The following is a 60,948-nucleotide window of genomic DNA, read 5'->3' on the forward strand; positions in this document are numbered from 1 at the left end:
ATTTTTCTCACACTGAATATTGTAACCGTCGTTCAGTCAGACGACGGCTGGTCCGTCACACCAGTCCACAGAGGTTCGCGCAGGAGATTTTACTTTTTGTTTTTTGTTTTTCTTGACTTTTCTTCCAACTTCAGGCTTTGTTGCTCAATTATGTATTCACAAAATCTGAAAGAAACAGCTTTCTTTATCTCCCTTTGCAGGGGTATAACAGCAAATGACACAGCAAGAGTGCATAATCTCAAGCGAAGCAAATAATCTTATATAAAAAACTATCGAACGCAACCAAAGATGGTGACTGAACACATGCTCCCTTGCCAATTTGCGCTTGATCTTTTGCGCGCTCAATGCTCGTCCTCATCGTACTCCTACAGGAGGTACTGTGGTTGACAGTCAACAGCTTGGACATGACCGGCAAGGCAATCAGTCAATCAGCTCACTGGCACTCCTACAAGTCACGTGATTGGCTCCCGGCGGAACGTTGGCAGGAGTGGAATACAACTCCGGGGCAGGAGTGGATAGCAATTCTTGTCCTCACTGGTCTATATCGCACTAGGAGCCAATCACGTGTCTTGTAGGAGGGCCAGTGAGCTGACTGACTGATTTCCTTGCCAGTCGTGTCCATGCGGTTGACTGTCAACTAGTCAGGAGTAAGATGAGGACGAAAAAGAGCATTAGGAAGATGTTACAAAGATTTCTGTTGTAATAAATTGAAACTTCGTGTGTAAACTATGCTTCCATGGTCTTATGTTTGGTCAGGCACCAGCTCCAGGTTGATGTCAGATTTAGTTAGAAATGTGACAAACCTACAGCTACACCTACAATTTATTTGATTTCAGTCATACTGTCCCTCTGACAGAAACTATAACTACAATGTGGCCCATAATAAAAATGAGTTTGACCTCCCGGTATGAGGTTTTTATAATTAAAGATTTGAAGTAAATGTGTACTGCAGTAATACTTGTATCAAATATGTAAAGTATAAATACTTTTCACCTTTTAAAAATTCTAGTACCCACATACACAGTTCTCTTTTGAAATTGTGCACCAACATTTCAAAATTTGAAAGATCCCAGAAGAACTGGAATGACAATACTGGTTCCACTCGATTACCTATCTCCAATGCTCAACACTATTGGACTATGAAAAGTCACAAGATTTACTAATTATGCAGGTGGTTGAAAGTGATAGGTATAATTTGTATAGGATCTTGAAATGAATTGGTAGCATTGATTAGTACCAGATATTGAAAATGGATGGATAGATGTACGTTGGATATAAAATTGGGAAACAAAAACCACACCATACAGTTGAAGAGAGTACGTTTTTTATTCAGTGACCCAGATAAAACTGAAATATACACCTGTTTTAAATGTGTTTTGACCCCACAATGACTCCGGAGCTTGTTTAGCACAGTTATTATCGAGAACACAAATCTAATTCCTTTAGTGACATCGATTTGTTTGGCAGACCTTTAGATAAAGATTAGCAGGAGAATAACTCATCTCCTTTAATGTAGCAGCTCATTTGGAGGAGCCTTCTCATCTGTTCCTTTGCAAGCTTGGGGAAAATTCAATAAAGCCAAGAAATATATCATTCTAGTTAAAGACTTTTTATGTCATTGAAGTAAACAAATTTGTCATCTGTGGCAAAACACATTCAAGCATCATTTCACAAGCCCTATATTGCACTGACCAATTCATAGCTGCAGATATGAAGTGATTCGAATCACACTGGGTGAAAGCGTAAGCGACGCTCAGGATGTTCATCTGATTCCATCCTTCTCCTCGTCATCACCAAAAATGAATAGAGGGAAACAGATGGTGCCAGCTGTTTTCCTGATTGCAACTTCCTATTACTTCTACAGTGCATTTAGTATGTGCCTGTGTATTTCACTTTCCACCTCTGCTGTCAGGTGGAATGCAAATGTAGCCTCATGTGTGGTATGAAGACCTCACGTCACCATTGTTCAGCTCTTTCTTGCATAAGTGTGCGTTTTTTGTCCTTTTGCATGTTAAATGACTTTTACCCCCAAAGCAGGTCATCCATGTGTCATGCTCTCATGCAAGGAAAAACACTCTCATTCAATTATATAGCGGTTGGGTTTGTGCTGATCACATTGTAGTTCACTAGACCAGAACGAAGTGTAATCGCAGCATTTTGACAACCTCATTTCAACCCGGATCAAAGGAACTCCGGTAGGGATGACTCATACATTGCCATTTCCCTTACAAGCAACTTAGCATTTTATTAACTTAAGACCTTTCCCTGTCCTCTAGGTACAGTGAGTTCAGACAGCATAAATTAAAAAAACTAAATTTGGAAAACTGTTCGTGGTGGGTTACATTCAATATTTCGTAAATGTAAAGAACTGCAACGAGTACAGAAAAAAAACACTTAACTAAGTTAAAAAAGCTTTTTTTCATAATAACTATAATTCTGCTGCTGCTGATGACAATATATACATGCAAGTACTGTATACCACCCATTTATCTTCTATCCATCTTATTTTATTTATTTCCGTGGGCAACTGTGCAAACTCAAATCACTAGACCCTGTGACTTTTCAGTCGGAAACATTCCACGGGAATTAACAATTACCACTATACAGTTATTATGTATATATTGTATGAACGGAACTAAACCAGGACTTTAAATCACTGAACAGAACTTAATCTGTGGATAGGTGGAGAAAAAAATGTATTTCACATAATTCTCACTAAATACCACAAGAGTTCAAGCAATAAAATAGTGTTCAAGCGTAGTAAAATATGCTCAAAAGTGCTTATTAAAATGTGGAGTCCAGGATTTTGAAGTTTAAGCTCCCATCTTTGGTCATTTTATATTTTAATATACGGTGAGCCCTCGCTAATTTGCGCCTCCCCTATCGCGGCCTCAGGACATCGTGGATTTTTTTTCCCGCTATATTGTGGCGAGACGTTCTGTGAAGGTTCCCAGCATGCCAGACAGACGAGTTAGCTGTAAATGTACTTTCCATGGGCACTCCTCAGACGTCAAACTAGTGCAGTACACATATTCAAGTGAATCTTAACCCATTAAGCCCAAATTTTTCATTGACATGAAAACATCCAAATCGTATGACATTGATAACACTTTGAAATAATCGAGAACTTTTTTTTTTTTTTTGTAAAGTGAAATAGTTGATGAAAAGGTGTGACCAGTCACAACAATGTAATTACTCATTGAGCAAACACACCAAACCAATTTGAGTAAGTGCAAATGCATACATCATCTTAAGGATCGTGTCAATATGTTTATTTGAACATATTTTGCTCACCTTTTGTTTCAGAGCTTTGAGGTTGTCATATTTATCTTGAAGTGCAACCACAAAGTAAACAGCTCTGGTCATGTAACAATAATCTCTAAACATGTGGCATTGCACACGTTTCATCTACAGTACTTCATGAAGAATGACAAAAAAACTATTTATTGAGCCTCATAAATAGAATTTTCTTTACAATCACTTTTGTGACTGATAGGATGACATAGGTTAAATTATTACACCCTATACAGTAACTGTACTGTTACCTTTCCCTTTCAAATCCCTTTGGTTGTTGTTGCACAGAAAGCTGTAGTTATATTAGCAGCGCCGGGAAGTCTAATAAGGGTGAAGTCTGTAGCTGACCAAACATGATGACAATCGGTGTTTACACTTGAAATTCCCATTTACTACAAAAGAAATCTAGGTAAGAGATTTACAACACTCCGGTGCAGTCCTGCTCTTTCCTGCTCTTTATTCGAGTCTACCTAACAGCGTCTGTGGTTTGCACTCCTACAAGACACGTAGTTGGCTCCCGGCGTGACCATCAACCAATGAGGGCAGCAGTTCTAATCAACTCCCTCCCGGGAGTTGTATCTAAATGCAAAGGAAGAGCAGGAAAGAGCTGCGTTGCAGCGGAGCGTTGTAAGTCTTTTACCTAGATTTCCTTTGTTCTATTTGTCTTAAATATGTGAACTATAAATACTTCTCACATTTAAAACATTCATGTACCTACATACACGCGCATGACAATTCCGTCAGAGGAACACATGCTGTTGCCAGTGGCAAAGGCACTCTCATATTTGGGAGCAGAAATGTAACAGTACAGAGGGACTCTCCTTTTTTTCCCCCCTTGGAATGTAAGAATGTGATTGTAGATTAGCTCGACAGACAGGTTATTGGGGCAATCATTAACTCCTATTTGCTGTTTTTTTAAACCCACCACCATCTCAAACCCCCATTAAAACATTTCTGGTCTCATTTTGACATTATTGTTATTACTGTCCTATTTTGTTTCTTATACCTAGGTGTGGGACAGGGGTCCAGTGAAACTTTGGTGCAGATCAAAAACAAATTGATATATAACATCAAAACCAGTCATCTTCTCTCACATAGGTCTGGATCTCCAACTTGACTCTGACCTTTCTGTTTTGGGGTTTAAATATTCTCCTGATGTTTGTGTGGGTTTTTGCTTCATTTCACATTCCAAAACACGTAACCTCAGTTATTTAAATGATCTCACTTGCTTTAAATGTACTAAATTCATGTTTGCCCAATATGTTGTACACAGTATATAGTACATCGGTCCATCCGTTCATTTCATAATAGTTCACAATGATCGGGGTCGTGCTGGTACTCTGAACCCTGAACTGTTTGTCAGCCAATCACAAAGTACATTGTACAGTAGATACAATTAGGTGAATGGCATGCCTTTAAACGGTTGGATATCATGTTCTCTAACATTTGGTATGACATTCTACCATCTTGGTATCATACATTTAAGGACCTTGATAATTGTTCCAACAACAAAGAAAGTAATGAGAATGAAACTGGCCTGTCTGCAGCAAAAGGTACATAACATGCAATTCTTCTTTAGATCCCAGATTAGGAAATTTTCTGGGTTTTGACAATAAAACAAACTAAAAATAGAAATGCTTCAAAAGTTCAAATCCTTCTAAAAAAAAATAACATGCTACTCACAATGCCTTATTCGCTATATTTTGAACAATGCATAATAGCGCCCTATGGCACTAATGGATCATGGTTCGACTATCCCATAATCTCAGGGGGAAAACAAAACAAAACAAAAGTGTTTGGCTCAGTGAGGCTAATGTCCAAGCAGCGGTTTGAAGACTGGTTACTGATTTCATCATCAGGGTACTTCAGGTGTGCAGGTTAAGTGAACAGTGGTATGTGACCCCATGGTCATCTCTAGCTCAGGTTGTGAAGTTTGTCTTTGATCCTGAACTACAAGGTTCAACCAATGAAAGGGTTACACTCCAATGTGCATTCCAGGGCTTTTAATAGAGCATCACCAGAATGCTAAACTTGCATAAGATGATCAACAGTGCTATTCACAGGAAGGGGTGCTTCAAAAAAAGGGTTAAAAAAAAAAAAAAAGTTAAAAATTGTTCTGAATACATATATATGAAATAGAAAACCATCAAATTAATTTAGACCCGAAAAACTTTCCTAAAGATAAGGTTAGAGTTGACAATTAATGTAGATGAGACTTAATAAAGACTTAAAGAGCCCCTATCATCATATCTTTTTGGAGCTTTTAACCATGTTTACAATTTTTATTTCTCATTTTAAACAACCCCAAAATGATGTTATCCTTCCTTGACCCATTTCAGAAAATTCCTTGCTTGTTCTGTACGCTCAGCACAGGCCCCACTCCAGTAGGTATAAAGTGCTTGCGAGAACATGATGACAGAGAGTTGAGGAAACTCCTCACACCACTTCGTTCCCATACCACCCCAGCAACATATATGCATGCCCACATTATCCGAGCAGACATATGTTTACTTTGGGTTTTAAACCGGAGTTGGGGGTAGAGATTTTGCACAGAGTTGACCAAATAAACAACAACTGCATTTCATTTATTAGTTACAAAGTCTTGCTGGAAACAATGCCGACGTGATGAAAATGCGGCTGGGGAGCACACAGTTGAACAACCTGCAAGTTTTTGTGATTGGCATTGCTTCATGGAGGACTGCATGGTGAACCTTTGCCAACATAAGAGTTTGCCGTAAAGTTACAGTTAGTAGTGGGCCTTAGATATCGATCATATCATGTGCTGACGCATAAACTGCTTAGTTCTCTGATCATTGAGTTGACATTCCCTTGAGTGCAGCTCCATCTAGTGGATACATATCAGAATGCAGCGTAGTTTTGATTCCATGCGCACCTAAAAGACTTAAATTTGTGTCGTGAAAATACCACCTCAGTGACATTACTTCTGGAAAAAATAAAACTGTTAATTCAGTTTGGGAGTGAACAGAACTGTAAGAATGCTTATATTCTTTTAATAAAATTTGAGTGACTTACCTGATTATTAAATTGACCATCTAGTGGATACATAACAGAATGCAAATGCAGCCCCAGCCACCAGTGTGTGACTTATATATGATTTTTTTTTTTTTTTTTTAATGGGCCATTCATTTACAGTGCGCCATATAGTCCGTTGCACCTTACAGTGGGGAAAACTGGCGGGGTGAGGAGGAGCTCCCAGGTACGGGCGGTAGCAGCACTAGCTCAATAGTACTGATACTAACCATCCATTTTTTAGAGCCAATTATCCTCACAAGGGTCGCAGCCTTGCAGATGCCTATACCCGCTGGCTTCGGAGAGTAGGCAGGGAACACCCTGAACTGGTGCCAGCCAATTGTAGGGCACACAGAGACAGAAAATCATTCAAGCACCCAATCACGCCTAAGGACAATTTAGTATGTTCGATAGCATACTAAATGCATGTTTTTGGGGTGTGGGAGGAAGCTGGAGTGCCCGGAGAGAACCCATGCGAGCTTGGGGAGAAAGTGCATACACTACACAGGAAGGCTGGAGCCAGGTGGATTTGAACTCGGACGTGTTATTCTCTACGCCACCAAGCCATCCAGTACTAATGCTAATATAGGTCAATGTTCCTCCCACGTTTTAGGAATTGAGGGGAGAAATGTTGCCTTTAAAAAATAATTTGAAATATAGGCTGTAACAACAGCAGTCCTATTCTAATCTTGATGTCTCTTTTAGGAGACATTAAAGCTCTCCCCGTGAAACATTTGGACAATTGAAGTAAATCCACCCACTGAGAAAGTGGCGTGAAAGAATGTCAGAAATCTTTCTGAGTGTATGTTGTCTTGAATGAGTTGCTTTGTGTGTATTTGAGTCGTGATTTTTCTGAGCGGGTTGGCTATGGTGGCTTAAGCTGCATGTGGTTGGAGCCATTACCAAAGCGTTTGTAAACGGCCAGTGAAGAGGGCAAGTCTCATCTTTCCACAGGATAGAATTCAATGTAAGCATTGTAATTAAATGGCATTGGTGCGCCTTGACACTAACCTCACACTTCACAAGTGAATGACCAAGAATTTGAATGCTGTTTACCAACAACGATCCCCCATGAGAGGGCCCCTGATCATTGTCCTTTGTTTACCCTCTCAATGAACCCTAGTAATTGTTTTATTACATAAATAAAGGTCAGTGGTATGCACACCTGCAAACAAAGGCATACAGAGTACACACCATGACAAAATGAGGGAAGAAAAATAAAAACAGAATTCAAGCAGTTAGGTGAAGAGAAGCATTGTGAAGCTAATGTCATTATCGTTCTTCTTCAACATTCTTAACATTCAAAGAGCCATTTTGACTCGGTTTCCACAGAAAACATCTGAAACAATTGTGCACATGTGCAATTGCGCACTGCTCGCACACAGAAGAAAATATATGCTGCGCAGAAAACAAAATGCAATATAAAGTTATTAAATGATATCTAATATTGGATCTTAGACCAATAATGTTGTTTTCTGTACCATTTTGCATTGTGTTGTTGTTTTCTGTACCATTTTGCATTGTGACATCGAGCAATTGACATTGACAAATGGCCAGCCAATGATATGATACGTTTCACTTACACTATTCATCCAATCAAACACATCGAAAGAAACGTCCAATGCATATACACCTCGCGCTGGTTAGCCAGCTAACAACAGTGTGGAGTGAAAAGACGAAAATGCTAACCCCAATTCCTGGCAAAACGAATGAGCAGTGACACAGCCACTCAACAAGCTAAAGTAAAAAAGAAATGCGCTTCTTGTAAGATGGAATGGCTGTCGGAGTATATGCAAATAGAAGAAAAAGGGGTGAAACTGTGAGATTGTTTTTTCTTTTTCACAACTTGTGTTGTGTTTATTACCATGGTGACAAATACAATATACTGTACAGTGTCATGTCTACAACGCTTATAGCTCAAGTTTTAAATAAATAAATAAATAACTGACAAAAATATTGTGATTTTTTTTTTTTTTTGGCAACAGGTCCATCATAGATGCATGGCTCTCCCGTATCGGTCCTGGATGACGCTCATCACCTCAGCTATCCCCTCATAAATGATGGGATAATTACCCAGAAGCACATTATCGGTCCACACATATGTTTAAATGTTGTTGGACATCATCAGGTTGTGCTGTTCACATGAATTCTTGGAGTTCCGAGCTGCCTTGTGTCATCAAGCACAGGCCACGAATGAGCTCACTGGCTTAGTCCAGGGCCACAGCTAGGCCCCTGGATCTACTCAGAGCCTCCCTCCGCCCATGCTCATTAATGACAAAATGTGAGTTATGTGATATATGTAGGTCATTTTGGGGGTGACATCAGATATGAACACAGCGACTCACTGTGTGCATGTCTGAAGTTGCTCACCTTGGTCCAAAGCCTGCTCAAGGAGTTTGTGTGAATGCTCAGACACTTTGAAAATTACAGGGAACATTGGTGATGAGTGGTGCTGTAATCCAATCAATGACCAGTTTCTTCTTCTAACTTGTACTTGCATTTTCCATTATCTTAGTTTTGTTGTGGTTGTTTTTTTTAGGCGGCCCTGTAATGCAAACTGGAAAGGGTAAGCACTGTTTGGAGAGGCCTTGACATGTGTGTGTGTGTGTGTGTGTGTGTGTGTGTGTGTGTGTGTGTGTGCGTGTGTGTGTGCGTGTGTGCGTGTGTGTGTGTGTGTTTAGCTGATATGTCATGCTTTTTGAAAGGAGGCACAGTCCCTTAGGTCCCATTTCCCTCCACTTGTGGTAGGAAAATGTTGGGCTTCGTTTTTTATGATGTATCTTTGCTTTTTTTGTTGCAATTTTTATTTTTTTTGTCATGTTTTGACTTTTGTGATGTGTTGTCTTTTTGGGTTGCATTTTTTTCTCTCTCCTTTTCTTCTTGGTGATTTCTAAATTAATGTTTTGTTATGTGTTTTTGTTTTGTTTGAGAGTTTGTTGTTAATTTTTTAATGCTGCTGTGTTTTGTCTTCTCTAATGTGTTTTTGTTTTTACCGGGGTTTTTTTTTTTTTGGTTTTTGATTTGCATTTGGTTTGTTTGAAAGTACCTTTTATTTTTTAGTTAATTGATTTTGTGATTTGTACAGGGCAATCAAGATACCCTTGAATGTGAAATAAATATGAAAACAATAACAGCAAACTCAAGTGATGCTTCAAATTCAAGAATCTGAGGCTCAAAGAGTTAAAAGTTTCAATCTGGGAAGCATCTCTCAAAAGCATCCTCTCAGCACCAGACACAAAAATGAACACAATGAGTCCTTGACATGCACAGACCTGAGTCTTTGGGTGACCCAAGAAAGCCCCATATTAGTCACAGAGAGGTTTGCGCTTTGTTTTGCTGACACACAGAGTTGCACTTGTATTTCCATTCAATCTGATGATCTTAAACACAAGACCTGTATCAAATGCTTAGTTATGATAAAAATTAAGATCTTGAGTTTTGGGCTCATAGATGGCAGTTAGTACAACTGTCTTGAATTTTCCTTAAAAGCTTTCCAGAAAAAGACCAAAATGATAGAAACACCTTGCAATGCTGTTAACAAAGTTCATACCTCGCTGACGGTATTATAACTAAAGATTAATTACACTCTTGTATTGAATTTCATTGCTTAGGCTATGCTCCCAAATGAAGTGTCTTCATCTAGAGATTGGAGTTTCCTAATGACTGTTAAAATATTTACAGGGTGTCAGGTTGGGACCACGGAGGGGTGCACACAACATGCGCGCACACACAGACACACACAGACACACATTTTTAAGCAAACACACAAACACACAGTATTGTGTGCCTAGTATAGTAATACAGTAGGTGAAAAGAGCTCAGGTCGTTAAACTTTTTTTAAGCAACGTAATACCTGCCAAGAAACAATCAAGGGACACTTAAAAAGAACTATTGTATGGAATGCAAATACCATCAGTGGTTGTATAAAGATCAAAGGTTACTAACACTGCTGCACATACCACATACGTAGATGTTTAAACCCACAGTATTGAAGTAACCGTTTCACCAGGTCTTGGCAAACCTTTTCTCTGAAAACCACATCAACTGATTGAAGTATCTTCCAAAACAAGCAGCACATTAGAGAAACTCTACCTCTATCTACTAAAACATAACGATAGAGGCAGGTTGTATGTATAACATGTCACAGAACTGAAAGTCTGTGAATGTGGCAACACTGAAGTTAAAACTAAACAGCTAATATATCACTGTGCTAATGTGAATATGTAATGCGATGAAAATGTGACATTTTACAAATGGTATTTGTAATACTAGAGGTTAGAAAGTCTTCTGTCGTAACACTTGTGCAGCATTTTGACAATTTTAAGCAATTCTCTCCCACATCACTCTCAGTAATTTGGCCAAGGGATGGCACACTCCTGGTGGTGTGATTAGTGGTCACGCCATGTTGAACTTTGGCATGTTGTCGAGTTTCAGCTCCCCGGTGTCTTCTTTCAATGTTTCCCTTAGATGTGAAATGCCTTTGATGTAAAGATCAAAGGATTGGGCAAAATGCTGCACAGGGGTTGTAAATTACTTTTTAAATACGGTATACCATTAGCTCTGTACATTTGTTGGTGTGAACAGATCAACAAAATCCTCTGGGCAATGTTGTACCAATATAAATTGTCTTATACCACCCAGCACCAGATGTGTTCCGGACGTTGGATTTTAGGCTAAATCTGGTCTGTCCATTTTAGACTTGATTTAGTCCTAAAAATGTCATTGAAAACTCGATTGTGGCGCAGCCCATACAATATGGTCCATTTTTAGTCCAAAAATAGTCATTGTCAATAGGGTTGTGTTTCGGCCATCCGATGGAGTACAAACTTGATACTTGTTAAATACAGCCGTCATTGAAAACTGACCTGTGTCTTAGCTCATCCAATGGAGTCTATTTTATGTATAAAATTGTTGAAAATGAAGATATCCCTTGCTCTTCCAATGAGGTTTACTTCAGAATTTGTTGAAGATTTATTTGATTCAGAGAAGAGGCAATAATTGTTCTTTCCATTACGAAGAATTGCAGGAATGAAATGTATTAATGTAAGAATAACTTCAAGTTCAACAAAATGGGATCATGGTTTCATATATTCTTACCTGCCAGCATCTTACACCATGTATTGTAGCTATTGTTTCCAACTGAGCAATCCAGTGGTTAGGGCCATGGACTGTGAACACAGGTGACCGGGGTTCCATTTCCAGTCACGGCAAACGGTAACATCTCATTGATTCCTTAGGCAAGACCAACAGGACACACTGGTGAGAAATTGGTTACTGGAACAAGAATGAATGAAAGGAGAATGTCTTTTCAACAACTTGAAAAAGACAGCTTTTCACTTTTCAATATAATTTACATTGTAATAGGATGTTTTCAAAAGACCTCTTTTTCACGACTTGAAAAAACGCCTTTTGAATTTCACTTTTCATTCATATTTAGGCAATTATTGGACAGACAGAGGTCAAACCTTCAACACATCTCGAGCCAATTTTTGCTGGGGACACTTATGATATAATCACAGCCTTTGTGATATATATCTCTTTGCCTATTTAAACATCTCAATAAAAAGCCTATTTTAGTGTTGTACAAATAGAACCCAAGTAATTGCAAAATGCAGTTTGCAAATTCTTATTCTATTGAGGATACAAATAACAGACCTTTCTGGCCCTATGTGGAAAATGTTAAACTATCGGTGATTTAGCTATTAACTATTCACTATGTCACTATAATCCAATGACAAACATTTTTTGCCTAGAGGGCAATTATTTACATATTTGAGTGTGCAATTAATTACATATTATATGTCAAGTCAAAGATGCCACCCCTTAGCAGGCTCAGTTAGGAATTTAAGATCACTTAATTTGATCATCTTTCATTGTCAGTGCAAGGGGAGGCCTTTCCATTGTATTTGCAGAACAACTGTGAGGTGCAGTTCATTCAAGCTTGGTTTGTCTTTACAGTCAAGCTTCTGTTCTTTAATAAACACCATGATAACTTTTGAACCCCCCCCCCCCCACACACATTAAAATATACATGAGGTTTCATATTTAAGAACATATTTGTTTGAAATATTAGTCCAATTAAATATTGGTTTCAATTTGAAAAGTCATGTTCCTGCAAAAGAAGTGACACATTTATTTTGGACTTAGCTACCAAAAATCTTAGTTCACTTATCTGTGAATCGGGAGCCCTCACATAAATAAATGATCACAGGATCAGTGGTATCTTTTTTTAACTTTTGTGATCTTCATCTCAACAACAAATGTGGCTAAGATTGTGATAAAAAACAAACAAAACAAAACAAAAAAAAACAACTACAGAACAACAGAAATAAATGTGCATTGTAGCTTTGCAGTTCCTTTCTACTGCTAATTGTTTGGTGAAATTGTATAAACCCCAATTCGAAAGAAGTTGAGACGTGTGTAAACTGTAAATAAAAATTCTCTCTGGTTGGCTTCTCTGAGCTTGAGCTCATCTGAGATAGACAAAGTGGAAAAGTATGTTGTGATCTGACCAGTCCACATTTCAAAGTGAATTTCAGTGCGCACTTCATGACATTTTAAACATTTTAAACAGTTTTGCTTATCATCAACGTTGTGTCTTTCAGGACAAAGAGGAAAAGGACCATCAATATCATGCGAAGGAGTTTTACGTTGTCAATCTACAGTGACAGTGAATTCACCTCTGACTCTTGAATGAATTAAATTGGGTCCTGCATACCATAATTGTTGGTCTTATGAAACCTTTGAAGAGGCAGACTTGAATAACGCCCCTGTGCTGTGTGCACACAGACAGTGCGTGAAATGTGGGAGCGACAATAAGAATGACATTGAAGAAGACTTTTAATGAAAGAAAGGTGCGTACTAAACGTCCGAGTACTCGTAAGTAACCAACCAAAAAATTATATGCAAATATGCAAATATCATATGGAAAGTCTATTTTGTGTTACGTTTTCTGTTGCATTATTGTTCATGTTTATACTAAATGCTTTTTAAAGCACTTTGTTAAACCTGTAGTCATAGTGAAAGTGTTACACAAAAAAAAGATTTTACTGTAATTTCATCAAACGCTTATTCAGTGTTGATAGGAGAGGCAGAGCTGCCACTGATAAAATTGCAGCCACAAGGAAAATTTTATTTTTGTGCCACCCTATGGCCATTTTTCATAACCCCCAAAATATTTTGTCCACCAAGAGACATTGCAGACAGATGTTTTTGATGTTTCCTCATGTTGATCACATTGCAATGCAAACCCCCATGCAAAAGAAGGCCCCCGCAGAGGCAGAAAGAAGCCTTGGCACACAGCATGTTCTCTGTTAAGGGAGCGGTGGCTCTGGGGAAAGATTTTGTAGCATGTTAAAAATGAACCTGTTCCAGCTTTTTTTAATATATTTTTTTAAACGTGAATGTTTGCAAAAGACAAAATATTCATCAGTTTGAACGTGACAAATCTCATCTTGGTAGAACATTTCACTGAAAATACAGAATAAAGTATTTCATGCAATTTCATTGTATTTATTACTTTTTATTTTCTACAAAGTCGAACAACTTTCAAAAGTCCAGGATTATCAATTGGCTATAAGTAAGAAGCAGCTACATTCTTTTAGCTCATTTTCAAACCTTCCTAATATGGTTTACAAACACATGCATCCCACAGACAAATAGAAAAGAATGATCATATTAAGGAGGAACCTATAGCGGCAAATGTACAGTCCTGTATAGAAAAGCCATGTCCCAGGGGAAAGGAGATTAGAGGTGAGTACCAGAGCCAAGAGTAGCTCCCACACTACATAACAGCAGATCAGATGACAAGATTCAGTTAACACACATACTACCCCATGTACAGGTACTCCACACAACCCTATTTCTATCTGCACATCCCTCAAAGATGAAACCCAAAAAGTACCACATTGGAAAATGTTCCTAAGCGACGCACTGGAGGTTTGTGCCTTTTACACGCACACCAATGCACTTCTGGCAGGCTTCAGGGGTCACATATGTTCATCTGCTTTTAAATGAAGGATGGAAAACAAAACAGAATAGCTCTAATTGGGTCAGTCAGTGACTTTGACCTTTAAAACCTGAATGTAATGTGTAACTTTTTAACGTTGACATAAACAGAGGGAGCATACAGAAGGACTTACAATATACAACCAGATAACAAATGTCTATTCATTATTCCTCTAAATAGAATATAATGCCTTTATTGTCATTGTATAGCAGTAAAGCTGTTAAATACAGATTATACTGTAGCTAGTATGTGATCCACATTGACTAAGCTAAGTCAATATTCATATCCATTAGGCATAGGAATGATTATTGTGTAATATTACACTCATCATTATAAGAATCTTGCGTGAATAATCTCAGATTATGTATAATAATAATAATAATAATAATAATAATAATAATAATACAGTATTAATACAATAATACAACAGTCGATTGTTGGATTCTTGTAGAGTTGTCAGAACACTTACAAGCCTGCAAGTCAACGTATTTAGTAAGTTTACCAAGGTAAAAAAAAAAAAGGTATTTGAATACTATTTCTAATCACGCTCAGGATATTGATCGGGGAAAATGGTAATTAGATTATTTTGCACAATCATTCAGCCTTAATAAAGACTTCTGGGAATCATTTTAAAGGGGCAATAACATGATATTTAAGTACTTTCCACAGTGTAATATAAGCATATAAATTACTTTTGGCACATTGACCATTAAATTCCTTTTTAAATATGATTTTACAGTCTTACAGTATAACTGCCGCAAGCGTGGGCCGGCGCTTGAGCTGTCGGCCCACGCAAAATCCATCCATCCATCCTGAGCACTCGTCCTCACAAAGCTTATGGCTGATGGAGACTACTCCAACAGCATGAATAACGGGGCCAAAAAGACGTTTTACTGACATTAAAATGCAGAGCGGCGTTGAAAGCGTCCGCTCTCACTGACATGCTTTCCTTTTATCAAATCAGTATTTATATCTTTTGTTCCGCCCGCAGGTGAAATATTTACAACTGACATTGATTGTTCGGCTGTGTGCTCCTAGACACACATTTTGGTCACTTCAGCATTTCTACAGTAAAACGTTGTAGCTAAATGAAAACTTGCTGTTTCTTGGCTGACTCAGTGCAAAATGTCTCCTCAGCTCCGGAACCGAAACGAAAATAAAAGACGTGGACAAGGTAGGCATGCATTTTATCTTGCACAGACGCTGCCGGGAGTTGCCAATTGCTACTGTCTCACTCCTGTCGTTAACAGCAAACTTCAAGCCGTTTTCATCTGCACTGGTGAGGCCGGTGTGAGAGCGCAGAACAAGCAAGGACTACTTAAAAATGCAGCAATGTAGGAAAAAAATAATTTGGGAGTTTTTAACAGTGTTCAATGGTTAAAAGTTCCAATAAGTTGACCTTTCATATTACGGCCCCTTTAAGTTGTTGAAAATACTACAAATATCTTAATATCTCCAACTGTGCTGAATGGCAGCATTTTTTATTCCTACAGTAAAGCATTGGTGGGCAACTCTCGAGGGCCGGTGTCCTGCATGTTTTACAGTTTTCTTTCCCTACACACCTGATTTAAACCATTAGCTCATCAACAAGCTCTGCTGGAGCTTGAAAATAATCCTAATCATTTGAATCAGGTGTGTTTGAGAAAGAAAACGGGAAAACATGCAGGACACCAGAATTGCCCACCTCTGCAGTAAAGCATAGCATAGGCCAATCAATCGGTATCATAGTAAGACGTGCCATTATCATCTGAAAAGTATTTAGATGACAACTGCATGAATGTCCAACACAACAATTGGGCTGAATAGGGGTCACTCACGGACATACAGTCGCGAATGCGGTGCGGTCTCCAATTGCCAACGTCACATGTGTGGCTGACTAGATCATGCGAAAGGGGTGAGCTTGCAGGTTACCTGCCAACATCTTGAACTGACTCTAGTGACTTACCTGCATGATTGCTGTAATTTGAAGTTAAGTGAGGGATGCCACTAATATTGGCCAGGAAAAGACTTCTTCCATCCCAATATGGCACAAATGCCCTGCAACACCCACTTCTCTCTGTGCAAATTCTACAAAAACTACAAAAGACAGAAAATTACATTCTTTCACAATTAGACTGCGCTTTGTGCTAAGATATTTGAGCTGAAATATTTTATTTATTTGACATTTTATTTGTAAAATAGAACACCTGCACAAAAAAACTTAAGAAAATAACAATGTAAAACAAATCTCTGTAGATGACTGTAAGCATACTGGTTATGCCAGTTAGCATGAAGTTGTAATTAGACAATCTAACTTGTAAGACATGTTTCCCAACTTGAGAAAGGGTTTGTTGCAATTTATTGCATCCATTAACATTTGCCCCTTTATATCTTAGAGTACAAATGTGAGCGAAATGAAGGGGCGATAAAGGTTATCATTTCTATTTAATACAGCTAAGACGACCAAAGTATAATTTCAGCACCTTATTTAATTGTTCTTACGGTGATTTAGTTTTGAAGATGTCAACAAATATTGCCCGTCATATCATACTCCATTCTACAGTCAGTTTTTCTATTTTTGATAATGTATCGACTGCAAAATTAAGCAACAAATAGACGTTAATCAGTGTAGCTCAAATTGGTTTTGGACAACCAGGAGAGGTTAGTGTTAATGGAAGAAGATTGGACTGTCTAGGCACTTCAGATTATGTCATAAACAAATCTGGTTGGATGTTCTATGACAGACTGAAGTCATCTGGAACATACTATCTTGCCTTCATTTCCACAGCAATGGACTAATTGCTAAAACATGTTTTCTGGTCCGCATGTCTCAGTGTCTCATTAGTTTGATTTTGTCCACCTGTGCTCGTTTTCCCATTTCCCTGAATTACCCAATCATCTTAGCGCGCCATGTGTCTCTTGTCCAGGTATTCCTTGTTGTCTATTTAGTGTGTCATGTACAGTATTTAGTTTGCTGTGTGTGTTTCAATTGTTGCTGGGTCATTGTCACCCAATCGTCATCTCCTTGAGGTACTTTAATACAGTATCTAAGTCTTCTGTAGTTTATTTCTGGTTTTGTTTGTTATGTTGTATGCTGTTTTGACCTTGTTTGATTTTCATCCCCGCCTCATTACAGTAAATTAATTATTTTGAGCACATTGATTCTTTTTCTGCGTTTGCGTCCACAACCCTCCCTATCCTCCACACCCATGCCTGAACCTGACATTCAGTCACAGACAGTCTCTGCATGTATGTTAAATTAATTACTTCTGCCTTTAATCACCAAAGTGTTTCAAAGGACTGCACAGGCCCGCAGCTGATAAATATTAACAACATCCCCTTATCCACAACCCCTGGGGGAATAAAGAAAAAATATAAACAACACTCAAACAAAGAATGAGTTGTTAAGCCACAAAGTTATTTCAGCCAGTTTCATCAAGTGTCGGGACACTTGGGCATTGAATTGACATTTTGTACAGCGAGTGCATAACCTACTCAACAGGAAACTACAGGTCTATTTCAGGCTGTTGTGTCCCCACCCTGCACAGCTATAAAATGTGATGGAAAACAAAGCAAAAGATTTTTTTAAGGCAATTATGTGGTCATATCATGAATCATTTGGAAAGACTTAAACACTTGAATCTGTGAAATGCAATTGCTGACACACAAAAAGAACACTAACATTAGATATGTCCATATCACATATGTGCGTACTGGCATTTACCATATGTTGTTCAGCAGAATTGGCTTTCTCTTTCTTGGTATTTCATTTAAGACTGAAAAGTTTCTTTTCATACAATAAAATATAAGGCAAGTGATTTGTTTTTGCTCATTGGTGCGCTATTCCAAGGAGCATTTATTCAGCAAGCATAATTTTCTTTTATGGCAACCATAAATTACTGTTCTGTGTGAGTAACATTCCAAGCATGTTTTGTCATGGCATTCATAAAAATCCAACCGCAAACTGTGACTGCATTTTCTACGTGTTCAACCTGTGTGAGTGGGCACTTTGCAAAATTCATAGCTGAGTTATCAAACTTACCAGACTTTGAGACTTGGTGTATACCAGAGGTGTCAAACTCATTTTTATCATGGGCCACACTGTAGTTACTGTTTCTGTCAGAGGGCCATTATGACTGTGAAGTCCAATACATTTGATGTATGATTGTACGTCACACAATTGCTTAGTTCTGAAAAACTGTTCAAAAAGACACTCGGTACCAAATAAAATGCGTGTTTTTCTGAAGAATTTGTAAAAGTTGAAGACTATTTACAAATCTACTATTTTTGATAGAAATTTCAAGTCTTTATTAGCCTTTGGCGGGCCACATTAAATGAGGTGTCAGGCGGGATCTGGCTCCTGGGCCTTATGTTTGACACCTGTGGCATTAGATTGGGTGAACTTAGCATGATGTGGGATTCTTACAGGAACACCTGAATGGGTTGAACATTGGCTCTCATACAACAGGTCTGTATATAAAAATTTCAATGAGTTATGGGATGCCCCAGAATTGGTGAGCAATCACAACTCAAATTCAAATTCCCACACTTGTCCACTCCAACCTGTGACACATAAGAAAATAATTGACGCAATTAGGGATTTTTTGAGAGAAAATATGTGCTCAGATAAAACAATTTTTGGGTGATTGTTCTTGATTCCAGACATTTACGGACGCTAGTGTCTTTTGTAAAGACATCCAACAAAACTCTTTTACCTGTATGCTTCTTCCTACGTCTGACTCGCTAACCAGCGATTGCCGCTGATCCGCCCTCAGCAGCATTCAAATGTTGATACAACCAAGGTTAGCTAATTTTCACATTTGTCACGGTGGAGGGGAGGTCCATCCGTCTGGTGTGCTTTTTCATTCAGTGGAACACTGGAGCCTCAGGTGGTGCAGGATCATCAAAGCGGCTGATTTCGTTGCAACGAGCATCCCTCATGAGTGAGGGCGCTCGTGTGTGCAATCGCAGCCAGCTGGGTTTTTCAACAAGACTACTCTGCAGTTCGCAATCCTTGCCTGACGTAGGACTTCTTCAGGGTGAATAACATCACACTTTTAGACTATCCTGCGTGTTTGACGGATTTAAATCCCATAGAAAACATTTGGGGATGGATGTCATGGAAGGTTAATGAGATGCCCATCAGTCCAGACTGTTGATATTCTTCATCAAGCCATTTTCACCGCTTGGAGCAATGTTCCCGCAGCTTCCTGGAAACACTCACAGCAAGCATGCCCAAAATAATTTTTGAAGTAATTAACAAGAACAGTGGGGCTACTCATTACAAAGTCTAACTGATAAAACTTTTATTTCTGGCTTGGAAAGTTTTTGTTATTTTTTTTAAACGGAGATCTTAAACTTTGGATCATCTGATAAAAAGCTTAATTTAGTTTTTTGTTTTTTAATTTCAAGTTACAAGTTGTTTTTTTTTTTTGGTCTCACTCTGTCCACCCTTTTGCATATTGTAGCCCTACTTAAAACCTCATTAAAATACTAATGTGCAAAAGGTAACTTCGTAAGATTTTGACTAGGTCTGAATTGTGGTTTTCAGTAAGTTTAACTGGTTTCTTAGTATTTTATTCCATGGGCCAATTTAGGTATTTTAGCTGAATTTTTTTTTTTTTTTTTATAAAATGTTAAAGGAAAGCCCACAGCAAAAGAGATTTTTTAGTCCAAGAAATAAAAGAGAGGTACACAAAATGCTGTGAATTTGAACTGGGGTATTTCTTTGCTCCCACATATATTTTTTAACCCATGATGACAGAAGGAGGACAAGAGGTGGATCGGGAGGCAGATATGCTTGCAAAGCATTTTGATGACGAATCTCCCAAGAAAAATTATATTTTGTGAGCAGATGTCGAATGACCCTCATGCTAGCTAGTCTCTCCCCGCAAGAAAAATGTTTTGTTTGTCATTTTTATACAAGTAACTATGTACAGGACCTGTAGCTAACAGCTTCTGAGAAATGCTGCACATTATAATGTTTGGAGTGTCTGCTTGCATCTGATCGGCTTGGTGTTGTGAGCCTTATGGGGTTCAAGAAATTGTTTGTTTCAAGAAATTAGCAACGAGACACCAAATATTGACTTGGCACTTAAAAGCTACGGAAGTTTTGAAAACGTTGAAGTGTCTTAGAACTTATGCCAGAAACACGACCGTGTGGAGCATAGCATTCCCACAATTGTTTGAATATTTTCTCTGTCTTCAGCTCATCCCATGTTTGCTCTACCAGTTTCTTAACAAATTCAACGCGTCTGACTGTGCTTTGAGCAGAATACCAAAGGGCCTAAGAAATTCACATCCTTATGGAGCTCAGACAATACTTTTACAGCCAGAGCTATGTGGCACAACTGTGGCATAATGTCAAGTGACTGTGGTATTCCAATTGTGTGACCCTTCTGTCAAATTAAAGACGCCAGCTCCTGAGATGCAAACTTTGGTTTAGTTGCTTCACTGAATCAACTTCCTAACAAACTAAAGACCTTCAAATGTGATGGAGCATTAATTGTGTGTGTGTGTGTGTTTTTTTTCTACAAGGCATCTTGACATCATACTTGAAGACAAAATGTGGATATGTTTCCAGTGTAAGCAACAGTGTTAAATCACTTTCACATGGGAATTATAATTTAGTTGCAATATAGCAGTGCTTCTCAATTTCTTTTTGCCCCCCCAGGAAAGCGCCCCTCTCAATATGAGTTCATAAAAATGAGCTTATTATATATGGAAATTGCATTAATATACATAAAATTGGATCCTTTTTAATATTAACAAAGAAAAAAAAAGCCATTTCAACTCTCAGCAAATTACAGGATACATGTTAATCTGAAGCTGAAAAAATATATCTTAAAGTGCATCAAAGTGCCTGAAATTAATAAAAATGTCATTCCTTATTTAAACTACAAACATTTCTGATCGACTGAACCATTTAATATTGAAGAAAAAAAAGTTAAATGAATGACTCACAATAAATGTAAATTGAAAAAAAAAAAACAAATAATGGATTTCAACTCACACTTCATGTCTCGGAGCCGCCCTTCACCTAGGTCCACTACCCCTGCTATCACGCCAGCCATCCTCCCTGCCTCGCTGCCCCGTGACAAAAATGGCATCCAAGCAGTTCATTACACACCTATCAACAGATTTTAGTGTATTCTAGTGTTTTAGTTTGTCAAAGTACTGTACCTTGTTGCATTTTGTTTTGTTTTGTTAACTAGGACTTCTTCTTGGCTCCTAGCCTCCATGTATTCAGGTCAATCTCATTCCTGACAAATATCACTGACACTTGGCCCACGCTCTCACTGATGTTTTGTACATTTGACAGTGAGAAATGTTCAGTTATTTCCTTTTGTGTTCCGTTTGTCACTCACTTACATTAATCTTTTTGGTAACATCTGCTGACCCACAACCCTGGCTCAAGCCAACCTAAACTGCATGGCAAAAAGACTAAAGTTGAGAGGAATGGCGACTATGCCAAAAAATGACTGCATACACAATCTTACAAACAACATAAAGCAACACACGTACTGTACAGTATGTGCACACATTCGCACACTAGCATTCGGGTAAAAGGCTTTTACTCTGAGTTGTGTGCCTGTCACTGAGAAAAAACAACAATGAAATTAGAAGACCCATGTGAAATTCGAAGAGCTGAGGATGAACTCAGAATTATTGTCAAAGACCTATACACAAACAAATGTTCAATAATTCATGCCTTCACTTGAGGTTTAGAAAATAAGTAAATAAGTAAAGAGAAAACTTCTTTTAAAGGGCACGCATCATGGAAATCCATTTTTTTCGTGCTTTTTACCATGTTTCATTGATGCATTTCTAAGTATTCCTTGCTTTTCAGCTCTCTCAGAACCCAAGCAGATCAAAATGGCTCGTGAGAGGCATTATGACGATAATAGGCTCTCTACAATGTCCACATACAAGAGTGAATACCCGCACACCTTATCCAAGGAAACGTTCACGTTTTTTATTCTCGGTTCCATTCCAGGATTGGGAAAGAAGGATTTCTCAAGTAAACAGCAACATTTAATTTATCAGTTACAAAGTTTTACAGTAGAAAAGGTCCAAGTGGTGCCAAGTCCTGGTGCCAAGTTTCCATATGTGCCCTTGTCATCGGGACATCCTAGGCCACAGTTAGATAATCAGCTTTGGATTTTCAGCCACAGGTTTTGGACATCCGGGTAAAGAGAGGTGCAGATCCATCAAAAGATCGCCACCTGTTGGTGTGTTGGCTCATATGGTGCTGGTCCAACCTGGCAGACCCAAACGTATTGTGAGCGTTCTCTGAGAACGCCTGGCAGAGGCCCCTCTCCAAAATAGTTTTAACTTCCTCCTTCAGACAAATTTCTCCCACATCCCTGATGAGGCAGGGACACAGAGTCTGAATGGTTCTTGTTCTGCGCCTCTATTGTTGAGGCGGCTGATTGGAATTGTGTGTGTAAGGTGGTTGGTGCCTGTCGTGGCGGCAGTCCTTGAACCCGCTGGTGGAAAGAAGTGAAAAAGAAGTCCTATCAGCAATGTGGGCTCCTACGTACTCCGCATTCCAAAAACATGCATAGTGCGGAGGTACAATAAATTGGACACCTAAAATTGGTCTTAGGTGTGTTTGTGAATGTGAATGGTTGTTTGTGTTTGTGTGCCCTGCAATTAGCTGACAACCAGTTCAGGGTGTACCCTGCCTACTGCACGAAGGCAGTCAGGATAGGCTCAAGCATGGCCAGATACATCGCAGTTTTCATATCTAATAAGCTTAAAGTTAACACACTGTTAATGTATGTTTCCCCCCTTCTCATGTCAACAACTGGCCAATACGATGCATTCACAAAATAATGTTTTCAAGAAAAAAACTAAAGAAAAAAATACCATGAGCTTGTGTTACTGAAGTGACGGATGACCCCGACAAACCTGCGCAGGTACAGGACTATGATGTCTCTGCTGGATGTCTTCTTATAAACATTTCAACCTTAATTCTCTGTTGATCCATTCTGGGCCAAAGATGCTGCCAAACCAATTACAACACCTGCCTCAGCGCATTTTAATTTGAGTGACACTCTACTCTTATGCTCTACTTTAAATCCACTTTTACCTGCTTTCAAAAAAGACATGCACATTTAAAGTTTTTGGAAATCCAGCATTTTCACATATGTCATCTGCAAAACTTTGTCCTTAAAGTTCTCAAAATTTTGATTACATAATGTAACACTGTATTTCAAATTAACTTGTGCATTACGGTACTTACTGTATGTTTATGACTGCCTTTGTGCCAAGCAGTGTGCTTGCTGTGTGTGGGTGTGAGTGAATGTCCTTGTTATTCCCAAATGAATGTTATCTGTAGCTCACCATATTTACTCAGGAGACAGCCTCTGCCTGCTTAGACAAGCTGTGCACACAAAGACCAACTTATATACACTACTGGCGATGAGAGTGCACAAGTATGTGGATGTGTACAATAGCATAAACTGCAAACCTTTCGCACAAAAAACAGTTGGGGAAAACATAACCCGATTATTGGTCAAACTGACTGTACAATCAACACAATCATTACAATTCAGAATTCAACCAAAATATTGGAAAACACATATTTCTAAATTTGCACAAAAACAAAGCTTGAAATTGGTTATTGATGACATTGCTTAACCCTTTCACTCCCATTGGGACAATACGTCCCACAGCTTTCAAAAAAATGGCAATGGGCATAGGAATGGTCGGAATAAGATGAAATGGCATCACATGTTCATTACACACCTATCTACATATTCTAGTGGCATTTAGCAACTTTTCCATAACCAACAAGCCAGTGCTGGGTGAGATTTGGATGTTCTTGAGTTGTGGCTTTCACCTTGCATGGTAGAGTTGTAACTTACAAACTGTGTTAGCTGACTGTGTTTTCAGAAGCGGTTTGAGCCCAGGCAGGAATCTCCTTTACATTGTGATGTCAGTTTTTAATACAGTTCTACATGAGGAATCCAAGGTCACGGGCATTCAGTGTTGGTTTTCAGCCTTGGTGTTGACACGCAGGAAGTTCTTCAAAGTCTCTAAATCCTCTGATGATTTTATAGACTGTGGATGATAGAATCCTTAAATTCCTCACAATTAAACATTGAGAACCGTTGTTCTTTAACGGTTGCACTATTTTTACATGCAGATGCTCACAAAGTGTTGACCCTTTCTTTGTGAAAGACGGAACCTCTGGGGGATGCTCTTTTATACCCTATCATGACAGTCACCCATTTCCAATGAACCTGTTTGCAAGTTGAATTTTCCAAAAGGGTGCTCTCTGAGCATTCATCAACTTCCTCTGTCCTTTGTTACCCTTTCTTGTCATTTTTAAAACATGTTGCAGACATCCATTTGCAAATATTTTCAATAAAACAATAACGTTTACCATTTCAGACTTTAAAATATTGCCTTTGTATATTTACTTGAATGTAGATAATGTATTTAAAACTGTGTTGTTTTTACTCCTTAAGGGTTTGGTCATGGTGAGGTGTGCTGTGATTGAGAGCTACCTGAGCCATGAGTACAAGCAATGTCATTTTCAATCAACAGTGAGTGGAAAACAAAGTGTTTTTACAGATACAAATTATTCATGAAAAATTATTTAGTCATCAAATTAATTACAGAAAAAAATATTTACGTTATACTGCTGAAAATGACTGAGTACATTTAATATACACGACCCCATGATGTCACCCATGAACAGACTATCATGGGGCATTTAACGAACAAATGTTTAGTATTAACCAAACAAAGCTGTCAAGTGTAAACACATCCTACATGACTTCTTTTGTGACAAATAAGCCTTTGTTGGATTTCTCTCGAGGCGGAAGCAATACCTACAGGGCCAAGTTCCACCAATAAATCACTCACACCACTAAAAACCTTGTCATTACAACTGAGTCATATAGAAACCATGACCTTGAGCTCTTAGTAAGCTAATGCAAAGTTTTCACATCCCGTTCATCTCTGGATGACGAAGACATGCTGTAGCACGTCAATGTTTTTAAGTTAGCATTGGGCTGTGAAGCGGAATCTCTCTCCATGTTTGACAGTGATGGAGATAGATCGGAAAGAGGCACGCAGAAGTAGAGAGTCTCAAAAAGGGGAGGATGTGTGGGAAGTGGATTTGGTTCAACATCAAAGCTATCTCTTCTCGGGACTCCGCAAATACCTCACATTAGGCTGTGAGGCACTCCACTTTATCATTGGTTCTTCCTGTCTGGCAGAGGCCTTACACTTTGGAGCTTAAATTAAACACTTGACATAAATCGACATCACCCCAACACTTCCTGATGACATCACTGTTGAGAAATTTTAAAATGGATACGAAAGACCTGAAAAGCCAATAAATATCAAGGATAAAAAAAACAACAAACAAAAACCTAAATATTTCTGCTTTTACTATCCTACATAACTGTCAGATACAAGAGTTAATTGCTTTCGAGTCACATAAATTAGTGCATCGACATAAAGATTAAAACAGTAAGTTTTCAAGATTCTCTTGTTCTCATGTTCTCTTTTCACAAGACTTGTACTGTGTTATTCCTTCTCATTCAGGTAAAAACAGAATGACCAGGGAAAGGAGCAAATGAAAAATAAAACAGAAAAAAACAATCCTTGAAGAAGTGTGTGTGTCTTCAAACTAATGAATTGGAATAGTTGCCAAGATTCAGGTGTTTTAGCTTTATCGTAAAGAGGGACGAGTCTGAACAGATTGTTACCAATGCAAAGTTGAAAAGCCAGCATCTGTGGTAGTATGGGTACGTGTCAGTGCTCATGGAATGGGCAACTTACACCCATGTGGTGACGTTCACACGTACGCCTTCTGTGATGTCAAACTCTCGAATAAATAGCCCCCAAGCGCACATGTACCCATTACTGGGCTACACATGCTATTTCTAGAGCTTTTAAACGCCAATAAACCCGCATCAGCCATTAAATCTTGTCATTATACGTGATGCTGTCAAAACTTAAAAAGGATAATAATAATTTTAAATAAATCTCCACAATATCCACAAATCGATCAGTCTTTTCAATATCGTCCGATTTTCCTTCACCTTTTCATTACAGAGGTCTCTTTCTCTTGGCACTGAGATGTACAATGTATCCACTCGGGTGTTCCAAAAGTTTCTTAAAACCGTAGCGCATTGAGGAGCTCGCTTTCCTTCGAACTGAGATGTAAAATACTGTAAATCCTCTCGGGTGTCCCAAGAAGTTTTTAAAAGCATCGTCGCACATGTATCCAGCCGTGCTTTGGTGTCTCGTTGCTGCCTTGGTTAAACAATTGAAGTTTGCAAATCCAGTGTAGTTCCAAACACCAAACCGATCCTTTGCAAACAAAAGGCGTTCCCAGCAGAAGTATTTGTCAGGGTTAGCTCACGCCCTGCTAGCCCAGTCAGAAATATGGCCAAGTCGTGACAGTTTAGCTAATAGCTAAGCTATGCCTCTAAAGAAATCAGGCAAAACCAACACCGCGTAGCTTGCTTGTTGAGCATTGCACCGCCTTCCTGCAGTGCGCATCCACTCACGTCACGTCCAACGTGAGGCCTTCAGATGGCGATCTTATGACTCGGTTGGCTATTACAGCTGTCTAATAAGTCATACAAGCCGCTCACATATCCATCTGTGCTTGCGCAGAAGGATGTTTGCCGTGTTCGCCATGTTGATGCAGATGCCCTGGCTTCTGGCTAAGGCAGATTACGTACAGCCTGGCGATACAAGTTAGCTGAATTCTACTTGGCTAAAAACTCCAACTTAAAACTACAACGCTAGAAGGAGCGTAACCAAATGACACGAAATGAACAGAATATGGAGAGTAATTTCATAAATAAATAAAAAAATACATAATATGTACAGGGTGTTCCACTACTTGATGGAACTTAATGAAACTAAATACACTTTAAGTTGAAGGTCATAAGTTTTATTGGTTAAATTTACAAAGAAAAGTCCAAATATTTGTTGGTTCTATGACAGATTTTCCTAAATGTTCAATATAAGCGCCGCCTCTGCACACGTTGATGGGCGTCCTGGTTATTTAGGTATAAATGAGCAACCCATTTCTTGAAATTTATGGTGCCAAGTCCTAATTTGGCAGAACTTTGGCAAGAACTACCAAACAATACACAAAAAAACATTAAATGTTTCTACACAAGATGTGCAAATTTCAGGTCATTCAAACGAAGATTGTCAAACTTATTGGCCTACGAAATGGGGTCAAACATTTTGAAACACCCTGTGTATTTAGTAAAAATGAATTTGAAATGAAATTGACTTTCATTCTAGTTATTATAATTATTATCGTTTATTATGATAATGATGTCAGTTTATGTTAGGCCTGCAGAGAAGGCCTTGCAGGCCCTGACAGCTCACCACTGCTGTGATGGCACCATCAATACTGAAAGGTACATTGAGGTTTAGGAGCAACACATGCTGCCATCCAAACAATGTCTTTTCCGGGGACGTTCTAGTTTATTTCAGCAAGTTCATGCCAAGTCACATTGTGCATGTGTTGCAGCAGCGTGGCTTTATAGTAAAAGAGTACTAGACTGTCCTGCCCGCAGTCCAGAGCTACTGTATCTCCATTTGAGAATGTGCGGACTGTTGAGCAACTGAAATTGTACTTCAAGCAAGGAATGGGAAAGCATTCCAACCAGAAAGCTTCAACAACTGGTGTCTTCAGTTCCAAAACGCTTATTGCATGTAGTCAGAAGGAAACATGATGGAACACAGTGGTGAACATGCCCCTGACCCAAATTCGTCAAATGTTTTACCAGAATCAAATTTTAAACAAATGCATATTTGTAAATAACAATCATGTTTATCAGATGGAACATCACATATGCTGATTTATAATTGAGTATAGATTGAAGAAGATTGAATTTTTGCAAATCATTTTTTTCTGTTTTTCTTAACATTTTACACAATGTCCCAATTTCAGTGGAATCGGGTTTGTATTTTATCGACATTTCACTTGCCAGGCCAACACATTTGACAATTTCCACATTCTTTGCTTTCAGTATGATGTGTTTTTCTTTCGCAACCTCCCAATGAAAGCTGCATCATCAGTAGGTAAATGAGTAATCACTATAAAGTGCTTTGAGTACCTAAGATAGAAAAGCGCTATATAAGTGAAAGTCCATTTACCACTATGACGAAGTGCAGTGGTTTCAATTTTTAGAACGTCCTCTTTGAAGCTATGCAATGGCAAATCATTGTTCAAATGCTTTTTTTTTTCATGTAAGGAATGTTGGGCTAAAATATTCTAACGGCACCATAGAATTTATTTGTCGTTGCAATTAAATCATGGTTCATAGAAGTGCTGTGAATTTTGCTGAAAACTGCCAACAGTTCACAAGTACTGAAACACTAAACAGTTTGACATGTACGTGTACAGAAAGTCAAATTAAGTTGACTGGTAAATGGTATAATGCATTTTAGTTTCGTTACGAGAATGTCAATAACTAACATTGTATGTGAGGTACAGGCTGCCTGAATGACATATCTTGATGCTAAGGGAGATTTTCTGGAGACTGAGACAGCAAATGTGACTCATTCAGTGCATGCGCACACACACACGCACATGTACACGCATGCACACCTAGACACACATGTGTATATAGATATATTTATATATATACAGTGGGCCCCCGTACGAACCTAATCCGTTCAACGGCTACGCTCGAAACTCGAATTGCTCGTATGACGGGCAATCCAAACCTATGTTAATTAGTGAATGCGTGCAACACGTGCAAAAACCTTAGGTAAAAACATAACGACTTTATGCACGTATTAAAAATTAGTTGCATAATCTACTGTACAGTTAAATTAAATAACATAAATATATAAAGGAAGATTGACATTTACCTTTGGGGCGACGTGACTTGAGCTGGGTGGAGGCGGAGGGGAGCAGAGACCAACCCGCAGAATTTATTGATTTATTTTCTTAAACGAGAACATATCACCGGCGATTTCCTTCTCTTTAATCCATAATAGAAGAAGAAGGAAAGTCTTGCCCTTAGAAGATTGGCGAGCGGTTACGTCCATACTCAAGAGCAAGGTTAACTATGCGTGTGCCTCCTTCGTATTTTTTTTTTATCTCCTGCTTTGTTTCTATTGTCATCATCCTCTTACTTCTTCCTTTACCGCCACTAGCAATTTTAGAAGCCATGTCTAACAGATAAAGTTTTCAAAGTCTTCACAACATTCCTTCCTTCCGTTTTTCACTCATTTTCTCTCTTTCCTTCCATCCCGACCAGCTGTGCCATCAAGCTAGATGAAGGCGTTCGGCCAATAGCATATCCACATTTATGTGATTGACGTGACGCCGGCCAATAGCATATCGGCATCTCCGTGACTGAGACAGTGACTGTGACATTGTAAGAGCAATAGCATATCAGCGTTACCAAGACATGCGGGAACAGTTGGTTTTATTGACGCAGCAAAGCGAAAAAAAAACAGCACGGACACATTTACCGGCATGTTGAGGCATGTTGGATTGTTTATAAGAAATGTTCGTATAAGAGGGAGTTCGTAAACCGGGGGCCCACAGTGAATATATATATATATAAATTGAATATATATATATATATATATATATATATATATATATATATATATATATATATATATATATATATATATATATTAGTGCTATGTATTGTGGTCTTAAAAGTGTATTGCGATATATTAGGCAATGTTTGTGAAAAAAAAAATCTACGGCATTTATTTTAACAGTGACATTTCAAAACTGCTAGATGAACTTGGTTTCAAAACTGATAAAACAATATAATGGAAAGAAAACATCGTATTGCAACACGTGTATTGGGTCACTTCGTATCCCAATGTATTGATATATTGATATCGCCCAGCCCTAATATATATGTAGGGGTGGCTCAGTGGCACACTGGTTAGCGCGTTTGGATCACAGTTAATGGACTTGGGCTTGAATCCAGCTGGGTTTGGCCTTTCTGTGTGGAGTTTGCATCTTCTCCCTGAGCCCATGTGGGTTCTCCCCGGGCACTCCAGCTTCCTCATACACTCCAAAAACATGCATGGCAGGTGTATTGGACATACACAAATGTCCTTAGGCATGATTGGGTGCGTGAATGGTTGTTTGTCTCCGTGTGCCCTGCGATTAGCTGGCAACCAGTTCAGGGTGTTCCCCGCCTACTCCCCGGAGTCAGCTGGGATATGCACCAGCAAGCCTGCCACCTTTGTGAGAATAAGCGGGTCTAGATAAGGGCTGGATGGAGGGATATATATGCAGTGTGTCTGGTTTTCTCCACATCTACCTATTAATGATATGTGCAGCAAGCAGCACATCAGAAGACAGGGGATTTGGGAATTATTCTTGGAAAAGAATCTCATGCTTTCTCAAATCTATAAAATGTTTTAAGATACACTAAGACAACCAAATAGGTGATTAAAAAAAATCTGAATGTTTAGTTCTTTCACTAGACACGGGGGGCACAATACTGTCAACATTCATCCATCCATTTTCTTAACTGCTTTGACGTCACAAATTTGTTTAACACCAATTTTTTAATTGTGATTTCATTTTTTTTTAATGATAATGAATCACATTACATAAATACGCTAAATAAGTCAAATCAAAGGATGTACTGTAGACAAACCCAATAACCCTGCACCACAAGTTTCTATAACGACAGCTTCTGGTCAACAAAAACGTCCGCAGCATTTCACAGTTCTTTTCAATACAGAAGGAATCCCACAGAGACATCCGACAGAAAAGCTGCATGAGCAGTAATTGAAGAAAATTATTCAGCATTCAGTCTAATACAAACATATTCAATAATACCATAGTGAAAACCTCCTGTTCCCATGGCACAAAAACATACTGATGAACTGATTGATATTAATGAGATGCTAAATACTTCACGTTTCCGATCCTGCTGTGTTCTTCAGGGGCATGACATGTGAGTGTCCAAACTAGGGCCAGGCAATATGAATAAAAAGCTAATCGCAAAGTAATTTTTTAAATGTTCTCTCAATTATTAACACAATTGTTTTTTATACTGTTTTAAGATAGAAGATTTAAAATTTCCTGCCTTTCAGGCCTTTTTGGCCTTTGGAACTCCAGAGGCAGCTGACAGGTATTGACCGGCCAAGCGAAGTGCGACTTTGGCGGTCACCGAGGCAAAAATTGGTGTGGGAGGAGTTCACTAAAGCCATAGAAAATGACATCTGGGCGGCTCCAAGTAAATTCCCGTTCGGCGTCATAGTAGGGGGAAACAATGCACCGCCAACCCTGTGTAAAGTGGTGAGGGTACTGCTGACCTCTACTCAGGGTGTTGAGGCAGAATACTTCGAGGACCTCCTCAACCATTTGCGTAATCGTGTACTCTAATAATACAATTTAAATTCTTTAATGGTTTGATCCTCCTTAATAACGTATTTTTGAGACATATGCACAACCATCATGGAGGCCAACATCATAGACAAAATTAATCTGCAACATGGCTAAAACCACAAATTTCCACTCTTATGCTTGTTGAAGAGGGATGAAATGTAAATCAAATATGAGTTTTTAAAAATGAGACATGAAGATGAAATATTAATAGTGTTCATTGTAAAGCCAGTCTCACCTGCCTAATTCATGCAGTGCATATTTGGTGTGTCTCATAAATATTGAGTAGGATTGTCTTATGTAAAATGTAAAAAAAAAAATCAAAACAAAACGGTCAAACCATCAAAATGTCTTCAATTTTTTTTTTTTTAAATGTGGCCAAATACGTTTGGGATACAATAACTACGATAACAGCTAGACCACACCATTTGTAAGTCATCTTTTAACCGATACAAAATCCTACTTTTATATTTGAAAACAAAAACAGGTAGCAACTGCAAAACAAGCAAACTTTAACTGAAGTGGCCTTGATATCGAAGCTTGATGGAGAAATTGTTGACATTTGTTGTCAAACTTTGACAGATTTTAAAGTGTTCACTGTAATTGCACGTTACAAGTACTAGTATGATATATCATAAGAACTTGGACAGGCTCGTGGTACAGAATTGGTCAGATGAACCACCAAAGGAGAGAAAGTTATGTACAGTATTCATCGACTGAATTCTTATCGACAGCTATTTTATGGGCTTCACGTTTCAGGAACTGGGGTGTGTTTTTTTTTTTTTTTTTTTTTTTTTTTATAAATTGCATTGCACTCCCATCTAGCGGTCATAAATAGCACTGTGACCAGCAGTTTCAATAAATAAATAGATAAATAAATAAATAAATAAATAAATAAATAAATAAATAAATAAATAAATAAATACGAAGTCTCACCTGTAGGAGACCAGTGTCTCGGCACGGAAAATTCCATGAATCAGGCATAAACAGTCATATAAACCTATGAATATGAAATACGCTTTAGTAAAACAGGTACTACGCCAATGGTCATGAGTCTTATCTAACTTATATAGCGCTTTCCTTCCTCACTCACTAATGTAGGCAGCATGCATCAGGGTCAAATGGGCTTTCAGTATCCAAAATGATGCTTCCACATGGCCACAATGGCTGCCACTCAAACCTACAGCGCCTGGGTTGAACGGCCATTCATTCCCTCTCCAATTGAATGCATCCTGCCGAGGCAATTTAAATTTAAACACAAATCCCGAAGAAGTTGGTATGCTGTGTATAATGTGAAAAAAAGCAAATACATCTTAACACAATCACTTCTTAAACCCTTCTTCATTCTAACAAAAGTAAACAAAAAAAAACTATCATATATATATATATATATATATATATATATATATATATATATATATATATATATATATATATATATATATATATATGACTACCTGGGATTGAATGCCTGGAGTTTAAATTTAGATTGAATTATTTCATTTAAATTGAAAAAGTTTTTTTTTTTTTTTTATTACTGATTATGATTATGATTTTTTTTTTAATTGTTCAATGTTGGATCAGCCATTAATCATCCTTGAGATGTTTCTGTAGTTTAATTGGATTTTACCTGAGTGAAATTCAGTTGATTGGACATTATTTGGAAAGGTACACGTATACGTAAGGTCCCACAATAGACTGGACATACTGTAAGAGAGCTGTGCAGTATCATAATGGCTCAGCGAGTGACTCTGTATATACACCGTGGTCCAACTTAAAATGAATTTGATATCTAGGTCAAAAACTTGTTTCTCAAATTCGAATGAAAACACTCATGTTTTTTAATGCTCTTTATTATCGCAGTACAAAATATAACATTTGTTTGAGCTATTGGCAGCAAAGTAGCAGGAGAAAAAAAACCAATTTAAATGCACTTGTGTAAAAGCTTATTTATGTAATCATTGGTAAGCAGAGGTGGGCAGTTCGTCAGTACCAACAGACTGTCCGTCAGTCCATCGCTGGCGGGCACCCGTTTTGCCAACCGACCGTTGAACGACAAGAAACATTTTAGAAATAATGGACCAAACCATGACATAACGTTAGATTTCATTTGCCATTTTTCATCCATTGTCACAATTGTAGGCTGGACCTGCTTGAAGTCTTCAAATTTCTCAGAAATGTTTGAACAAGAATATAGAATTAAAATAGGTAACAAGCTAAGACATAAACTCATGGGTTAACTGGTGGATGCTGAAGCAAAGAAACGGCTTTGTAACAATACGGAGAGAAAGGATCATTAAAGTATTGCAGTGAGCGATACTAAAATAAGCTAATTTTGAGAATGCCTGTTACGGCTTGGAGGTCAATGTTTGCGCTGCGCTTCGAGTTATGATTTCATGAAGTAAAATGCATTAATGTCAACAATCTTGCTTAACATTCACTGTATGGGCCAAAAATAAAAGGCAATGTTTAAGAGTTAAGTATTAAGGCGCTTGCATGTTATTTTGCTTTTTTAATATATATATATATATATATATATATATATATATATATATATATATATATATATATATATATATATATATATATATATATATATATATATATATATATATAAAATGTGTGTGTGTGTGTGTGTGTGTGTGTGTGTGTGTGTGTGTGTGTGTGTGTGTGTGTGTGTGTGTGTGGGGAAAATGCTCCTGTCAACATGGAATAACAGACTTCACATTGTACTGTTCATTGATTGTTCACTTAGTAGTTGTATGATTTTTCTGAAACAAACTACCACCACTTGATGGTAGTTCAATTCAAATCGATCGATCGTTTTTTTATTTTGTTGTACCACGACATTGATTGCAATTTAGGTAGACATCCAAAAGTGACGGACCAACAAAGATGGAAATGGATCCACAGCGTTACCCACCAACTGTAAATGACTAACCAGCAAAAAATGTAAAATACCCAGCTTTTTCAGTACTAATATGATGACTTTCTAAAAGAAACCATGAACAAAGTGTCATTCAGCTGTAGTTTGAGGACTGATATGTGTCTCCACTTTATATATTGTCTGGTAGCCATCATCCCAGGCAAAAAGCTGTTTGTCTCCAGGGTGGTAGTGGATGCTGCTGTGGCTCGTGTAGCGTTTTGGGAAGAACACCACAGGACTCTCAGCGCTTCCAATTGATGGCACAGAAAAGACAAAATGGGTATTGGAGTACACAATATTAGTATAAAGTGTATATTTTATGTGCTTTTGATGTTGTGAATTTGTGAGTCAAAGCCCAACCTGTGGATGGTGTCATGAATATCGTAGACACACTGTACAGTTGACCGCCCTCCATAGCGTGTGTTGTAAACGACATAAAGTGTCCCGCATATTATGAATGCTCCTTCAGCATCATGGCTTTTGCACTGTGTATCCCAGATGGATTCCACTGCCAGGTTTCCTAGGAAAAATAAAAATACCATGAAGGATCACTTTTAATATCGATGCACCTTTTGATGTTCCTGCTGTGATGATGGTTTCAATTTTTTTTGTTGTTGTTGTCTTGTCTAGGAAATTACACTGTAGTTCTTAGCTGACAGATAGTAAAATAAAGGTTAAAATTACATATATATATATATATATATATATATATAATGATTCAATTAAACAAAAAGGATTTCTGCTTCGATCTATAGAAGCACAGAGTCGTCATACTATGTGGATCATCTTTGCAAGACAGAATAACAAAGGGAGGCAGTGTATTTTTTAAAGTTTGAAAATTTAATTTCAATTTTAACTTTAAAATTTATTAGGTATAACTATAAACTATATAGCTTTTATAGTATCAAATGAACCAGAAATAAAATAAAAGGCAGGCTACCGGTCCACGAGGACCGAATTTGGACACCTCTGCTGTAAGACACTGAAAAAAATAACAAAAAGTATGACTTTTGGCCTGCAGTGCATACAGTACACTACCTTTATCAAGTTTAGTTATAACCAAATTTCCTCCGTATTCTGGGTCAGCGTGAATGACCCAAAGACCTAGTTCATCCACAGCCATGTCCAAGTAGGTGTTGGTATTCAAGCTGTATACTGGGAGGCGACCAGCACCTGGAAGAAGGGTGCTGTCGACTACTGTGCCGTTTGATAGGTCAACCTGCAAAAACAGATAGCCTATTAGTTTTGTGCAAATTCTGTGTGTGTGTGTGTGTGTGGGTGTATGTTTTTTTTTTTGCACATACTGTATGTATGACCATAGAAAGGTTGAACAAAAAAAAAGAAAAAAGGTATCACAACTTGAATCAACACACTAGTCATAACACTTCAGATGAAGAGGAAAAGTACTTTTTAATCCATTATTTTCGTCTGATCTCATTTGATCTGTATTTTATGTCATCACCATAATCACAATCATAGTTTTGCAAGCAGCCAAACTATCTTTGGTGTTCATTGACGCTCGCCTAAAGAAAAAATTGAAAACATCTGATGAAGGGAGGTCAGCTCTGGAGGTCATTTTCAAGTCAGAAGTTTATTTTGGCAAATTGGATTTACTGGCCTCAAATATTACTGGATAGCAAAGTAATCAGAAAAAAATAATACTCAAATGACTAAGTTCACTTGAAGTGCACTCGGTATCCAGCCAAGACTCACATGAGATTGCCACGTAGCAGGCGCAATGCAGCAACGTTAATATGAATCAGGAATTAAAAAGGAACTTTCCACCCCATCAGCAGCACCACTGCACACATTTCTATAGTTTACAAACATACAAAAAAAAAATAAAACATCATAACACGTTTTAATATACTTAACACACTTTTAGCATCTGGTTGGGTGTGTCTGCCTTGTGGTAGTAGAGGAATCCATTGTAGGCAATGTGGCCTGTTCCCTGCCATGAAAAAGGCAGCCTGACCACTTTCACTGGGGGCACAGCCATTCTCTCCAAAAAGCTTTGTAGAGATGCATACTCCAGCAGCGTGTCGTTACGAATTCCGCTCAGCAAGTAGACCTTGGTTAGATCAGACTGGATGTAACGTTATTGTGGTAAAGCAAAACATTTTTATTTCAGGCTCACAAACGTCGTGGCAATCAGTAGGCTCATTCAAAAACGGGCACAAAAATACTGCCCGCTGCAATTAAATGGCATATACCTTTGTTGATCCGGCAGAAGGATCCTTGAACCAGGAGCCAGCATTATCTCCCATCTTCTTCACAATTTTGAGAGACTTAATTTGATTCAGAGCTACATTGCAATCTGGAAATGAAGCAGATTTTTGTTCATTGATTTTTTTTTACTGGAGGTCAATCTTCAATTTGGCCTTTTCTTGTATTTTTCTTTCTCTTCTCTACATCCTGTCTCGTAACTGTAAATACTTGTCCATCATATACAGTAGGAGAGATTATTTGTCACATTGCAATTATCTTCTCCGCCACAGAGCACAAAGAAATGGAATTCTAGTTTTCTGTCTTTACATAGTCAAGGTTCTCTGAGAAGCCAATAGCACATTATGAGCTGAGGCGGGAACAAATGAACTACTGTATTTATCCGGCTGAAAGTCATTATATACAGTATACCTCTAATTCGATGTTACAAAAATGAGGCGATAGGGGAGGATATCCGGGAGTTAAATGGAAGGCGCTATTCGATATGTCAGATAGTGACGTTGACTTTTAGGGCTTTTCGACAAATTGATATTCAACTGTGTCAAAAAATAAAGCTTTCAAACTTCAAATCATTTTATTGTTGCAACATTAGTTTCAGGATTACCTCGCACCCGTCTCGCTTCTGCCCACCCCCTCCCCCCATATACGATGAAGAAATGCGTTTAAAGTACCGAATATGTCACACACCATGTGTCATAATTGGACAGCCATAATTTATGTCAGTGGTCCTCAAGCGTTTTTCAGTGATGTACCCCCTGTGAAATATATTTTCAGGCAAGTACCCATTAACCAGTGCAAAGCATTTTTGGGATGAAAAAAAAAAAAGGGGGGGGGCTGAAAACATGCTATCAGTGTATGATTTATTAAACTTTAGACACTTTCAAACTTTGTTTGTATTGATCTACAAAAAAATATCAACCTAAAGTGTCCTCTTTTGGATCAGAGAAGAAATCTTTCGTCAAGAAACAATATCTTGGTTATTCAAAAATGTTTTTCCACAAATAAAAACAATACAAAAGTGTCAGACCTGTTCCCTTACAAACAAATACATAAATAAATAATAAATAAACATTTGTCCACAAAAAAATCAACATAAAGTGTCAGACCTGTTCTCAAAAATAATTATAAATAAATATTTGTCCACAGAAAAATATTCAACTTAAAGTGTCCTCTTCTGCGATCATAGTAGATATGTGTTCACAAAAATAAATCATTAACTTGACAGGTAACGAAAGGAGGCACCTAACAAGTTGGGTTGAACCATTCTAGAATGGAGAGAAGTTGGCTTTTTACATTCATGAATTTGAATATACAACTGAACACGAAACTTATTTTATGAAATTATATTTTTCTGAAACAATCAATTCATTCAATTTTAACTGAATTTTTTCATGGGTTTTTTTTGTATTTAAATTCTCGAGTGCCCTCTGAACTTCCTTCAAGTACCACCAGGGTTACTGGGAACCCCATTTGAAAACCACTGATCGATATGACCACTAAAGTCAGGGCCAGGACTCATAATTGCGTTTTTGTGAAATTCACCCGAATTTAAAGTAAAAAAAAGGGTGGTCAACTTATAGGCGACGTTGACTTGTACTCTAAGAAGTAGCGTATTTTGCACAATCCAAAGTAAAAGACAGCAACCTGGTTTAATTCAAGTAGGCTTGGATTTGTTCGAAGAGAGATTGAGGCATTTGATCATACCTGGCTCATTGTTCTGTTTTAAGATAGGTTTGAGCCGGAGCCAGAGTTAGCAAACTGTTGGGGGCAACTTTGGTCGTTTGAAGCAACTGTCTCTTTTGGGGTAACTTGCCACGTGCCAACTTAACTCCAAGCAAGTAGGGGCAATTACATCAGGTGTAAATGGTTTCCTGCTTTGTTGTGTTGCTTCATTATTTTGTGGAAGTGCTCAAAGGTGAAGTTCTGCTTCCTTCTTCTGGATAATCATTCTTTGCATTGTTTTATTGATGGGGTGGGTTTCCACTCCATCCGTTCATTTTCTTGAGTCGTTTATCCTCATAAGGATTGCAGGCTTGCTGGCGCCTATCCCAGTTGACTGGTGGCAGTAGGCGGGGGACACCCTGAACTGGTTGCCAACCAATTTCAGGGCGTATGGGGCCGAACAGCCATCCACACACCCAATCACACCTAAGGACAATTTAGTATGTCCAATACACTGACCTGCATGTTTTTGGAGTGCAGGAGGAAGCCGGAGCACCCGGAGAGAACCCACTCGGGCTCGGAGAGACCATGCAAACTCCAAACAGGAAGGCCAGAGTAAGGTGGATTTTAACTCGGGTCCCTAAAATGTGAGGCGGACGTGCGTGCCAAGCACCGCTCCACCGAGCCAAAGCAAATGACAACATAATACCTTTGCTCCCACCCCACTTTTTACACAGAATATAAACTTTGGACAGAAATGTTAAGCGTCGCTTAAAAAGCACTTGAACTCTGTCTCTCGTTCTTGGGTGAGGACCGACCCAAGTAAGACAAAATCAATGACATCCCTGGGATTGGGCAATTCACTTGTCCTCTGTCTGCATCCCCACTGAAAATTCAAGTCAGCTTTTGGGTGACGGGTATCAACTTTGCTGTCACGGGTTTGTTGCAAAAATCAAAAGAAAATGATGGTGCAGTCGAGCAGATTGCAGTGAAATGGAATTTAATGCTCCCACAGCCCGCGTAGACAGTGAAAAAATAGACAAAGTGACAACAAAATGTAAAAATAAACCAAAGTATTTGCAAGGATCAAATAAAGTATTTACAAGAAGGGAAAAAAAAAACCTAATAATTAACTTACTTTTGTCTGTTCTAGCCTGCCAGCATTCTTACATCTTTACTGCTGTGCCCTTTCTGACTCCAAAATGAATCCCAGAAGCCCTTTAAATACCCTTTAGCTATTCCCTCTGAGCGAACCATTCAAAAGACATTTTCATTTTTGGATTTTCACATACTAATATACAAACTGAAACATGTATAAATCATAATTACAGGCATAGAATTCTATTAATCTATAAATCGGAAGCGCCTCTGTTTTGCAGTGTCGTTCGTGCCCCACTCCCGGCGAGGGCATGCAGGTACACGTTCTTGGGTCTGTGTGAATGTGTGTAGACCAAGTATTTTGGGGTGTCGAGTGTGCGCCTTACAGCCACTCCCTCAGTTCACTCCTATCAGACTGGGTGAAACCCAGCTCTACAAAGCCTCGACACTCAACTAGCCGTCTTAGGCTCTGAAACCGATTCATCTTTTCAAGGCCTTAGCACTATCACAATAAAGGTGGTCTCAGGCACTGCCATTCCAGTGCCAGCACTGAGTCAGCTGCCCCAAACGGCAACATTCCAGGCCTTAGCAAGCCAGCCGTCACCTTACCCGATTGCAGTTATCACCAATACAATAACACTAGAGGATATTAGGCCTTACCCAAAAGCTTGTCTAAGAAAAAAAAAGTTAACATGAGAGAAAGAGAAAGAGAAAAGAGAACAGCTATTCTCACTGACAAACCTGCAAAAGAGGCACTTGTAGCAGAAAGATAGGCACAAGGAAAACATGTCTATTCAAAAAGAATTGCAAGGCAACTGAATTCAAAATAAAAAAGATGCAGTGCAAAGGGAAGAAAACTGGTAACAAGAAAAAAAATCAGACAAATCTTGAAAGATGAGTCCCTGTACTTGGTATGGGTAGAACCATTTTGAAACTGTTGCTCAGGGGAAATTAGGATGAAATGCATAATAAGCAAAGGATAGCATGGGCCCATGAAGAAGACCCCCCTGACAAATTAATGTATGTTTGCCAGAATTGTGATTCAGATGAGTCTGAGTAGTGACAGCTATATTTGAACAGAGGTATTTGAAGGACTCATGACTTTAATCCGATGCTGGTTGCAGATTAATTTGTCTTCAACATTGTTTAATGCGATGCACAATGGTGTCTTCAAACTCAATGATAAATATTGTTTGTGGCGGACCAAAATCGAGTAAAAAGAAAACCCGATGTATTCCCTTACCATTTTCCATTGTGATTTTAGCTTTCCTTTTGACCTGGTCCAGTTCTGCCGCTTTAATCTGTTGTTCCAGCAGTGCCTCCTCCATCTCGATGTCAGATTGGGCAGGCATCTTGTTTTCGAGGTATTCCAGCTCTCGCTCCACTCGCTCTACACGCGCAGAGATGCTATCCAGCTGGCTCCTCACTTCTGATCTGAAGGGAAATCATTTCTCAACTCATGCACTTCTCGCGCAGCAAAATGTTTGTTGGTACATTATATATGGACAACTGTTCAGCCATAATCATACCTCATAACATTCAAGGTGGACAGATGACCTCTCATTTCTGAAGAGACATCATAGACCTTCTGGGTTACGCTCACCGTGTTTTGCTCACATTGGTTCAGACGCTCCTGACAATTTCAAAAGGAACTTTTATTTTTTTAATAAATACAGAAGTGAAATCAGGCATTGATAGCTTTGAAATGAAAAAGCACCATTTCTTTAAGAATGAAAAGGCCCTCACTAAAATGTTTGAAAGCACTTTCTCATATCCAAGAAGGTGTTTGCAAAATACTTTTTTTTTCAAATTTGTGTTTTAAATAGTTCAGCACTAATATTCAGGACATTCAATATGTTTGAACCTATTTAATAAAGATTCACTCTTTCAAAAGCCTCACTATTACACACTTATCTTTCTCCTGCTAAAACAATATTTTTTCTATCATGTAGAATGGTTTGACCTTTAATGTATAAAGGTTATTATTGTAACAGGGTGACAAAATACAACCACACACAGAATAATAACATACTGTTGCGGTTTTGGAGGGGAGGGGGTGGGGCATAAACGAGACAAGTGCAAGGCAATGTATACAAATGCTGAAACTAATTTTGCAACAATAAAAGGATTTGAAGTGACATCAAAGTGTGTATTAGTTGTGCCTCGCTATGTTTCTCCCCAGACCTGCTGACATCCACGCGTGCTCTGGCATTTTTGTCTTGAACGGACAGGTTAAGCTGTATTTTCCTTTTCAAAATGGGTCAAAGTCCTACGGAAAAATGATCCACGCAGTCTCGTTATTGACAAGAAAGAGGCAATAAGGCGGCGCTTGACAAAAGTGCATTTGAAAGTGCAAACGCACGAAAATGGATGCATACTATAGAGAATTAGAGGTATATATATATATATATATATATATATATATATATATATATATATATATATATATATATATATATATATATATATATATATATATACTTGTTTTAAGCCTTGTAAATGACAGATATGCGGAAAAAAATTGGTCTGGTTTTGAAATATGCGTGTTTAAGTCGACCCCCGCAATATGGGGGGAAAATGAGGAAAAATACTTGACTTTTACACGAAAAAATACTAACCCTTCCTCTGTGGGTTTTCTTTTTACTATGTTTTCATCACGGGTTCTTCCAGATCTGCATAACAGTTTAACTAACTAGTCTTTAAGAAGAATATTTTTTGTAGAATAGTTGTGTCCTGTGATTCGCTGGCGACCAGTAAAAGCTGTAAGACAGCTGTGAAAAGTTCCATCATGAATGTGACCCTTTTGAGGCCACACACACAGGATGTTAAAAATGTCCTGTCCTTACCTCTATTTGAGTCAGTCTCCTTTCCAGGTACTGTAGTATAAAGGCATCCTGGGGTGAGCCCTGACTCTTGACTAAATTCACACTCAAAAAAACACAAAACAAAAGGATGAAAATGTCTCTGTCTGACATCATTTGCACTTCCAAGTAAAATAACTCAGCTCTATTGCAAGGTTTTACAGGATTTTTTAAAAATTATTCTTCAGCTTACTCGCAGAATACATTGCATTTAAAAGCGTGTGTTAAAAGCGTGTGTGAAAAGAGACACGCAGTTACACACTCTAAAATGTAATCCTCAGGATTGGAGGCAGTAAGAACAGTCCTGCTTTGTTGAAAGATTCCTTAAGAAATGCATGTTCTTCCCACTTCTTTTTGTCTTGCTGGGTTTAGAAAAGGCTCGGCTTTGATTTGTAGCTCCAGAACATTCTGTGTTGTTACTCATTTAGTTGTTGCTTTGAGGCCAGTGTTTTTTGGATCCAGATGTGCTTATGGGATTCCAGCCCCTCAGCCCCTCTCTCCTCGCCAATCTGACCATCTGTGACTCACCCTATCTTGGAGTTCGTGCTCTTGAGGAATGAACAGTAAAAATAAGAAAAGGGGTGGTGCACCTTAAAAAAACCAAGGAGAGGGAAACAGCCTTGTGTTCAGTGTGATCTATCTATCTATCTATCTATCTATCTATCTATCTATCTATCTATCTATCTATCTATCTATCTATCTATCTATCTATCTATCGATCATATATATATATATATATATATATATATATATATATATATATATATATATATATATATATATATATATATATATATATATAAAATTAAAACAACCAATCAACAAATTACAAAAACTGAAATTTAAATTAACTTCGGGATTTTGGGATCAAAACCAATAATAATTCCAAATGCTATGACATGACTCCTACAAACATGGATGCATCGTTCTCCCGTATTGGTCCTGGACGACGCTTTTCACCTTGGCTCTGCTCTCATAAATGACAGGCTATGTGCCCAGAAGCACAGGACTGGTCTTTACATATGTTTAAAAGTTGTTGGACATCATCAGGTCGTGCTTTACCCAACATTTCTTAGAGTTCCAAGCAGCCTTGCATCATCATTCCAGGGCCGCAGCTAGGCCCCTGGATATGCCCCCTCCTCCTTCCTTGCTCATTAATGACAGAATGTGAGTCATGTGATATAGGTTACTTTAAGGGACGGCATCAGATATCCATACGGCGACTCACTGTGTGCATGTCTGAAGTTACTCACCTTGGTCCAATGCCTGCGCAGGGAATTTGTGTGAATGCTCAGGCACATTCAAAATTAGAGGGAACATTGCCTGCGACCCTTTTGAAGATAAACAGCCATGGAACATGGACGGATGGATGTCTTAATTTGCGAGTGGCATAGAAACCAGAAACTTGCTTGATTGCACACAAGACACAAACTGACACCCCAAACACGATTTGAAATACGTGGCGAAAAGAAACCTGATGGCCTCCATCTGAGCCCCATGGAATACAATTAGCAAATACTAGATTTACGTTATTAAAAAAAAATGTTGATGTGATGGAACAGATTAATTTACAGCAGTTCCTTTTATCTTCACTGCAGTATTGTCTGACCCCTCTTCAGCAAAAGTTATCATTGAGGGCTGAAAAGTAGGTTCAGGCCTGGACAGATATAAGTTTAAATTCAGATACGTAGCTTGATATCGCAATGTTATAATAACGGAAGTTGATCGATTTTACATGTAAACGTTGTCCATCTTTCCGTTTGATGTTTGGGTACTCGGGAGAAATTCAAAATTACGTGAACATCCGCCGATGGAGACGGGCCTTCAATGTTCAATTTGTTCTTCGCCAAGAGTGACAAAAACCTTAACAACTCTACTGTACAGGCTTCAAAAAAATCTAAAACTTCACAGACACATGAAGACTTATACCTTTAACACTTCTGTATAAAAATTTTTGAAAGAGCTTATAGCGCCACCCAGTGGTTGATAAAAATGTCATTTTTTTACACTTTCATGTACTGTGCTAACTCTGAGCAAACTAACTGAAAATTGGTCATAAAACCATTAAGACATGGAACATGAAGGTTCTCAAATTTCATTACTTTTCGATAATGAGATAATGTCACCTCAAAGTCAAATGTCTCGCAAAAACGAAAAAAAGTGGCTGGAATTGGACCCAAAATGGCCTTATGAACGAAAAAAAGCCTCCCAGTCCCGGCCCGTTTGACCGAGAGCTACGAAAATTTGTAGGCATATGTAGGACCTCAAGACCTACAAAAAAAGGCACTGGAACCATACGCTCAGATGTACAGAAAAAGAGTTATGAATTTTTGAACTACTCCTTCTTTCTCCTAAACGCTTGACCCAATCGACTTCAAATTGCTGTGGTGTATTATCATCCTTGGAGGCAAGACTGATCAAAATTTCGTGAAGATCTGCCAACAAATATGATGGGGTGCGAGGTTTCAAAATATGTGTTTAATGTTTACTTCGCCACATTTGACACAAACCTTAATAACTCAGCTGTACATGCTTCAAAAAATCTTTACAGATACATCAAGACTCATGCTCTTAACACATCTGTTTAATACATTTTTGTATTACTTATAGGGCCACCTAGTGGCAAAAAAAAAATGTCAGTCTGATGTCTCACCAAAACAAAGAAAGTTGATAGATTTGGACACAGATGATCTTATCTCTTCAAAATTTCATATACTTGATGGGTGTCCAATGTGGAATACACCTATCAATGTATTTTTCATCGTAGTACGAGCGCCACCAAGTGGCAGCCAAAAACATAGTATTTTTTAAACGTTTTTATGTGCTTTGCTGAGCCCGCTGAAGTAATATCGCTGAAATTAAGTTTGACAAGCCTCTATACATGCCTGCTGACCTCCACATTATTTTACGATGTTTCAATAATGGGCGTGGCTTCTACGTCTATTTACTTTCCAAAGATTTACTAGTAAAAGCTGTTGTAATTTGACCCAGATGATCTGATCTCACAGTATCTTACATTGGCTGAGAGTCCATTCCTGAAGACATTGACAAACATACATTCCATTACAGTGTTTGTGCCATCTAGTGGCAGCAAAAAATGTCATCAGAGTCAAAAGATTACAATCAATCCTGTTAGGTTTGACCTACAGCTACGAAACGTTTTAGGCATGTATAGGACCGTAAGACCTTTAAAAAGTCAGAAGGAGTCATATGCTACGATGTACTGAAAAATAGTTATAACTTTTTTAACGTGCAATTTTGCCCTGTTCTTGGACAATTGCTGGTCTCAATCTACTGCCTTCTTAAACGGTTCACCCAGTTAACTTCAAATTTGGCATGGACCATTATCAGACTTAGGGGCACAAATATTCCAAAAATTGTGAAGATTGCATGACATACAAGATGGGGGCGGAGCTTCATATTATGATTAAGATTTCCTTCGCCAAGAGTGACAAAAACCTTAATAACTCAGCTGCAACAGCTTCAAAACATCTGAAACTTTGCAGGGAACTTAAGAGTCATGACTTTAGTACAGCTATGTGATAAACCTCCAAAATGTTTTCAGCGCCATCAAGTGGTGGACAAAAATCTTATTTTTTACACTTTCAAGTACTGTGCAATGCCTGTTTGGGTACATTACCTGAAAAATGGTCAGAAAAGCTTTGAGGCATCGGAACATGAAGGTACTCAAGTTTTCTGACTTTTCGACCCTAAACCTAACCCTAACCCGAATTGCCTGTATGCTACCTCAAAGTTCGATTTCTGGCCAAAACCGTAATGCTGTAATTGGACCTAGATCATCTGATCTTTTCAAAAATTCATATATGGGATGGAAGTCCCATGCAAATCACACCTACAAGCCTATTTGCTGTTGTAATGCAAGCGCCATGTAGTGGCAGCAAAAAATACAGCAATTCCTGAACTTTTTTTGGACTCTGCTGAGCCCGTTGAAGTGATATCACTTAAATGTTGCCTGACAAGCCGTTAGACACTCCTACTGCCCTCTACCAACGAGTACGATGTTTTGAAAATGGGCGTGGCCTATACAGTAGTGCAAAGTCACACAACTGTAACAATAAAAGCTGATGTAACTCAACCCACAAAATCCCACCTTCTCTAAATTTCACATATTTGATTGGATTCCTGTACTGATGTCATCTACGTACTCATTTTTCATCGTAATACCAACACCACCGTGTGGCACAAAACAATATATCATTTTTGCATTTTCTATATACTTTATTGAGCATTGGACATTTTCTAACACATTAACTTCTAATGTTCACTTCCCCCAAAGTGTGTATACCCAATCACGTTCATACTCCTAGTTGTTCATACCCCGACCTGTTCATACCCCAAGCTGCACTGGTCTGCGAGGGCCCTTCATAGCTGTTTGCAGCTCTAGTAGTGTGTATAAAGTTTGATGTAGACAGACAACAAACGTCATACTCACTGGCGACAAGTGAAGGAGACGTTGAGACATCATGGTGACCGCTACCGCGATCCTTCGCAGGGATGAGGGATGCACTCTGCTCAGGTGTTTAACTGTCCTACTTTTGGAGAGGCAGACTAGACTGAGCAAGCAAGGAGGTTTGTATACAAAATGGATGGAGAATCCTCAGTGTGTGATGACACGCCCATTGAATGCCCTCAAACACACGTGACAAAAACGTGCATGTTTGGAGCTCAAACGTAACTGTGTAGCCTGCCCAATTAAAAAAAAAACAAAAAACGACAAAAATCGTACTTTCGAAAGCAACATAATCTGTTTGCTTTGACATCAATATTAATTGACAGGACTCATCGCTGTACTTAATACCAATTTCCATTGGTCCCCATTTTACAACTCGCATACTGCGATTGGGTTGGGAGTTTTTTACCCCCAGTTTTAGACTACCTCTGTAAAAAGTGATTTCTAGAGATAATGATGAGTGGGGGTGAGTGCGGGGGGCCACGTAAGGTTTTTCTATCTCCAAGGGGGGGGCTTTGCAAAAAATAATTGAGAAGCACTGCTGTAGTACAAGGTGGTCTCTTTTTGAACTCTTGTGGCCTTGATGGTGGAGATACAAACATCCACAGAACTCTGATCCAGTACCTGCGCTGTTGATACTTAACGATACCCTTAACTAAAAAGAAAATATTGTAACACATTGTACAAATGTAGATTATTACATGTTATTTGCTACATGTTGGAGGATATATTTGAGTAATGTACTTAGGTGTGATACAGAAACTATTTGATTGAAATCCTTAGATGTTATGAGTTCAAATCAAAGTTACTTTGAATCTCAACATTTACTTCAAAAAAAATTTATGTGACTTATTTGCAAAAAAAAAAAAAAAAAAAACATTCACAATATCTATATTAACCCGAGAACGCTTTTGCTCTACCATCACCATCACTCTTGCCGGGTGATTTTTACCCGATATTATACACCGCAAAAACACTTCTTGTTGTAAAAAATAGATTCAAATGTGAATACACATGATAAATTAGAGCGGTTTTCTTTCATTTTCAACTGTAGTATGAGTAACACAAAAAACAGCAAAACACAGGAACAACCTAAAAACATGCTCCAAAATTGCTGAAAAATTAGACATTTTAGAATAAAAAAATTCCTAAAAAAAAAAAAAAAAAAAAAAAAAACGAAACTAGAAACATGGTCTTTGCTCCACCCATTCCTGGGACCTGTGAGACTTCCCTAGTGAAGACACAGACTCCTAGACATACCAAAAGCTGCAAGAGAGAGGCATAAAAAACACCTTTTTTTAGTAATTAAAAATTACCAATTGACTAAAATATTGTTTCCCTATAAAAATGACCTTTGAAATCAACCTTTATAAATTAAGTACAACTAAAGAAAAAGTAGTGTACATACACATTCCAGAGCCACTCTTGCTTGCCTGTTATTTAATAATTTCCATCCAGCCATCCGTTTTCTAGAGCCACTTATCCCATCAAGGGTCGCAGGCTTGCTTGTGCCTATCCCAACGAGCTGGCTTCGGGCAGTAGACGGGACACACAATTAAGGACAAATTTTATTATGTCCAATACACCTGCCATAAATGACTTTGGAGTGCCCAGAGAGAAAGCACACAGGCTCTTGGAGAACATGCAAACTCCACACAGGAATGCCGGAATGAAGTGGATTTGAACCTGGGTCCCTAAACAGTGAGGTGGATGTGCTACTGCTCCACTGAGCCACCTGATAATATCCATCCATTCATCCATCCATCCATGCATTTTTTTAGAGCCACGTATCCTCACAAAGGTCGCAGGCTTGCTGGTGCCTATCCCAGCTGTCTTGAGGGAGGAGGTGGGAGACACCCTGAGCTGGTTGCCGGCCAGTTACACGGCACACATAGAAAAACATCTTCACGCACCCATTCACATTTAAGGACAATAGGTAGCGTAGGGATAGGGACTAGTCTTCCCAAGGTTTTACTTCTACCGCCATCACCTAGATGCACATTCCGCTCATCTCTTGAGAGTGTAAGCTCCCCACTCACCTGAGCCAAAATGCCTTTGCTCCTTTGGTTTTGCGTCTACCCTCAGTCCTCCGACAGAGAGTCGAGACCCAATCCCTCAAAAGGGTCTTACTGCCATGGTTTATGTGAAAAGGGATACAGCTTTAGGTATACTTGTATCATTTCTACAGATAATGTCTTGTAGTCCGACTGGAAGGGCCGCCAGGCAATGTTGGCTGGTGATGAAAATAAAGACCTCTCGGACGGAGGCATCTTGGTTGAAAAAAGATTGTATTATACAGTTTCATACTGCTGATGTTAGAGCAGGCTCGCTCATGAGGTCAAGATGGCGAGAGCCCACATAGCCCTTTGCTGTTTTAAAAACCCTCCTTTACTAGTCAAATTACATGTCTTAGCCCACCTCTGCCAAATGTGGTGCCTGACCATTGGTTTAACTGTTAGGTGGGGTGGTCAGGGGTCCAGTAACCCCCAGTCCCCTGGGCTGCTCCGGGAGGAATGCCTTTGTTCTCTCTTATCTGACTTACAGTAGAAGTTACACTGACAAAAACTACTACAATGAGACTTTAGCAACATACTGAAGAAATTAATCAAAATTAAATGAAGGCTCAATGGTCACATCCCAAAATAAACTACACCTCCTATGGTATAAAACTCACTTGTATGCAGGGATGTTTTTTAATATTCATGAAAATAAATAGTGCTGAATCTCATGTTATATGTTTGTAAATTAGACTGAAGAACATACTATAGCTATTTGTTGTCAAAATCTCTTGCTTAATAGAAAAGCAAACAATTAAAAATGAAAAATTTCAACTATCAAGAAATTGTTTGCATACCTAAAAATTGTCAAAATCTTTTGATTTAAGCTTCTCAATCTTAACTATACTCAGGTTTTTGTTGTCCTTCATGAAAACAAATTGATTATGCATACTTTCTGTGGAATCAAAGCAAGATAATTGCCAACATCTGCTTTTTCTTTGGAAAAAAAACTGACAGCATAATATGACAGATTTAGATCTAAACTGTCATTGTAAAAATCTCATGCTTAGTAGTCTTTGGTCTGCATCTGCAGGTTTTTCGAGTCACCTCGGTCTTTTTCAAAACCTTTTTGTCATGGCTCACGTCAGCTTTAAACAAGAAGAAAAAAGAACCACATAAGCACACAAGTGTACTAAAACAACACACTTAATAGCTAGCAAATGAGCAAAATGTATACATCTTGCTTTTGTTGCTGGCAGAACCACTGTTGTTATTGGAAAATTATCCACGAGAGGGCAGCACACATTTTGAAATAGAGTCCACCCACATGCTCCAAAATTAATCTCGATTGTAAATTGTCAAGGTAGTCGAATGTTCAAACACGAATAGTCTTGGAAATAAGGCAATAAACAAAAAGGGGTGACTGACCTCCTAGGTGTGTTGCTACTAAAATACTCTTCATTTGCACCCTTGTCTTATCATCAGTCTTCTTTGCTTGAAACGTCGGAAAAAAAAAAAAAAAAAAAAAAAAAAAATATATATATATATATATATATATATATATATATATATATATATATATATATATATATATATATATATATATATATATATATGTAGTAAAAAACAGAACATTGCATATACATAGCAAAATACAGAAAATTGCACCTGAACACATCGATACAGTACATAACTGATGTCCTCGTCGGGTGCTTCAGGTTTTGCAACTTTATACACCTTTTATTAGATTGCCTGACTATGACTGATTAAGCTTTAGTACATTCTGATGGCATTTCCTTGACCTCATGAACCTTCTCTCAGAGGCACCTCAAGTTTCTTAGCTGCTTCTGCTTCCTCCCATGATGCCGAGTGTGCAGATGGCTCTGTGGAGTTACGCAAAACTCATTCAACAGCCTACTATGATGGGCATACCTCTTCGCCTTCCAGTCATCCTCTTGACAGCTAATGTTTATATTAGGCCCTCTTCAGTTCATGTGCCATAGTGTCGTCTGTCTATTCCATGATGTGAATATTATTTGTGGTTGAGCAGAGGAGACTTATTCATGGACTCTAGGTGGATTTTCCTCGTCCACAAGGACTAGGACATGTTTTTGGGGGATTGTGGGAAGAAGCCGGAGTATCCGGAGAACATGTAAATGGCACACAGGAAGGCCGAGCTGGATGGAATCCCATCAATAATCGTGTTAATTAGCTAATAGCAGATACTAGTAGTGGTTTTTCTCAACACATATTGCAGCAGGGGTTCTCAAACTTTTTGGAGTCGGGGGCTCTTTTTTGAAAATAAAACTTTCTAAGGACCCCCCTTACAAATGTTTGCGGGAACAAAACAAAACAAAAACAAATGCATTCAACCAAGCAAAACGCCCCATTTTTGTTCACCAAAAAAAATAAATTAGACACCAATTACACACAAATATATTACTTTTCAGTCATACTGAAGTTTACGAAATAAAAATTGCAAATTGCACACCTCCTCAAGACAAATTGGGTCAATTTCAACCAAACAGGTTGCTGCCAAATATTTAGTGACTAAATAATCAATTCTTTGACGTGGATTCCGTGAGTCTATGTGACAAAAACTAAATTATTACATCTATTAAACTGGTTGAAGTTATTGCTTCATTGAAGAGTCATGAATAATTTCACAATTTAATATAAAATCAAATGAACCCAAATATATAATTTTTTTTAAATTAATGACCCAAATTATTTCACGGACCCCCGTGGGTCCGCAGACTCCACTTTGAAAACCATTGCATTATACTACAACATCAAACTAACCCTCCAAAAATATCAATATCAATATCAATATCAATATCTTTTTTTGATGAATCGTCTCATTTTGGAGGGAGTCCACCATTCAAATACACTCATCAACATAGAATAACACAACACCACACACGAGATATTCTATTACTGTCCACATTTACCCACTCCGCACGCAACCAGTCATACAAAGACAATAACATTTCACAAATACTATATATCAATCTAACAGAAACATTTGCTTACAAAAAGTAAGTATGATTAAGCAAATCAACCATGCACAGGCAGTATCATTCTATATTCTCTTGGGAGTCATGGACAAGTGCAAAATGTGTTAATATAAGTTACGATAGATGACTTAAATAAATGAAAGGATTTAATAGATCGAATGCACTCCGACAGAGTATTCAAATCAAAGGGAGCTTTATAGCTGAAGGCATGTTGGTCCAATTTCCTTCTTCGAAGTGAGGACATTAAAGAAAAGAATTGTGGTGTTTCCAAAATTATACTTTGCATTGTGGGGACTTAAGTATTACTTCAATGGAAAATGAAAATTAAAGACACACGTAAAAAGAAACTGCTGCCAAAGAAAACACCTTCTATATTTTGGTGTGAACCAGTCAAGTAATTTATATATAACACGGTGATGTGTCATATGAAGGCATCTCAAGACCATTATAATAATGTTTTAAAAATAAAATGCGTAAAACATTATTTTGGTGATATGTCGCTACCAGTGACCACAAATCTTTGTATGCGCAATGTACACATGGACATACACGGCAACTACCCCATACACACGTTCCAATGTACCCTCATGAAAAATTCATTGCAATTTGTGGAGGAGACCTTTAAAATATCCATGAAGCCTCAGCAAGACATCTGACTCTGTCTCTGGGTATGAGCTTTGTCTTCCTGTATAATATGTGTGTTGATGAGTCAATAATGATGAGAATGCAGGTTGCTTGTTCAAATGCAACTTTGCAATACATGGATCCTTGTTTAGACGTTTCCATCCACAAGAATTGAGGTGTATGTAAAAAGCTTGCATTTACATTAAGGCCTGGCATTTCATCCCTAATATTTTTTTTTAATCTTTTTACCATGTTACAATGTTAATTTCTTGCCCGAAACACCCCAAAGGGTTATTTTCCTTCACTGATGTACAGTGGTACTTAACTTTCAGGTTCTTAACTTCCAGAATTAATTTGTTTGTAGGCATATTAATAAACGATAAAAATACAGCCTCTACACCACCTCTCTACTGTGCAAAAGCAAATACACAACCCACCTTATCTGAGGTGACGCTCACGTTTTTACTTTCATTTACATGCTGGCATTGGGGAGGAGATATTGGCCAAGTAAACAGCAACATTTCATTTCTTAGTTACACAGTTTTACTGCGGAAAATGTCCAAGGGACGAAAATGTTTATTTGGGAGCACACAAATTACTAAACTAAACGTTTATAGAAAATAATTCACCTATAGGTGGAACTCTTGTTATGAGAAGTGGTTTCCCGTGGTGACAGCTTTGATAGGAGGAATGGGTTTTACTGTGTGTGCTCTTTTTGACAAGTCGTTTGCTTTGTTGGCAACTCCAGCTCATTTCAATGTCATTTCATTTACTCCGACTCTGACTCCCATTCCACTTTGCTACAAAGTTAGGTTTTTGTTGTTGTTGTTTTGTTGTTGCAGTTGGCTTTAATACAATGTCATGAAGACGGCGTGAGGCGGGGTTTCAGTGAACAAGCCTTTTCACATTCTGGTTAGAAATCCAGAAAACAAATCAGAAGAAATTGCATTTCCAATGCACCAAAGGTAAAATGTAATCATTTATATGCATGTTGTAAATTTAACAGTCGAAAGCTTGAACTACCCAGAGGTGGGCAACTTACATTTTTTTGCTGACATTCGTCATTGATCAGAGCCCCGCTCCTTTTCAGTCATTGTCAGTCTGTCATTTTTTCTAGCCGCACTAAATTGTAGTCATCAGTCCGTCCGTTTATTTTTGCCCAACCTTTCGCAACCACTAGAAGGCAAAATCGACATTTTGTCTGGTTAGTCCTTCATCAGGTCTACGTCTGTCTGCACTCATACTGTTTCTTTTTTCTGTTTTTGGACTTAACATTTAAAGTTATTCACTGGTATTATCATGCTTCACATAATATTCAAATGACGAATGCCATCCATCCATCAATTTTCTATAGCCGCTTATCCTCACAAGGCTCACAGGCTTGCCGGTGCCTATTCCAACTGACTTTGGGCACTAGGTGGTGGAGGCCTTGAACTAGTTGCCAGCAGGGCACACAGAGACAAACAACCATTCAGGCACCCAATCACACCTAAGAACAATTTAGTATGTCCAATACGCCTGCCATGCACGTTTTTGGGGTGTGGGAGGAAACCGGAGTGCCCGGAGAGAACCCACACGGCTCGGGGAGAACATGCAAACTCCACACAGGAAGGCCGGAGTGAGGGGGATTTGAACTCAGGTCTCTTTAACTGTGAGGTGGACGTGCTATTCACTGCGCCACAGGCTCAAATGACAACTGTCTCTTATAGAAGACAGTCTAGAGAAGACAGTTTCAAAAAGGGCGCAACTACAAAAATATCTCTGGTAAAGAGTTGTAGGTGTGAATGAAAAGCAGTGAATTGAACCAACCCTGCTTCTTCACTCAACTGAACATGTTACTCCACTGCTTGGTAGTGCTTTAAAGTGACATAGTGTCACTTTGACAACAGGTGGGTTGCAGTTTGTACTATAAAGACGCAGCGACATAGCAGATAATCATGCTTGTTGGTTACAACATACAGTAATTAAGTAAGCAAAAAGGTGAATGGCGGCTGACGGACTCATGTCTATCCCAATGATTACAATGGCGGATCAAAGTTTCACTTTTGACATATTTAATTCACTGTTTTTTTTGTTTTTTTTTTACATTCCCATCATTCGTCGGCCCGTCAGCAAAAAAGGCATCATCGGTTGATGGCCAGTCCATCAGTGTTGACAAAGTGCCCATCTCTGGGAAATACCATGATATTCCCACTTAAAATGCATGTCCATTCGTTGGCTAAAACAGTGGTTCTTAAATAGAGGTACGCGTACCACCTCTGAGGGTGCTTGAAGGCACTCCAGAGGGTACTCTTATTTCTGTTCTACTATAATCCCAAAAGAGCACACTTTATATTGCATATTTTTTGTGGACAAATATGTATTAAAAGTAAATGATTTATTTTTGTGAACAGATCTCTACTGTAATCCCAAAAGAGGATGCTTTATGTTTAATATTTATCTGTGGACAAATTTTTAGATTTGTATTCTACATAATATTGTACTTAATGAGTTAGGTCACATTAAGATCAATGTTTATTTACAACTAGAGTGTGTAGAAGATTTACTACATGTTTGACAGCCTCATCCCTAACAGTGTTTAATTACTACTCTTTGACCTTTCCTGTGAGTGTTTCCTTTTTATACTTTACTTGCTCTTCCTCTCTCAAGTTGTCTCTCTGTGTATAGCCAGGCCTCCTGCAGCCCCATCTTTAAAAATGTAATCAATTGTGTGGCTCCCTAGTGCAACAAAGCCGAGGTGAATGCCAAGTCAAACCGGGATATATAAATTAATGACTGATGGCAATCACGATACATTGTCGTTACCTCACAGAGAGATTAGATTTGTCAGTTACAACGTTAATATTTTAAAAGCAAAGACCTCATTTTTCAGTCTTGATACTGTATAACTCCTATATGACAATACTTGAAGTACCGCATTTCTCAGAGTACAAGTCGCCCTCGCTTATAAATTGAATCCTCTCCTTTTTTTAAATTTCAGTTTGGGTGAATTTTACAAAATCGTGATTATAAATCTACTGTGCCCCTGACCTTAATGGTAACATAGATGATGGCTGTTCAGTTATAACACATGGTGTGTGTTATTAAAATGAAAAAAATACGGTACTTTTAGTCACATTTCTTCATTGTATATCGAAAAGCCTTCTGTTGTAGTTATGGGGGGAGTGAGTGGGCCGGAAACCAGACAAGTGCGAGGCAACGTGAGTGTAGAGGCAAATGCTGAAACTATTGTTGCAGCAATAAAATTATTTGAAGTTTCCGTGCTTCATTTTTTAATTTTTTTTATTTGTCAGACGCCCTAAAAGTCATCATCACTATTCGACACACCAAATAGCTCATCCCATTTAACTCCCAGACATCCTCTCCTTCCTGCTCGTTATTTGCGCAAACATCCTTGTTACGTTTCCATCGGAAGTCATCTTCTGATCCATCCAATGTTTTTTTTAAATGTGGGTCTTTGAAGATGATTTGCTGATCCTCTTACTTGGGATGATCTCCACCCAAGTGACAGCTGTTGTGAGATTTGAGTGTGAAACTTTGACCTTCGCTGTTTCTCCCCCACCTGATGATGTCCATTCCGGCTTGTTCAAGCACACATTGAAGGGTTGACGGAGAGAAGTCAATCCGTCTTTTTCCTTTAATAATGCCTCAAAGTCCATGCGGAAAACATGGATAACTATTGCTTATGGAAGTTTCCCATTGCAGGGAACACAAATACCAACAACCACTCGCAAAGAGTATGGCACTTTTAAAAAAGTGGATTTTGCGCCATTGTTGGCGTGAGAATAACTAACCTATTTTAATAGATTGCCGCCTGTGCCCCAGGGTCAAGTGCGGTCTCTAAAAATAAATTAATCACACAAATAAACTTAAACAGATCGATGGATGGATAAAAATGTTATAACTACAACTGCCTACAACTGCTGGAGTAGAGCATATGGTCTTGGTTGCAGGGTGGTCTCCGATTGCACACTACACATGAACATGCACAGAGTACCGAGTCTATTTCGACCTCCACAACATCAAAATTCTCTTGCGCATCCACGCCCTGATTGTTTATGGAAATGAGGAGTCACACAGGATTGGCCAGCACTCATTCTGTCCCAATTTGGCGCGCAAGTGTACGCCCATTTCTACCATGCACAGTCAAGGAAAATAACCAATACATAAAATAACAATGCGCATACCTGGTCTGTGCTTTGTGCTAGAATTCTACCCTACTCAAAAATAGGACCCAACAACGTGATTTGCTAGCAATCCTGTGACAGGTCGTGATTTACAAAAATATGTTTATAAGGAACGTAAGCAGGACTGCTTTCCACTCTGTAACATACACGCAACGTTTCCGCCTAAGTTGCACAACCAATATAAGCATGCCATTATGTTAAATAAATATGTAGTGTGTACAAATGCTAAAATTAAGCATCAACAAATGGAACTTCTTCCTTTACTTTACATGTAGTACAGTTTTGAATGTGAAGCAAGCAACTGATTAGGAAATGAAACATTTAATGAGTACCTTGTGATATTTTACCAGATATCAGTATTAAAAACAGATAGTATTTGAACACAGGAATTTTTCAAGTATTTTTTTTTCGGAATATCTCGCTGTTTTGATTTAAAGGAATGCGCACACCTTTTTGGTAAACTGAATTTTTTGTAAATATCTTGTTAAAGGACTTAAAACTATAAAATTATATACCTCATTTTCTCTCAAGTAGTATAATTTGATTCACAGATGTGTGTGCACCTGAAGAACAGCCTCCACTCAACAGATAGCATTACTTAATTAATGGGCAAACTACCACTTGAACAAATAAACAATCCCCCCTCCCTCCCCATCAGAAGAGAACGGATGAGCCACAAGCAGTAATGACCTTTACTACATCAATGTTTCCACTAAGTGCTACAGTGGTGCATCAAATTATATTACAGTACACTATGGCTCTATCCAAGATTCCCTGATTTGGTTAACATTTCCTATGTGTGTGTAAAGGGGACTTTAATAGATGTATGAGGTGAACAGTGCATCACGTAACATTGTTGCAGCAGGACAGTGTATCAGTGAGCCAAGGAAATATGAACTGTAAAGAGTACATTACTGTATGTTGTCATCACCTGTAAAAACAAAAATAACAAAAAAACATTATAATCTCACAGTCATTCAAACTCACAATGAATTTATGTGCATTGGTTAAGACATACTATAGTTTTTTGGATTTTAGTTCATTATAATGTCAGTGCAACATGTCATACAATCAACTTTGAAAATAACACATTTGTCAAGGGGATTGTAGGGCTGCAAAATTAATCGAATTTTAATTGCGATCGCAATTTTAACAGGCACGATTAATTAAGATGATCCTGGGCGATATTAACATTTAAAAGGCTGGCTAAAGTACATGTCAAATCAAGCATTTTCAGTCATCCTACCACCAGGGGGCAAACGCAAGGTTTCATTAAGCTTAGGAAATAGCAAGCGAGCAAATCCTGAAAGAAGGTCGCAGCATTAAGCTTGGTCATGCTCGACACGTCCGTGACTCCATGCGTCAAAATACATAATTTCGGAAACCACGACCTTCCTCACGGAGTCTGCGGGGGCCAGATTTTCCGCAGTGCTTACCGTCCGGAGTGCCTTCCATGTGGAAAACATGGCGGACAAACTATTGCTTATGCAAATTCGCCGGTACAAACACTTATCTTTCAACTGAAAACGAAATATTGGAGATACCGTGAACTCTTAGCAAGCACACCGGGGAGAGATGAGGAGTATGTTAAAAAAGCTTGGACGAATTTAGATCATTCGAACAAGGATTCTCTAACTTTGTTATAGAATAGTGTTTGTTAGTGTTTGTATGCTGTAGACTCAATGTACTGCCATCAGTATGGGAAATTATCATCTGACTGCGGCGGAAAGCCGCACCGAGTATAAAGTGCTGAAAAAAGTGTGACAGCAAGCTTCAACCTCAAAAGAAAATGGATGGATGGGGGGATGCATGGAGAGACATTTAAGTGTTTTGTGGGTCCTAAATATCAATGCTAAGAATGTAACATGCTCTCCTCATAAATTGTCCATTCCATACATCCATTTTCGCACCTAATCACACCTCAGGTGAAGAAAATAAAGAGGAGCAGACTAAAGTTACTTTCAGAACATACTTTGTACAAAGGAACACGATTCTGGAAAATTATTTTGAAAAAATGCTTAATTGTTGTTTCAATTCAAGTTTCACTAATATGTTTTGTGTTGCGCACTTCCCATGGAATCAGTTTTCACACATGCATGCGCAAAGAGCCATGCACCGCTTGAAGGGCACCTCAACAGCAGAGCAGCATGTTTCCAACAACAAATTGGCATTTTTAAGTGATTTCAACCTGTCCTTATTTATTTATCCATCCATCAACCAAGCTGCGTAACTATCCGTTGTCCTCACCCTGAAGTCGTTGGAAGCCCATTGCGGGGCACACAAATACCAACAACCACTTGCACGCACAAACACACCTACAGTAAGTAAAAATGAACACACCCAAGAACGTCCAATTTCTGCATGTTTTTGAAAAGTGGGAGTAAAGCAAAGTGCTCGGAGAAATCCCACTCAGGCACGGGGAGAACATGCAAACTCCACACAGGAAGGCCGTAGCCGGAAGGGAATCAGTGACACCCGCACGTGAGGCCGATGTGCTAACCAGTGTTCCACCACGCTGCCCTTCTTCGTTTGATTAAATGATTAATTTTAGCACCACCCAAGAGAAAGCTACTGCCCAAAATGAAGGTGAAGATTCATTTTCTCTTTAAGTCTATTAAATCGCCGAGAGAAAAATACTGAGATGTTAAACAATCTTCTGAACCTAAAAAAAATGAGCCACTGCATATGAATACCTTCTAACTCAGCAATAGAGTTTGTCAGATACCCATGAAAAAAATTACTCTCTTCTTCATTTGATTCATTTCCTCATTAACACAGTTTGATTAATGTTATGGCTTCAATGGCTAATCCAACATCGTTTTCTATATATCCAACAGACATTTATAGTTTATAGTCCAATTTAAATTAACGTACCTAATAAAATCAGGATTGCTTTAGGTGTTTTGAATAAACATTCTTACACAAAGGTCAGCATTTACGCAGGATAATAAAATGACCCGGATACAAGCAGCATAGTGCTTTTTAAACTAATATTTTATTTTGGACGAATTGTAGTGAAAATAATGCCCCTTGCTGATCTGTTTTACTGTCATTTTGATTTTTTTAATGTTCTGTCATCCTCCCTTTTGAAATAGTTACAATGATCCATAAAAATGCCTTCCAGTCTTCCAACTTAGTTTGTTTACAGTCTCTGTCATTAAAGTCAAAAGGGAAATTTCTAGCATTTTATTCTCAGTATTTTCTTCAACACAACCAACGTCTGTACCCGGACTCCTTCAAATTCTACTGCATGCCAGAGTTACTATTCCAAACCAAGATCATGAAACTTGTATCAGTTATCCCTTTAACCTCATTGCCGATCAGTGGATGCTGCTCTTTCACAAGCTATGAAGAACAGAGCAGCCGGTGTGGAGGTGAACGGATCTGTTGTGTTGCTCGGAGGCAGCTGGGCCTGGCTCTCAGCCTGGCTCCATCCCCTTGAATAATGAATTTAAATCACTCAAAAGTGAAATACAACAGAGCATCTGTGGAGTGAATCGCAGGTGCACCTTTCATTATTACAGCTGAACCGCTATATTGAATTGTATGTCTCAATGCCAGGAATATGCCACTGAGATTGCTGGCAACAAACGCAGAACGGTTGTTTTACTGAATTCATAATTTTACCTAATTTGCACTGATTATGAGAAGGGGTGCAGGCATATCACATCATGATATGTGTGCATGATTGGGTGCATTATAACAGCTATAATCTCAATCAAACACAAATGCAAAAACAACATAAGTAAACAATACCAGATGGGGAAATGAAACAAATCAAATAAATAGTGTTTGAACCAGATGTAATACATAATCATGGGGGGAAAAAATACACTTTGAGTGGCACTCTGGGAGACAGAACCCATGGAAAGATTAAGGAGATTTATTTGATAATATTTTATTAAATGCCTTTTATGCTTTATCATTTATTTTTATTTTAAATTAATATCTTCGCTAACATTTTGCTACTTGGTGTCTAATGTCAATAGTATCACATGTAGTCAGGGTTCAAGTGACAACCAATCATAGATCAGCTTGTCACATGACTCAACCCAGAAACCAGGTGAGCTGTGATCAGTCGTTACCTGAGCCTTGAGTGCATGTGATGCAATTTTTAGTTGATGGCAACCAAAAAAAAAAAAGCACAAAGTATGAACTTTGTGGGAAATGGATAAATAGAACAAAAATATCAAT

General features: G+C 38.4%; 1 protein-coding gene across 1 annotated transcript; it reads right to left on the bottom strand.

Moving 5' to 3' along the window:
* Positions 1-34,338: 34,338 nt before the first annotated feature.
* olfml1 (olfactomedin-like 1) lies at positions 34,339-42,958 on the bottom strand. Its single transcript, XM_088417401.1, has 8 exons — positions 42,444-42,958; positions 41,127-41,230; positions 40,841-41,031; positions 36,825-36,928; positions 36,491-36,682; positions 35,650-35,830; positions 34,972-35,131; positions 34,339-34,858 (listed from the first exon to the last, which is right to left on the bottom strand). Exons 1-8 carry the CDS (start codon positions 42,573-42,575, stop codon positions 34,702-34,704), a joined length of 1,221 nt encoding a protein of 406 aa, XP_088273527.1. The 5' UTR covers positions 42,576-42,958; the 3' UTR covers positions 34,339-34,701.
* Between the last annotated feature and the right edge of the window lie 17,990 nt (positions 42,959-60,948).

This window comes from Hippichthys cyanospilos, chromosome 6, assembly GCF_059441005.1.
Source record: "Hippichthys cyanospilos isolate Australia breed blue-spotted pipefish chromosome 6, RoL_Hcya_1.0, whole genome shotgun sequence".
Lineage (NCBI taxonomy): Eukaryota > Metazoa > Chordata > Actinopteri > Syngnathiformes > Syngnathidae > Hippichthys > Hippichthys cyanospilos.

Excerpts from the sequence above, each read along its gene's own strand:
- olfml1 (XM_088417401.1), bottom strand. The coding sequence starts at position 42,575 with ATGATGTCAGACAGAGACATTTTCATCCTTTTGTTTTGTGTTTTTTTG. Across the intron at positions 41,231-42,443 it reads GGAGACTGACTCAAATAGAG|GAGCGTCTGAACCAATGTGA; the intron begins GTAAGGACAGGA and ends TGAAATTGTCAG. Across the intron at positions 36,929-40,840 it reads TAAAATCACAATGGAAAATG|ATTGCAATGTAGCTCTGAAT; the intron begins GTAAGGGAATAC and ends CTTCATTTCCAG.